The following is a 72,089-nucleotide window of genomic DNA, read 5'->3' as shown; positions in this document are numbered from 1 at the left end:
CCTTCCTTGGCATCACTGAAACCTGGTTCACCCACTCTGACACAGCCTCTCTTCCTGCACTTTCTTATGGTGATTTCCATCTCACAAGCCCCGCCCCAGTAACAAGCACGGTAGAGGAGTTGGTTTTCTCCTGTCTGAAAAATGCTCCTTTATCCCAATTCCACTACCACCCTCCATTACTCTTCCCTCTTTTGAAGTGCACTCTGTCTGCATCTACTGTTTCTCCAACTGCCAACTGACTGTCATTTACCGCCCCCCCAAGGCCAGCCACCACCTTTCTTGACCACTTCACCACCTGGTTACTTAATTTCCTTTCCACTGACATCCCCACTATCATCATGGGCAACTTTATCATCCCCATTGACACCTCCCACTCATCTGTCTCTAAACTTTTAACACTCACTTTCTCCTTTGGCCTAACTCAATGGTTCTCTGCAGCTACTCACAAAGATGGCCACACACTGGACCTCATCTTCACTTGCCTCTGTTCCTTATCTAATCTCTCAAACTCACCACTCACCCTGTTTGACCACAACCTACACACATTCTCTGCCCTTTATTCTCAATGTGCACAACCCCCCTCCACAAACTTTCATACCCATGCAGAAATTTCAAACACCTTGATTTACACTCACTTACTCAGTCACTTCTCCCTCTTGGAGACATTGCTTTTTTACACAATGCAGATGCTGCTGCCACTTTATATAACACCACAATCCTATGCAGCTCTCGAATCTGCCGCCCCCTCTCACGTATACCAAAATCCGCACAATCAACAGGCAACCTTGGTACACAAGCCAGATTAAAGAATTGAGATGGGCTTCCAAGATTGCTGAGCAGAGATGGAAGAGGTCTCACTCCACCTAGCACTTCATCACATACAAACAATCCTTTACCACTTTCAAGTCTGCACTCACTGCTGCAAAACAAAACCTACTTCTCATCCCTCATATCCTCCCTATCTCACAACCCTAAACAACTATTCAACAATTTCATCTCTCTCCTTGGTCCCCCCGCGCCACGTCCCTGTCCTTTCATCTCAGCTGAAGACTTTGCATCTTTCTTCAAGCAGAAGATTGACAACATCAAAGCCAGCTTTGATCCCACAATCCCCATAGCCCCTTCTCATAACTTCTCAGCAATCTTTATCCAAATCCAGTTTCACCACCATGACAGAAGATCATCTTTCCTTTCTACTCTCAAGATCACATCTCCCCACCTGTCTACTTTATCTGCTCCCGTCCCACCTCATCCCCAATCTCACTACGGTTTTCAAGCCAACCCTAACCCATCTCTACAATCTATCACTAACAACGGGTGTATTCCCTTCATGCTTTAAACATGCCTCCATCACACCCATCCTCAAAAAAACATCCCTTGACCCTTCCTCTGTGTTGAGCTATTGCCCCAAATCCTTTCTAACCTATGCCTCAAAACTACTGGAACAGCATGTCCATCTTGAACTGTCCTCCCACCTCTCTTCGTGCTCCCTCTTTGACCAGCTACAATCTGGCTTCCGGCCATGTAATTCCACTGAAACTGCCCTAACTAAAATCTCCAATGACCTACTAACCACCAAAGCCAAGTAACACTACTCTGTCCTCCTCCTGGAAGAGTCCTCTGCTTTTGACACAGTGGAATATTCCCTCCTACTACAGATTCTCTCTTCTCTGAGCATCACAGACTTGGTCCTATCATGGATCTCCTCATTCCTAACTGACCGACCTTTCAGCATCTCCCACTCTCACACCACTTCCTCATCTCACCCTCTATCTCTCGGTGTCCCTCAAGATTCAATTCTTGGACCACTGCTGTTCTCCATCTACACCTTCAGACTGGGACAGCTCACAGAGGTCCATGGCTTTCAGTATCATCTCTATGCTGATGATACGCAGATCTACCTCTCTGGACACAACATCACCTCCTTACTAACCAGAATCCCACAATGTCTGTCTGCTATTTCATCCTTTTTCTCTGCTCAATTTCTAAAACTGAACATGGAAAAAAACAGAATTCATTATCTTTCGTCATCCTCACTCAACCCCCCTACCTGACATATCCAGCAATGTTAATGGATGCTCACTTTCCCAAGTCCCATGTGCTCGCTGCCTGGGGGTAACTCTCGACTCTGCTCTCTCCTTCAAGTCACACATCCAAGCCCTCTTCACCTCCTGCCACCTCCAACTCAAAAATATTTCTTAGATTCGTACATTCCTTTGCCAAGAAGCTGCAAAAACACTAGTTCATACCCTTATTATCTCCCGCCTGGACTATTGCAACCCACTGTTCTGTGGCCTCCCTTCTAACACTCTCGCACCCCTACAATCTATTCTAAATTGTACTGCCTGACTAATTCACCTGCCCCCTGCTACTCCCTGACCTCTCCTCTCTGCCAATCCCCTCACTGGCTTCCCATTGCCCAACGACTCAAGTTCAAAACCCTAACCATGACATACAAAGCCATCCACAACCTGTCTCCTCTATACATCTGTGCCAAAGTCTACTGGTACTTACCTGCACGTAACCTCCAATCCTCACAAGATCTCCTTCTCTACTCCCCTTACAATGACATTCAAGATTTCTCCTGTGTATTCCCTATACTCTGGAATGTTCTGCCACAACATATCAGACTCTCACCTAACTTGGAAAGCTTCAAAAGGAACCTGAAGACCCACCTCTTCTGGCAAGGCTACAACCTGCAATAACTCTCTCTATCCTCTATAGCGCCGCACGACCATCTCCACCCTCACCTATGGTATCCTGACTTGTTCCTTGCAAACTGTGAGCTCTCGCAGGCAGGGTCCTCTCTCCTATACCTGTCTATGGCTTGTATTGTTTATGATTATTTTACTTGTCCGTACTATGTATACCCTTTTTCACATATAAAGCGCCATGAATATAAATGCCGCTATAATAATAAATAATAATCATAACGTATAGGTCATAGATCAATGTGGGGTTAGTGCATCCATGGTACAGTGACTGGAGAAACAGTTATGAAGATTTCTTTATCACTTGTTTCCCATAATGCAAAGGAACATCTTGGACATACATAGACCAAGTGTAGGAGTGACATCCCTCCTCTGCAGAAGGACCTAAGTATGTTTTACAGCCTAAAGCACGTTTATGCATGGCTGCACAAGAAATGGCTGTAACATTTTTCCTTCAATTCCGTCTTTGTTTCAGCAATCATTCTAGATAAGCAATGCAAATTCACTAGCTATGCGGCCATGTAGCCATACCTCCCAACCGTCCCGGATACAGCGGGACAGTCCCTCTTCTGAGCCTTTGATCCTGAGTCCCGCCCGTGAGGCTGTTTGTCCCGTGCTCCGCCCACCCACTGTAGCCCCGCCTCGCTGTTTCTCCCTTCTATTCATTACAGAGTCGAGCGCGCACCTTGAAACTCCTGTGACTGCTGCTGAGGTATGAATCACCCCCTGCAGCAGAGCCGAGCGACCCCCCCCTGCAGCAGAGCCGACCCCCCCTCCCCCAGAGCGGACATCCCCAGCCCGGAGTGGATCCCCTGCACCAGAGCGGACATCCCCAGCCCGGAGCGGATCCCCTGCACCAGTGCCGACCCCCCTTCCCCCAGAGCCGACCCCCCCTCCCCCAGAGCGGACATCCCCAGCTCCAGAGCCTGCGTTTCTCTGCAGCTGTTCTCTGACTCCCCGTGTGTGGCTTCTCACTGCTGCAGACACACGGGGAGTCAGGAAGCTGAGGAGACCGTGCAATCAGCACTTCTCTCTCCTGCAGATAGCACTGACAATAACCTATGCAGAGTGACATCTGCAGACTTCTATTAGCTTACCGATCAGTGGTCTCCTGCCTGTGGAGCTGCTGGGTCCTAGCTTCCCAACAGCTTCAGCTCTGCTTTATCCTGACTCCCCTACCAGTTAAAGGGAAACTGTCAGCAGAAATTTCACAATAAAAATAAAAGATTCCCCTCTGCAGCTCCTGGGCTGCTTCTAGAAAGGTTCCTGTTGTTATTGTGCCCCCTTTGAGACCTACAAAAATACTTTATGAAGTCTTACCTTTTTGTATGCAAATGTGTTTTTATGGTCACGGGGGCGGGCTGTCTGGCGTCCGTTATTCCCCCTCCTGCCGCTTTACGCAGTCCCCCATTGCTCATTTACATACACAAGGACGCCTTCCTCATGTAACTGTCCTCCCGAAGTTTTGCGCATGTGAACGCTTTTTCAGGTGATTGCGCAGGCGCGAGATTATGGGCGGCGCTGTGATTGTCATCAGCAGCGTTAACCAAGTACCCGCCCATAATCTCGTGCCCGCACTATTCCCTCTGACTCCACCGTTATGCGCAAGTGCTGGCCATATGAACCATGTTACCTATTACTGCTTGCACGAGATTATGGGCGGGTACTTGGATGACTTTGCTGATGACAATCACAGCGCCGCCCATAATCTCGCGCCCACGGTAATAGGTAACATGGTTCATATGGACAGTGCTTGCGCATAACGGTGGAGGCAGAGTGAGAAGCGTGGGCACGAGATTATGGGTGGGTACTTGGATGACTTTGCTGATGACAATCACAGCGCCGCCCATAATCTCGCGCCCACGGTAATAGGTAACATGGTTCATATGGACAGTGCTTGCACATAACAGTGGAGGCAGAGTGAGAAGCGTGGGCACGAGATTATGGGTGGGTACTTGGATGACGCTGCTGATGACAATCACAGCGCCGCCCATAATCTCGCGCCTGCGCAATCACCTCAAAAGCGTTCACACTTTGCACAGTGCTCACTCCCGCGAGAGTGGCACTGGGCATGCACAAAACTTCAGGAGGACAGTTACATGAGGAAGGCGTCCTCATGTATGGAAATGAGCAATGGGGGACGGCGTACAGCGGCAGGAGGGGGAATAACGGACGCCAGACAGCCCGACCCCGTGACCATAAAAACAGATTTGCATACAAAAAGGTAAGACTTCATAAACTATTTTTTTAGGTCTCAAAGGGGGCACAATAGCAACAGGAACCTTTCCAGAATGCAGCCCAGGAGCTGCAGAGGGGAATCTTTTATTTTTTTTGCTAAATTTCTGGTGACAGGTTCCCTTTAAAGGGAACCTATCAGGTGCAATCTGCACTCAGAGCCAGGAGCAGTTCTGGGTGTATATTGCTAATCCCTCCGTAACTGTCCCTGTATACGCTAGCATAGATAAAGGCATCTATAGAAAAAGTATTTTTAAAGAGCTTATATCTTATGCTAATTAGCGCAGGGACTAGTCCCAAGGGCGTTACTTCACTTGGCTAGTCGGCTCACATAGCGTGTTAGAACTCACACAGGGGCGTAATAACATGCTAACATGCTATGCGAGCCGACTAGCCAAGTGAAGTAACGCCCTTGTGACTAGTCCCCGCGCTCATTAGCATAAGATATAAGATCTTTAAAAATATTTGTTCTTGATCTCTTTATCTATGCTAGTGTATACAGGGATTAGCAATATGCACCCAGAACTGCTCCTGGCTCTGAGTGCATATTGCACCTGACAGGTTCACTTTAAAGGGAACCTGTCACCAGATTTGGGGCCTATAAGCTGCGGCCACCACCAGTGGGATCTTATATACACATTCTAACATGCTGCATACCTCCCAACCGTCCCGGATACAGCGGGACTTTCACGCTTTACGTTGTTTGTCCCGTTGCCACGGGCGGGACGGCCGGCTCCTGGGCTCCGCCCACCCACTCTCTCTCCGCCTCCCTGCATTTCCCTCCTACCATCCTAGTAGACGTGGCATAGAGAGGAGCGCTGCCTGTGCTGCTGCTGGTACAGTAAACGAATCTCCCCAGCGCTGATTTGCCTCCCTCACCCCCGGCCGGAGCCTGTCTGTGCGGTCGGCCGGCCGCCTGTCTGTGCGGTCGGCCGGCCACCTGTCTGTGCGGGCGCCCCCCTGCCGCCTGTCTGTGCGGGCGCCCCCCTGCCGCCTGTCTGTGCGGGCGCCCCCCTGCCGCCTGTGTGTGCGGGCGCCCCCGCCGCCGGTGTGTGCGGGCGCCCCCCGCCGCCTGTGTGTGCGGGCGCCCCCCGCCGCCTGTCTGTGCGGGCGCCCCCCGCCGTCTGTCTGTGCGGGCGCCCCCCTGCCGCCTGTCTGTGCGGGCGCCGCCCGCCGCCTGTCTGTGCGGGCGGCCGGCCGCCTGTCTGTGAAGGCGACCGGCTGCCTCTCTGTTCGGGCCGCCTCTTTGTGCGGTCGGCCCGCGCCTCTCTGTGCGGCGGCCCGCCACCTGTCTGTGCGGTCGCCCCCTGCTGCCTGTCTGTGCGGGCGGCCGGCCGCCTCTCTGTGCGGGCGGCTGGCCGCCTCTCTGTGCGGGCGGCCCGCCGCCTGTCTGTGAAGGCGGGCGGCCGGCCGCCTGTCTGTGAAGGCGGGCGGCCGGCCGCCTGTCTGTGAAGGCGACCGGCCGCCTCACTGTGCAGGCGACCGGCCGCCTCACTGTTGCTGCCTGCGTGTCCGTGCTGGAGGCCCGCCGGCTGCCTGCGTGTCCGTGCTGGAGGCCCGCCGGCTGCCTGCGTGCCGTGCTGGAGGCCCGCCGGCTGCCTGCGTGCCGTGCTGGAGGCCCGCCGGCTGCCTGCGTGTCCGTGCTGGAGGCCCGCCGGCTGCCTGCGTGTCCGTGCTGGAGGCCCGCCGGCTGCCTGCGTGTCCGTGCTGGAGGCCCGCCGGCTGCCTGCGTGTCCGTGCTGGAGGCCCGCCGGCTGCCTGCGTGTCCGTGCTGGAGGCCCGCCGGCTGCCTGCGTGTCCGTGCTGGAGGCCCGCCGGCTGCCTGCGTGTCCGTGCTGGAGGCCCGCCGGCTGCCTGCGTGTCCGTGCTGAATGGGTGTGGATGGGGAGTGGATATGGGCGTGACTGTGAAATGGGTGTGGTTAGGGGGCGTGGCCTAAAAATACGCACGCCGCAAACTTTGTCCCTCTTTTCCTTCTTTAAAAGTTGGGAGGTATGATGTAGCTTATAGTGAACAGTGGTTAGGTGACAAATATATAATCACTGGGGATCATACCGTTGTAACCCCCACCAAGCACTAGAGTCTTGATCTGGAACTCCCATTCCAGGATGAGTTGAATGGATTTGAAATCACGCATGCATGCTTCAGCTCTGTACATGGTTATAAGGGCTCGCTCACACATAACTAGTGTATAACTCTGACGAATGCTATCCTATGTTAAACGGATAGCATGTGCTCCAATATTATACGATGCAGCAGTGCCAAGGCAGCATGAGAAACAAAAAATGCTGCATGCTGCAATTGTCAGCATATATCCCATGGTACGCACCGATTCAAGTCAAAAAGTGCATGCAAATCTTTGGCATCCAAGTGTAGTCCAATATACTGCTAGCCATTCAATGGAAAGATGGAAAAATTAAAGGGGTGGTTCACCCATTTTTTTTATTTTCTCTATGAGTGTAACTTACTACTTTAGATGTCTTCTTAATTGGCCTCTAGCACTGAGCGGCGCTAGCCTGCACGCTCAGTGCCGGTCACCCCTGGTGCTGTGGCCGCTGGTATCCTCTGACGTCACGTCACGTTCCGGGCTCCCAGATTTGAGTTACATAGGGGGTTGTCAGCGCCACTCACACTGATTGACTGGGCTGTGGGCGGTGACTACCGCTCGTCACAGCCCAGCATCGAGGGGAGGATCTGGAGGATGGCACAGTGTGGGAAGTGAAGAGTTCTTAGTATCCGGCAGATTTGTGAGGTACGGAGGGGCCAGTGTGAAATACAGGGAGGGTTTCTTCAGCTGAAACCCCCCTCCCCTGTCACGCAAGTATTTGATCGCACTATCCTGCACAGCCGCCCACTCTGCTCAGCTGTCAGGAGAGCGTGCTGTGCCAGGCAGTGTGAATCTGTACTAACACGAGCACTACAGGTGACCGGACACAGCAAGAGACTGACAAGTTGGTGACATACAGCACAGCATGTGTCAGAGAAGAGCATGTCACCAACTTGCTCTGCTCTGTCACGTCATGCTGCATGTCACCAAGTTACTGCACACTGTGACTTGTTCTGCTGCATGGGGCCAACTTTCTCCACTCTGTCACCTGCACAAGAAGTCACAGAGTGTAGCAAGTTGGGGACATGCAAAAACAGCATGTGACAGAACACCTTTCTTCCCTCTCTCTTCTCTCTCTTTTCCTTCTCTCTCTCTTCCCTCTCTTCTCTCTCCCCTCTCTTTCTCCTTCCCCTCTCTCTCTCTTCTCTCTCTCTTCCCTCTCTCTCTTCCCTCTCTCTCTCTCATCTCTTTCTCTTCCCACTCCCCTCTCTTTCTCTTCCCTCTCCCCTATCTTTCCTCTCTCTCCCTTCCCTCTCTTTCTCTTTTCTCTCTCTCTTCCCTCTCTCTGTCCTCTCTCTTTCTTCCCTCTCTCTCCTCTCTCTTTCTTCCCTCTCTCTCTTCCCTCTCTCTCTCTCTCTTTCCCTCTCTCTTAAGACCAGGATCATGGAGAGGTGAGAGGGAGTAATAAAGATGGAGTACCTAAGTGTGTCTGTGCATTTATTTCCAATAAAGTATTTTTTCTCTGTGTGATGTCTTTTTGTAACCCATTATTGGAGATTCTTCATGGCCGGGTCAAACTTGGCCTGATATTAAGAATCTTGGGCTTTATACCAGCTGGTAAAACAAAGCTGGTATTAACCCCTTATTACCTAGCATGCCACTCGGCACCAGGGCCACTGAAAGAGTTGGATACAGCGCCAGAAGATGGCGCTTCGATGAAAGCGCTATTTTCTGGGGCGGTTGTGGACTGAAAATCGCAGCAAGGGGGTTGGGGGAGGGACAGAAAGCTTGGGCTACCCTGCGCTGCGGATTCCAATACCCAGCTGCCTATTTGTACCTGGCTGGACACAAAAAATGGGCGAACGCCACGTTGTTTTTTTTAATTAATTCATGAAATTCATGAAATAATTAAAAAAAGGGCTTCCCTTTCATAGTATCATAGTATCATATTATCATAGTTTTTAAGGTTGAAGGGAGACTCTAAAGCGGGCTTTACACACTGCGATATCGGTCCCGATATCTCTAGTGTGGGTACCCGCCCCCATCTGTTGCGCGACACGGGCAAATCGCTGCCCGTGCCGCACAACATCGTCCAGACCCGTCACACGTACTTACCTGCCCGGCGACGTCGCTGTGACCGGCGAACCGCCTCCTTTCTAAGGGGGCGGTCCATGCGGCGTCACAGCAACGTCACTGAGCGGCCGCCCAATAGCAGCGGAGGGGCGGAGCTGAGCGGGACGTAACATCCCGCCCACCTCCTTCCTTCCGCATAGCGGCCGGGAGGCAGGTAAGGTGAGGTTCCTCGTTCCTGCGGCGTCACACGGAGCGATGTGTGCTGCCGCAGGAACGAGGAACAACCTCGTTACTGCTGCAGTAACGATATTTGAGAATGGACCCCCATGTCACCCATGAGCGATTTTGCATGTTTTTGCAACAATGCAAAATTGCTCATCGGTGTCACACGCAACGGCATCGCTAATGCGGCCGGATGTGCATCACCAATTCCGTGACCCCAGCGAGTTCGCATTGTCGTAGCGTGTAAAGCCCCCTGAAGTCCATATAGTTCAACCCGTAGCCTAACATGTTGATCCAGAGAAAGGCAAAAAAAAAAAAATGTGGCAAACAAGTTCCAATGGGGAAAAAAAATCCTTCCTGACTCCACATACGGCAATCAGACTAGTTCCCTGGATCAACATCCTGTAATAAAATTTAATATATATAACTGGTAATATTAAATTTTTCAAGAAAGGCATCCAGGCTCTGCTTAAATGTTAGTAGTGAATCACTCATTACAACATCATGCGGCAGAGAGTTCCATAGTCTCACTGCTCGTACAGTAAAGAATCCTTGTCTGTGATTATGATTAAACCTTCTTTCCTCAAGACGTAGCAGATGCCTCCGTGTTCCAGTCGCAGGCCTAGGTGTAAAAAGATCTTTGGAAAGGTCTCTGTACTGTCCCCTCATATATTTATACATTGTGATTAGATCCCCCCTAAGCGTTCGTTTTTCCAAACTAAATAACCCCAAGTTTAATAACCTGTCTTGGTATTGCAGCCCACCCATTCCTCTAATAATCTTGGTCGCTCTTCTCTGCACCCTCTCCAGTTCAGCTATGTCCTTCTTATATATCGGTGACCAGAATTGTACACATGATAAATGTACACATTTTTCATGAACACTTATACCTCTTTTAATACATCCCATTATTTTATTAGCCCTGGCAGCAGTTGCCTGACATTGTCCACTAAAGTTAAGTTTACCATCCACCCATACACCCAAGTCTTTTTCTGTGTCTGTTTTACCCAGTGTTCTACAGTTAAGTACATAATAATAAATTTTATTTCCTCTACCCAAGTGCATGACCTTACATTTATCTACATTAAACTTCAATTGCCACTTCTCAGCCCAATCCTACAATTTACATAATTCTCCCTGTAATATAAAATTATCCTCCTCTGTATTGATTACCCTGCAGAGTTTAGTATCATCTACAAATATTGAAATTCTACTCCGCATGCCCCCAACAAGGTCATTAATAAATATGTTGAAAAGAAGCGGGCCCAATACTGACCCCTGTGGTACCCCACTATGAACTGAGACCCAGTCCGAGTACGTACCATTAATAACCACCCTTTGTTTCCTATCACTGAGCCAGTTTTTAACCCAGTTACACATATTTTCCCCTATCCCCATTATTCTCATTTTATGTACCAACCTTTTGTGTGGCACCGTATCAAAAGCTTTTGAAAAGTCCATATACACAACATCCACTGCATTTCCCTGGTCCAGGCTTGAACTTACCTCTTCATAGAAGCTGATCAAATTAGTTTGACAGGATCGATCCCTCATAAACCCATGTTGATACTCTGTCATAAGGTTATTTTTCTTGAGATACTCCAGTATAGCATCTCTCAAGAAACCCTCAAGGATTTTACCAACCGTAGAGGTTAAACTTACCGGCCTATAATTTCCTGGCTCAGTTTTTGTCCCCTTTTTGAATATTGGCACCACATTTGCTATGCGCCAGTCCTGCGGTACCGACCCTGTTATTAAGGAATCTGAGAAGATTAAAAATAATGGTCTATCTATCACAGAACTCAATTCCTGTAGTACTCTGGGGTGTATGCCATCCGGGCCCGGAGATTTGTCAACCTTAGTGATTTCGAGGCGGTGGCGTACTTCCTGCTGGGTTAAGCAGGTAATATTCAAGGGTGAATTTATGGTATAACTGGTCATGTCATCTGCCATAGCATTTTCTTGTATAAAAAACGTAGAAAAAAAGTCATTCAGCAGGTTGGCTTTACCCTCATCCCCCTCCACCATTTCACCAAGACTATTTTTAAGGGGGCCAGCACTATCGCTTTGCAGTTTTTTACTGTTTATGTAGTTAAAGAATATTTTAGGATTATTGTTACTTTCTCTCGCAATGAGTCTCTCTGTCTCAAACTTAACTAACTTAATTTGCTTTTTACATATTTTATTTAATTTTCTATAATTATATAATGCCTCATCACTACCTACCCTCTTTAATTCTTTTAAGGCTTTCTGTTTTTCTTTTATTGCTTCCCTTACAGCTCTATTTAGCCATAGGGGTTTCCTCCTATTTCTAGCATGTTTGTTCCCATAGGGTATATTTTCTGCACAAGCCCTATTCAGGATGCTCATAAATGTCTCCCATTTGCTTTGTGTACTTTTATTACTTAGTACATCATCCCAGTTTATTGCACTAAGATCATCTCTCAACCGTTTAAAATTTGCTTTCCTGAAGTTTAGTGTCCTTGTAGCCCCTCTACTATACATCTTACTGAAGAATACATGAAAACTTATTTTATTTTGGGTTTCCAGCTATGTACAAATAGGCAGCTGGGGGTTGGGGCAGCCCGTACCTGACTGCTGTACCTGGCTAGCATACATAAAATATGGCGAAGCCCACCCACGTCATTTTCATTATTTTTTTTTTTTTAATTTTTGGTCAAAAAAATAAAAGGGCTTCCCTGGATTTTCCATTGCCAGTGAAGGTAACACCAAGCAGTGGGGGTTAGCATCCAGTAGCTGCTTGGGTTACCCTTAGTAATAGAAAATGCAGCGGGAGACCATACTTTTTTTTTTTTTACCCCTAACCCTAGGGTTAGGGTTATGTGTTCGAGGTTTTTGTTTTTTTTAAATTTTTTAATGAATTTTAAAAAAAACAAAAAATCAACATGGGCTTTGCCCATCGAGCACCCGAGCATTTTACTGCTCACTTATCCCTACTCCTCACTACACAGCCATCAGAACAAGTAATCAGATCAGCTAACTCCGGTGCCGGCTGATTACTTGTTCTGTGTCTCCCTGCATTCATCGCAGCATGTGCGGACTGTGAGGTCAGCTGAGTTCAGCCGGCACTGGAGTCAGCTGATCTGAACTCATCTGAACTCCTGACCAAACAGCCCACACACGGTCACATGTGATCAACAGCAGGCAGTGACTGCTGTTAACCTGCATCCATCGCAGCGTGTGCGGGCTGTGAGATCAGGAGTTCAGCTGACTTCAGTGACGACCGATAAATTCTGTGTCTTGCTGAATCCATCGCAGCAGCCATAAAAAGTAGAAGTAGAAGGATCCAGTAAAATAACGGTTGCATGCGTTGCACATTCAATCCACAGGATCCGGTCATATGCGGTTTGTGTTTTTTTGCCTACACGCAAAAAAACGCTGATGTGAAAGTAGCCTGCAAAATGCATGCCACACGGATGATACAGACTACACAAAGAGACTAGGCAAGAGGGGAAAAAGAAATCTCATGACCCCATCATTTTTTTCCCCCCAATTATTTACTTTTTTCACATGTTGCACCGGCTAATCAATTTCTATACACACACACATTATGAACTATACCAGAGCAAGCAGAAGATAGTCGCTTTCTTCCCCTGGTTGTGCAGAGCTTGGAGCTGCTGCTGTCACTGTTGTGATTTCTCTCAGTGCTTCCATAACTTGCAGACACAGTGAAGAGAGCAGGGAGGAGTTTGGTGGAGAGATGAGTGGGTGTGTTAGATACAGCCCACGCAAAGGATTATGGGAATTGTAGGAACTAAACCCAGGAAGTCTGGAGAGAGATTAACCCCATCGGAGCTGGAGCCAGAAATGAGCATGTGCTGCTACAGCATGATAAAAGGTAATATTGCTGAAATAACATAAAAGATGTGTGCAGAGGCACATAATAGCAAGATTTATGAGAAAAAATAAATCAATTTTGGTAACTGGACAACTTCTTTAAGCTCTCCATTTTCCCTGCACCTGTTCTTTGATCCTCGCATGTGAGATAATCAGAGCACAGTGAATGGCACTCGGCTCACACTCACTGCAGAGTTTGACCTCAGTGTCATTTGTATATCACATCCAATTTACTTGCATGAAAGAATCATCAGATTCTATACACCAGTGAGTGTAACCTGAATATACATTCACACATCCATATGATACCTCCTACTGCTGCCCGTTTTCTCTTGAAGAATCAAGACAAAAAGGGGCAATACACTGGTCCATAGAGTTTCATTGATCCAAATAAACATCGGTTTTAAAAACAGATTGTCTTCGGTCAGTAAGACTCAGAGCATGTCCTATTTTCATTCCTTTTGCAGATCAGACTCGGCCATGGGTCACCTGAAGACATACAGTGTACTTCAGAGATCAATCTAAGTTTCATCCATTTTTTATCTGATACATTGGTAATTTAAAAAAGCAACAAAAAAAAGAAATAAATATCATTACTTACAGTAAAGATGGGGCTGCAGTTGTACAATGCCCAGGCCAAAAACTACTACTCTAGCAGGATACAGCTAAACCCCCACTAAGTGGAGGCATCACAGGTGCAGGAGGAGCAAATCACACACACACTTCCAAAAAATGGAGGGGCAATTGCTGGATGGTAAAACTGCACACTGATGGATTGCATAGAGCACTATTAACACATGCAGATGCACAGTCACAAGCCCGCAGCCTATTAGGTGATGCCCATACTATTAGATCCGGCGGGCTGCCAAGCTGTACCCCATCTGTGCACCATACAGGGACAGGAAGTCTAATATGCAAGGCCTAACAAAAAGGGGCCTGGCTGTATCCTGTACAAAAAAATATGAGCTTACATACAATGTACAGTGTGTCCACCGCCATTAACTTGAGAACGGCGGCAGCTATAGGCATAAAAGTGGTGTCTAGGTATAGTAAAGTATCCATGCATGGATGCATGCTACGCATGGATACTTGATATGATATGAAACCCATGACCCCCCAAAACATTGAATGCTGGTCACGCATATGGCACTCATTTAACTTTGATGGTTTAAGTGGCCACCGTCAGCTGCAATGCACCGTCAGCTGCAATGCACCGTCAGCTGCAATGCATACTGTATCTTGCTGCACGTTGTGCAATATGGTAGCTGACACGTTTGCACAAGCATCTGTGATATGTCGTCATAGGTCCTGCAATGTTGGTGGAGGTGTTGCATACAGTGGCTGTTTGATGTGACCTCACAGAAAGAAGTCCAATGGGGTCAGGTCAGGTGAGCGTGGAGGCCACACCACGCAGCCACCATACCTAATGACTTGTAGGAAGGTCTCCATGAGGTACCGCTTCACGTCTGCAGCCTTGTGAGTTTTACACGTTCTAATCATAGCATTTCTGTATGCAAGGTGTCGAATCGTATTGAATTGATGATGCCCTACAACTTTGTAATTCACTTTTTTTCTCTATCTCGTTCCGTTTGCAAGATAAAAATGCTAACTCCATTGTTTTCCCCCAGGTGGCGCTATAGGTGGTTTCATTGCGTAGCGCATGGATACTTTACTATACCTAGACACCACTTCTATGCCTATAGCTGCCGCCGTTCTCAAGTTAATGGCGGTGGACAGGATATGGGTGTACACACTGTATGTAGATACATTGGTAAGAGTAAATTGATAAGTAAGGGTATATGCCCACAATCAGGACCCACTGCATCCTGCACGTGGCGGGTCCCGAGCAGGCCACGAGGCTCTTCCGCAGTACACCACAGCTGCCTGTACCCACGATCCAGTCTCAAGCAAATGAGTTCTCTCTCTCCTGTTCTCCCTGTGGAGGATGTTTGCAACTCCGCAGCAAACAATTGATATGCTTGCAGCTTGGAAAGCCACACCACAGATCAGTTTACGCTGCGAACAGTGAATGCACAGTGGGCATGGGATTTCTAGAAATCCCATCCACTGTGCTTGTACTGTGCATCACAACATTTTGGACTCAGCTGAAGCATGCTGCACCCAGAACACTATGAACACTGATCGTGGGCACACACCCTAAAGGGTACTTTGCACACTATGACATCGCATGGCTGATGCTGCGATGCCAAGCGCGATAGTCCCCGCCCCCGTCGCAGCAGCGATATCTTGTGATTGCTGCCGTAGCGAACATGATCGCTACGGAAGCTTCACATGCACTTACCTGCCCTGCGACGTTGCTCTGGCCGGCGAACCTCCTCCTTCCTAAGGGGGCGGGTCGTGCGGTGTCACAGCGACGTCACACAGCAGGCGGCCAATAGGAGCGGAGGGGCGGAGATGAACGGGATGTAAACATCCCACCCATCTGCTTCCTTCCGCATTGCAGCCGGGACGCAGGTAAGGTGATGTTCCTCGCTCCTACAGCTTCACACACAGCGATGTGTGCTGCCGCAGGAACAAGGAACAACATTGTACCATCGCTGCTGCGAAATTATGGAAATGCCGGACCCTACACCGATCATACGATAACGACGCTTTTGCACTCGTTAATCGTATGTAAAAGGATTCACATACTGCGATATCGACAGCGATGCCGGATGTGCGTCACTTTCGATTTCATCCCACCGACATCGCACCTGCGATGTCGTAGTGTGCAAAGTACCCCTTAGAGTTTGGACAGTACCTTCTTGAGAAAAAAAAAACTGAAGAGAAAAAAAATGTAAGAAACTAGGATGATAGGATGAATCTGAAAACAAAAACAAGCCATTTCTCTTAAAAGGATCTATGAATATAGCTTAACAGAGATTGTCGACCACAGTACTCATCTATCATCATCAGTCACTGAATGGAATGGTAGTGCGCATGTGTGACCTTTGATTCATCCAAACTCAAAAATGAGCTAATGTGGGTTTTCCAGTAATGGGGTTCTCCAGCAGTCATACATATATACTGTTGGTCGGTGATGTTTTTCATGGGCTAACCCCCTATAATATATGACTAATACATAGGGTTTGTTCACGGTTTGTAATTATGGAGACAAATAAACCCTTTAATCTCATTGACATGTTTCTCTTATTGGCAGTTCGTAACATTGTGAAGAGCTTCAACTACTGAATTTTTGCTAGTTGCAATGAAGGAAGGTAATAATGACACCTACAAGCTCTTTATTTTCCCTCTGTTTGTACTTTTATTTACGGTTTTCCTCTCTGTATAAGCCATTCATATTGCTTCTCTAAACAAATAGGAGGAAACAGAGACTGAATAAGGTTTTAAATAATTTAGAAAAAGTTTATGATATGAGTAACACAAGTGAAAGCTGAATAGCAGGAGAATGTACTCTACACGCGTTAAGTGCAACCGCAGCTTTCCACAATCATATCGGGAATGTCTGACTTGACAATGGTGTTGTTGATATCAAAGTAAAGAAAAGAAAGAGGCCTTCGCTTGGTTGGAACGCAACACAAACTGAGATTAGAATATGCGTTGTTTGCTTTGATAAGGCTGAAAATAGCCGTATGACTTGATGCTGAAATTCCAGGTGCTCTCGCCAGGTGAACCGGACATCGTCCTTCACAGAGATTCATAAAATAACCAGTTGGGCTAATTATCCAGTCATTCCAGCCAATATCTTTAAAAGCAATGTAAAACTTCTTCAGACAACATATTTGCATGTCACCAATGCACTCTGTGACATGCCTCCGAATTCGGGGGTCCTCCTGTTTGTTGTGAACTTTTAAAGCCAAAAATGGACGATGGACTTGGCTAATATTATCCATTTTAATTGGATTCTGACAGTCCAGGCACATCAGTTCTAGATATATATTTTCTGTTCCCTCGTTTAGGGCTTTTCCAGAAAACATCTGTAAAGGAACCATATACCAGCCACCACTCACAGCTTTAGCCTGGACCGTGTCTTCTATTGAATAGGTTTTAGGCATAAATTTACCAGTCACTGATAGGGTTATCTTGTTGCGGAATGCCGTTTTTAGATACAACCATAAATGTGCCTGATGGATCTCCTCTCGCTTTTCTTTATCAGTAGATAGATGAAAGTGAAGAACACTTCTCACGCCATTTGAGTTTTCTGCATATAAAATAAGGGGCAAACACTGGTTAGCCAATCTTAATAAAGAATGTTGTGTACAATTCCCCTACACAATTTGTTCCCTTTCTTTATGCTGGGCTGAATGTAATTAAGCTAAGATTCTGGGACAAAATATTTTCTTACAAACAGTATTTTGCATATATATTAGCAAATATTATTAATAGATTATATGTACAAACATCTATATTTTAACATTAATAAATGCCAGAATGGTAGTTTGTTTAAAAGAACTGAGAGTCCTTAGTGGTTGATACCTTTTAATGGCTAACTGAAAAGATGGTAATAATAGCAAGCTTTCCAGACTACTCAGGTCTCTTCATCAGGCATGGTATAACACAAAATCGTTGGAACTTGCTGTGCTGTCTAGGGGACTCTCATAACTTCAGATTTTGTGTTATACTGAGCCTGATGAAGAGACCTGAGTAGTCTCGAAAGCTTGCTATTATTACCATCTTTTCAGTTAGCCATTAAAAGGTATCAACTACCGAGGACTCTCAGTTGTTTTAAACAAACTCTTTTTATCTCTACTGGCTAACACGGTACGAAGATATATTTTACCTGTATCAGAATTCAATAGAAAAGTTTACCAAACTTCGATGTATAAATGTATGTACCATTTATTCTGTACTTATCTGACTATAAGGGCTCGTGCACAAGACCGTATTTTCAATCCGAGTGAATTCTGTTAAGTAAACAGATTACACTCAGACCGATGTTATTCCATGGGGCAGTGAAGATTAATGTTTTTTTCATTGACGAATTTGGTTTGTGAAAAAAATTACAGTATTATCGATTGCCTCTGAGAATCAAATGGCACCTGCCCATTCAAGTCTATGGGTCCATGGAAAAAAATCGGGCTACACTTGGATGACAGACATGACTGTCATAGTGGAGAAACGTTTTTTTTTCTCTCCACATCCTAGAAAAACTGATCCCACTCTGATCAGTCAGATTACCATAATTCAACTGTATTTCTTGGACGGAGAGAGAGCCCTGAGACTGTTTACATGCGGCATTAAGTGAAAATTAGCTACATTGTGCCGAATTAGCCTTTTTCCCTCTGCGGTGTTGTGTGACTTTTTAAGTATTACAAGGTTTGAGGTGTGAATGGGGAGCAGGGGTGTTACATTTGTTGTTTATCGCTCACACAGTCACTCACACTGGTCACTGGAAGTTCAACATTGCACCTCATGGCAAAGAATTCTCTAAGGATCTGAAAAAAAGAACAGTTGCTTTACATAAAGATGGCCTTTGCTTTAAGTAGATTGCCAACACCCCAAAAGTGAGCTTCAACATGGTGGCAAGACCATACAGCGGTTTAACCCCTTTATTATTATTAATTATTTATGTCCTATGACGTATCGGTAAGTCAGAGGACATATGTGTCACTTTAATGCAGGCTCACGCAGCAAGTCTGCATTTTTTCCTGCATATGTCAGCTCATCTGATCAGCTGACATGAACAGCTAACAGACACGGCTAGATCTCCGATCTACTCGCACTTGTTAACTAGTTAAATCCCACTGTTGATCTCAGACAGTGAGATTTAACGCACTTTGGGGAGGAGCGTGTCATCCCCGCCCCCATCAGCAGCGACGTGACGTAATCACGGGGTGCCAATGGGTTGTCATGACAGCCGGGGGTTATCTGATCACCCCTATCACTATCATTACGCAGTTCCTGTGAACACCGGAATTCACAGACCAGCATTGCTCTACAACAGAAGTACAGCAGAAGTGATCAGACTATATCAGCTTCAAGTCCCCTAAGGGCACTAATCAAAACAAGAAAAAGTGTAAAATAAAAGTTTTAAAAAAAATCTGAAAAAATGAAAAAGAACACAAAAGTTCAAATCACCCCCCTTTCGCCCCATTGAAAATAACACTATTAAAAAAAGAAAATGGCACATATTTGGTATCTCAACATTCAGAAATGCCTGATCTATCAAAACAGAAAATAAATTAATCTGATTGGTAAAGGGCATAACGAGAAATAAAATTGAAATGCCTGAGTTACGTTAATGCAATAAGAGGCAATTAAAACAACCAAATATGGTATAATTAAAAACATCGGCTCAGGATGCAAAAAATAAGCCATAACACAGCCCCAGATTCCTAAAAAAGAGAACACTATGGGTCTCGGAAAATTGAAACAAAAGCACAATTTTTTTTATTTATATATTATTTTTTTTTTTTATTTTTTTTTTTACAAATTTCAGAATTTTTTTCACCACCTAAATAAAAAAAATTATATTCATGTTTGGTATTTACAAACTCTCACTGACCTGGGAAATCATAATGTAAGGTCAGTTGTACCATATAGTGAACATGGTAAATAAAAAGCAAAAAAAAAATTGTAAAATTGGAATTTGTTTTGCAATTTCACCGAATTGCAAAAAATGAGCCCACATATTGCGATATTGACAAAAAAATAAACATGTTATGCCCCTTGGAAGAAGTGGAGGAAAAAATAGAAAATTGCCGGAGGGTAAAGGAGTTAACAAGACAGGTTCCACTCAGAACAGGCCTCACCATGGTTGGTTAAAGTACACGTGCTCAGCATCATATCTAGAGGTTGTCTTTATTAAATAAATGTATGAGTGCTGCCAGCATTACTGTAGAGGTAAAGGGGTGGGGGTCAGCATGTCAGGTCTCAGACCACACACTGCACATACACTGCATCAAATTGGTCTGCATGGCTGTCGTCCCAGAAGGAAGCATCTTCTAAAGATGATGCACAAGAAAGCCCACAAACAATTTGTTGAAGACAAGCAGACTAAAGGGGGGTTTACATGCTACGATATCGCTAGCGATATCGTTAGCGAGCGTACCCGCCACCGTCGTTTGTACATCACGGGTAAATCGCTGCCCGTGACGCACAATATCGCTTATACCCGACACACATACTTACCTTCCTAGCGACGTTGCTGTGGTCGGCGAACAACCTCTATGTTAAGGGGGAGGTTCGTGCACCGTCACAGCGACGTCACACAGCGGCCGACCAATAGAAGCGGAGGGGCGGAGACCAGCCGCATTAACGACACACCCACCTCATTGCCAGAGGACGCAGTTAAGCTGTTGTTCGTCGTTCCCGGGGTGTCACACGTAGCGATGTGTGCTGCCTCAGGAACGACGAACAACCTATGTCCACAATGACCAACGAGATTTTGAAAATGAACGACGTGTCAACAGACAACGATTAGGTGAGTATTTTTGATCGTTAACACTCGCTCAGAGCTGTTATACGCAACGACGTCGCAAACAACGCCGGATGTGCGTCACGTATTCCGCGACCCCGACGACATATCGTTAGACATGTCGTTGCGTGTAAAGCCCCCCTTAGAACATGGATTACTGGAACCATATCCTGAGGTGTTATGGTACTAAGATAAACTGTTTTGGTTGAAATGGTTATTATGTGTTTGTGGAGGCTGTCAGTTGAGGAGTACAAAGACAAGTTTATCTTGCCTAAAGTCAAGCATGGTGGGAGGAATGTCATTGTTTGGGGCAGCAATAGTGCTGCCAGCTGTGGGGAGCTACAGTTCATTGAGTGAATCATGAATGCTAACATGTACTGTATCATACTGAAGCAGAGCATGATCCCCTCCCTCAGAAAAGTGGGCCGCAGGGCAGGATCCCAATATGATAACAACCCCAAACACACCTCCAACATGACCACTGCATTGCTAAAGAAACTGAGGGTAAATGTGCTGGATTGGCCAAGCATGTCTGCAGACCTAAATCCATATTAAGCATTTGTGGGGCATCCTCAAACAGAAGGTGGAGGAGCACAAGGTCTCTAACATCCCCCAGCTCCATGATGTCGTCATGGAAGATGAAAGAGGATTCCAGTGGCTCATGTGAAGCTCTAGTGCCCAAGAGCGTTAAGGCAGTGCTTGAAACTAATGGTAGCCACACAAAATATTGACACTTTGGGCACAATTTAGCCATTTTCACTTAGGAGTGTACTCTTTTTTCTTGCCAGCAGTTTAGACATTAATGGCTGTGTGTTCAGTTATTTTGAGGGCACACCAAGATTGCACTGTTATACAAGCTGTACACTGACTACTTTACAATCTTCACATGGTAACAAAGTGTCAAATCTTGAGTGTTGTCCCATGAAAAGATGTAATAAAATATTTACAAAAATGGGAAGGGTGTACTCACTTTATTTATTTACTGTACATGCAAACCAACCCACTAAAATTTGGATTTACCAACTCCATCATATGTGAGAGCTGTAGCTAATCATAGCTTAGTTGGGCTTAGTTGTTCTGCCAAAGTAGATGGCACAAGTCACAGAGCCCAGCGACTGGCGGCGAATGTTCGCAAGATTGGACAGATGAAAGATACTGTGAATGAGGGATCACACTACACAGTCTGTGGTCTGTAACTATGGAGACATATAGATATTCACAGGAACTGCACACATAAAACAGTATCATATATTATATAACATGTATTTGGTTAATAACAAAAAATAATTGTAAATATATCATACCTTATCAGCTTTCCAGGGCATCTAGTTAAAGTAAAGTTGTTATGGGATTTATCCTGTCCACAATACAGGCAGCATGAATTGAGGCTGGCTGCGAGATTGCAGCCAAATATGTAACAACGCTGCACCATTTCAGAGCAATAATGTTTGAGAAGCTGGCAGGGCACATAGGGAGTGACCACCTCATTTGGTACAGCACTCAGTCAGCTTTTCCAGCTTCCACTTGATTGACATATCTCTCCCTATGTAGCCACACCGGAGACAGCTGTCACTGGAACTAAAGCAGAGAGAAGGTGGCATGGGGTCGCACAGGACAAGTCTCTCCCAATACTCCATTGTCAGCCTTTCAAGCTATTTTGCCTCTAAAATGCTATAGAGAAAGCCATTCCTGGCTGCAATCACGCAGCCAGGCTCTGATTTATGCTGCTATAACGCTGACAGGTTCCATTTAATTCACTTCACTAAAGAAAGAATATTGGGATTTTACTGGAGTCTTTAAAGGCATGTTCATACTTACCCCGGGGGGAAAATAAGTATTTGATACATTGATGATTTTGCAAGTTTTCCTACCTACAAAGAATGGAGAGGTCTGTAATTTTTATTGTAGGTAACAAGACAGAAGCCCCCCAAAAAATCCAGAAAATAAGATTGTATGATTTTTAAATAATTTGCATTTTATTGCATGACATAAGTATTTGATACAATAGAAAAACAGAACGTAATAATTAATACAGAAACCTTTGTTTGCAATTACAGAGTTCAGACATTTCCTACCGTTCTTGACCTAGTTTGCCCACACTGCAGCAGGGATTTTTGCCCAGTCCTCCATACAGATCTCCTCCAGATCTTTCAAGTTTCGGGGCTGTCACTGGGCAACATTGAGTTTCAGTTCCCTACAAAGATTTTCTATTGGGTTCAGGTCTGGAGACTGGCTAGGCCACTCCAGGACCTTGAAATGCTTCTTACGAAGCCACTCCTTAGTTGCTCTGGCTGTGTGTTTTGGGTAATTGTCATGCTGGAAGACCAAGCCACGACCCATCTTCAATGCTCTTACTGAGGGAAGGAGGTTGTTGGTCAGAATCTCACGATACATGACCCCATCCATCTTCCCTTCAGTGCGGAGCAGTCGTCCTGTCCTCTTTGCAGAAAAACATCCCCAAAGTATGATGTTTCCACCCCATCCTTTACAATTGGGATGGTGTTCTTGGGGTTGTAATCATCCTTCTTCTTCCTCCAAACAACAGCAAGAGGAGTTGATACCAAAAAGTTCAATTTTGGTCTCATCGGACCACTTGACCTTCTGCCATGCCTCCTCTGGATCATTGAAATGGTCACTGCTGAATTTCTAACAGGCCTGGACATGTGCTGGTGTTTTCAGGGGGACCTTGTGTGACTTGCAGGACTTTAATCCATGATGGCGTAGTTTGTTACTAAAGGTAATCTTTGAGACTGTGATCTCAGCTCTCTGGACCAGGTCTTCCCTTGCAGTTCTGGGCCGATTTCTGACCTTTTTCAGAATCATCCTTATCCCACAAGACAAGATCTTGCATGCAGCCTCAGACTGAGTCAGATTGACATTCATCTTGTTTTTCTTCCATTTTCGAATAATTGTACCAACAGTTGTTGCCTTCTCACTAAGCTGCTTGCCTATTGTCCTGTAGCCCATCTCAGCCTTGTGCAGGTCTACAATTTTGTTAATGGTGTCCTTACACAATTCTTTTGCCTTGGTGGAGAGGTTGGATTGTGATTGATTGAGTGTGTGGTCAGGTGTTTTTCATACATGTAACAAGTTCAAATAGGTGCCTTTATTACAGGTAATGAGTGCAGAGTAAGAGGGCTTCTGGAGAGCCAGAATTGTTGCTGGTTGGTAAGAGATCAAATACTTATTTCATCCAATAAAATGCAAATTATTTGAAAATCATACAGTGTGATTTCCTGGATTATTGGGGACGGGAAGGATTCTGCGATGTGCAGTATCTATAGAATTTAAAACTAAAGTCATAGTCCTTTGTCTAAAGAACTTACTATTTTGTGGGGTCATTATAGCGATAAATTACTATCAATTGCTATATTGAGCTGTGTATATTTATTACAGCTAATGCCATACTATGTAATGCCGTACTTTGTAACTGTAATGGTGGCCAAATAATTATGATTGGTATCACTAAAGTAATTTTGAATCTATATTACAAGTGTTGCATCAAAGTTCAGTCTGAAACTTCAGGTAGTGGATGCTGTTTGTTTCTAGTGATACAATGTATCTAACGCACTCAGAAAAAGCTGCTAATGGTGAAACGTGCATCAGGGACCAGTGTCTAACTTTCCAATCCAGGGAAAAACACTAAAGGTCAATGGCGATGAGAAGTTCTGTGCTGTAAAATGCTCGCAGTAAGAACTAGGGGGCTGCAAAATGAAGCAAAATGAGGGTAAGAGCAGGCCATTCATGCATACAATTTTTTCCAAGGGTTTACCGGAAGATAACACAGCAGTTGGACTGATTTCTGGTCCTACTCATTAAACTTCATGAATATTCACTGTACCCCCTACCCACCCTTTGTGCCAGCATTTATGATTGGTTAAAGACGGCTATATATACCCCCCCCCCCCACTCCCTGTGTCAGCGTCTGTAATTGGTTGCGGACCAGTTTGCTATATGGTAGTGTAAAAAGAAAAAAAAATGGAGGGGGTTACGGCCCTATTTTTGATAACCAGCACAGGTAAAACAGACCTTATGGGCTGCATCCGCCAATGGTCTGTTTTACTGTGGCTAATTATCAAAAATAGAGGGCATCTCATGTCGGTTTTTTTTTTAATTATTTAGATAAGTCATTTTCAAAATGGCGTGAGGTCCCCCCTATGTTTTATAATAAGCCACGGTAAAGCAGACAGCTGGGGGTTGGTATTATCTGGATGGGAAAAGCAATTGGACTCTCCCAGTCATTAGTGGCTAGCAGCCACCCCAAAATTTTCAAATCCGTTAAGCGTTGCCAATTCTGGCGCTTTACGAGGCTCATCCCAATTGGTCTGGTGCGGTGGCAATTGGGGTAATATATAGGGTTGATGATAGCTGTGATTTGTCAAAAATCACAGCTGCCATCAAGCCCTAATTAAGTGTCTATGAGATCCCAATTACTAACCATGTAAGGGAAAAGAAATAAATACATACACAGAAAAATCTTTTATTTGAAATAGAAACCACACACACCTTTTTTCACCCTTTTTAACCCCAAAACATCCTTACAGGTCTGAATTAATTCACACAATGTTCCACAATGATCCTCAACTGCTACATCCTGATGCTGCTGTGACAAAAAATGTTACCTGTCACTACAGCCTCCAAGACAAACTGAGTGCAACAGGGGAGCACTCGGCTTTTAGAAGCGGTAACGTCAGTGAGCTCACTGAAGTTCACAGCTGGAGACCCCCACAATACCATTTGTCACCGCCGGTGTCCCGCTGCCAGATTGCTGTACTGCCTGATTGCAGGACGCAGTGGCATAGCAGTCTGTCAATCCAGCAGTGAGTTCAGCTGAGGTCACAGCTGAAGTTTCCCATGTTACCTTCTATGAACTTAGGTGAACTCATTGACGGACTGTTGGATTGCGGGACATGGTGGCAGAGCAGTCTGGCAATCTGTCAGTCAGGTCACTAGAGTTCACAGTTAGGACATCCATGAACTCAGTTGAACTGATTGCTGGACAGCTGTGCCGCTGTGTCCCTCAATCTGACAGTCCGGCAATCTGGCAATGAGTTTACAGTGGTAAGCTGAGGAGTAGAGATGAGCGAACCAGCCGCAGTTCGGCTCGAGCTCGGTTCGCCGAACCGAGGTCCCGTTCGAGTTCGGTTCGGCGAACGTTCGACGAACCGAACTCGAACCAATAGGAAAGAATGGGAGGCAATCACAAACACATAAAAACGCATTATAAATGTACACATACAGTTAATAAACATTGCCATAACACTTACCGGTGCCCGCGATGCGTCCTGCACTCTGTCTCCTGTCACTATTCCTTCCGATGATCGCTGCGTCCTCCCGATAACCAGCACTGACAGGACCTTCCGTGACGTCGTCAAAATAGCCATGTGACCAGTCACGTGGCTATTATCTCATTGGATACAGACTGGTCACATGGCTTTGACGTCATGTCCTGTCCTAGGTCCTGTCATTGCACTCTCCGGTACACGGTGCACATTTGTGTATCGCCGTGTACTAGCGACATGCTCTAGCACACGGTCGACTCCCCGTTCCGTTAGGGACCGATTGACACAGCCGGTCATTAACGGAGATCACCATTGCCATAGCAACGCAGTTAGCGGTGACGTCACCGCTAACCGCGGCTCCGGGAATCACATGATCGGAGCACCGTTGCTATGGTAACGCGTCTGTCAGCGTTACCGCTGTTACCGCTAACAGCCAGCAGCACTGATCTCTCACGGAGTGAAGGCTGCACGCTGCTTCCCGCCTTCAAGCCTTCAAGCAGCGCCTTCCCCCATGCAGCAGTGATGGAGCAGAGCTGCATTTGTTGAACGAGAAAGACAGAAGACCATGGATCGTGGAGGGCTGACAGTGAGTAATAAACATGGAGTCCCTAATGTGTCTGTGTATTTATTTCTATTAAAGTATTTTTTCTCTGTGTGGTGTCTTTTTTTTAACCCTTTATTGGAGATTCTTAATGGCCGGGTCAAACGTGCCTGACATTAAGAATCTCTGGCTTAATACTAGCTAGTAAAACAAAGCTAGTATTAACTCATTATTACCCAGCAAGCCACCCGGCTTCAGGGCTGTTGGAAGAGTTGGATACAGCGCCAGATGATGGCGCTTCTATGAAAGCGCCATTTTCTGGGGCGGCTGCGGACTGCAATTCGCAGCAGAGGCGCCCAGAAAGCTCGGGCTAACCTGTGCTGCGGATTCCAATCCCCAGCTGCCTAGTTGTACCTGGCTGGACACAAAAATGGGGCGAAGCCCACGTCATTTCTTTTTTAATTATTTAATGAAATAAGTGAAATAATTAACAAAAGCGGGCTTCCCTATATTTTTGGTTCCCAGCCGGGTACAAATAGGCAACTGAGGGTTGGAGGCAGCCCGTGGCTGCCTGCTGTACCTGGCTAGCATATAAAAATATGGCGAAGCCCACGTCATTTTTTTGGTGGGCAAAAAACGTCTGCATACAGTCCTGGATGGAAAATGGTTGAAGGGTTTCACCAGCACAAAACTCCAGGCATTTTATTCTTTAAAATAAAAATTCCTTTATTTTCTTATCATTAAAAAGTCCATGCTATAGTGGTCAAGCCCATGTCAGAGAGGACGCGTTTCGAACATCCAGTTCTTATTCAGTCTCTAAACCATCTAGTCACAGAACTGTTTAAAAAGGGCTGAACCCAAACATGTGATCAAATGCAAGGAGAGAGCAAGACAATTACAAAAACATTAACCCCTTAAGTTATATCACTCCATATAATGCTTATAACACTTATATGCATACATAGTATTTAAGCCAGATTAATATGCAAACATTAATTCATTTCTTTTATTTAGACCTTTAGGAAATCTTGTGCCCATTAAAAACATCCATTTTATTTCTCTCTGAAAGAGGATGTCTTTCAAATTTCCACCTCTTCTAGGTAGTTTAATTTTTTCAATGGCATTGACTTTCATGCCTTTCAAATCACCTGCATGTGCGTCGCGAAAATGTTGAGACACTCCTGATAATTTTCTTGTGGTGGCATTATTCACATCATAAATGTGTTCAGATATCCTCTTTCTGAGAGAACGACAAGTACTGCCTATATATTGTAACTGACAAATAGTACAAGATATTAAATAAACCACATGGTCTGAACCGCAGTTTATGAGTGACATTATTTTATACGTTTTTTTATCAGTAAATGAAGAAAAATCCTTCACATTTAACATATAACCGCATAGTCCACACGATCTGTGGCCACATTTGAAAGAGCCTGTGCTAGGTAACCAATTGCCGGTATTTTTTTCTTTTTTAGTGGAACCGCACCTATTCATGTGATCACTAGGTGATAACATGGATCCCAATGTAATGTTCCTTTTTGAAACAAATTTAACTCCATTTTTTAAGATTTGATATAATGTGTCATCTGTAGATAAAATGGGTAAATAAAAATTGAGGATTTTATATTTTATATCAATAATAATGCCCATAATCTTTTTTTCACTTTTTTTCATGATGTATCAAAAATCAATTTTTTGGATATACAATTCCATGGGAAGGGTGATAATGGAGAAATTAATTGCAGTCTTTACAGAAAACCTATATCAGGCAACTCGCTATTACATGCGGGAAGTTGCCATCCAAAGCATGTTATAGATAACATCCCTAGAGGTGAATATGTCCGTGCCAGGAGATGTTGCAACACCCAAAATGGTTTTGAGGTAGAATGCAGCACTATTGAAAAAAGGTTTTTGGCAAGAGGGTATAAAATGACAAATCTCCAGAAAGCCAAAACCAAGGCAACTAAAGTGAGTAGGTCACAATATTTGGACATGAATAAAACCAGAGACAGTCCCCAGAAAGAATTGTCAGTTGTTTTTTCAACAACATACAGTAAGAATTATTATGATGTAATTAAAATTATTAAAAAATATTTACCCATTTTATCTACAGATGACACATTATATCAAATCTTAAAAAATTGAGTTAAATTTGTTTCAAAAAGGAACATTACATTGGGATCCATGTTATCACCTAGTGATCACATGAATAGGTGCGGTTCCACTAAAAAAGAAAAAAATACCGGCAATTGGTTACCTAGCACAGGCTCTTTCAAATGTGGCCACAGATCGTGTGGACTATGCGGTTATATGTTAAATGTGAAGGATTTTTCTTCATTTACTGATAAAAAAACGTATAAAATAATGTCACTCATAAACTGCGGTTCAGACCATGTGGTTTATTTAATATCGTGTACTATTTGTCAGTTACAATATATAGGCAGCACTTGTCGTTCTCTCAGAAAGAGGATATCTGAACACATTTATGATGTGAATAATGCCACCACAAGAAAATTATCAGGAGTGTCTCAACATTTTCGCGACGCACATGCAGGTGATTTGAAAGGCATGAAAGTCAATGCCATTGAAAAAATCAAACTACCTAGAAGAGGTGGAAATTTGAAAGACATCCTCTTTCAGAGAGAAATAAAATGGATGTTTTTAATGGGCACAAGATTTCCTAAAGGTCTAAATAAAAGAAATGAATTAATGTTTGCATATTAATCTGGCTTAAATACTATGTATGCATATAAGTGTTATAAGCATTATATGGAGTGATATAACTTAAGGGGTTAATGTTTTTGTAATTGTCTTGCTCTCTCCTTGCATTTGATCACATGTTTGGGTTCAGCCCTTTTTAAACAGTTCTGTGACTAGATGGTTTAGAGACTGAATAAGAACTGGATGTTCGAAACGCGTCCTCTCTGACATGGGCTTGACCACCATAGCATGGACTTTTTAATGATAAGAAAATAAAGGAATTTTTATTTTAAAGAATAAAATGCCTGGAGTTTTGTGCTGGTGAAACCCTTCAACCATTTTCAATGCACATGGACTGGCTCTCCAAACCTCTTCTCCGTGCACAGCCCAGGATTACTGGCTTCCATTGCACAGGTGAGCTGGGCAAAAAACCTTTTTCCATTATTAGTCCTGGATGGAGTATGCTGAGCCTTATAGTTCTGCAGCTGCTGTCTGCTCTTCTCCATACAGACAGACAGCAGCTGCAGAACTACAAGGCTCAGCATACTCCATCCAGGATGTATGCAGGAGTTTTTTGCCCCCTGAAAAAATTATGTGGGCTTCGCCATATTTTTGTATGCTAGCCAGGTACAGCAGGCATGTACGGCTGCCCCCAACCCCCAGTTGCCTATTTGTACCCGGCTGGGAACCAAAAATAAAGGGAAGCCCTTTTTTTATTATTTCATGAATTTCATGAAATAATTAGAAAACAAATGACGTAGGCTTCGCCCCATTTTTGTGTCCAGCCAGGTACAACTAGGCAGCTGGGGATTGGAATCCGCAGCACAGGTTGGCCTGAGCTTTCTGGGCCCCACTGCTGCGAATTGCAGTCTGCAGCCGCCTCAGAAAATGGCACTTTCATAGAAGCGCCATCTTCTGGCGCTGTATCCAACTCTTCCAGCACCTGCCTGCTATACCTGGCTAGCTTACAAAAATATGGCGAAGCTCAAGTTTTTTGGCAAAAAAAATAAAAAATGCTTCCCTGGATTTTCCATTGCCAGTGAAGGTAACACCAAGCAGTGGGGGTTAGCAGCCAGTAGCTGCTTGGATTACCCTTAGCTAGCAATACAAAAAATGCAGCGGGAGTCCATATATATTTTTTGTTAATTATTTATTTAAATAACTAAAAACAAAATGGGCTTCCCTGTATTTTGATTGCTGGACATCACAGTGCTGTAAAAATAAATCTTTAAAAAAAATGACGTAGCGCTCCGCGGTATTTTTGATTCTCAGCGCAGATAAAGCAGACAGCTATGGGTTGCCACCCCCATCTGCCTGCCGTTACCTTGGTTGGCAATCAAAATACAGGGAAGCCCATTAATTTTTTCTATTTAAAAAATAGTTAAAAAAAAAATGACGTTGGTTCCCCCCATTTTTGATAGCCAGCTAGGGTAAAGCAGACGGCTGTAGCCTGAAAACCACAGCTGGCAGCTTTACCGTGGTTGGGGATCCAATGTGGAGGTCCCCCCAGGCTCTTTTTTTATAATTATTTTATAAATATTAATAATTACACAAAAAAAGTAGGGTCCCCCCCAAATTGGATCACCAGCCAAGGTAAAGCGGACAGCTGTGGTCTGGTATTCTCAGGGTGGGAAGGTCCATAGTTATTGGGCCTTCACAGCCTAAAAATAGCAGGCCGCAGGCACCCCAGACGTGGCGCATCCACTAGATGCGCCAATCCTGGCGCTTCACCCCAGCTCATCCCGTGCCCTGGTGCAGTGGCATACGGGGTAATAAATCGGGTTGCTACTAGCTGTAAAGTCACCTGAGATCAATCCCAGCAGTTTGTGATGTCATGGCGTCTATTAGATACCCAACATCATAAACTGTCAGTACTAACAAAAAAAATCGACAAAAGAAATTTATTTGAAAAATCAGTCCCCAAAACATTCCCTCTTTCACCAATTTATTGTAAGAAAAAAAATAAAGGGGTCCCACGACGACTCTGGACCGTCTAGAATATGGGGGGAGACACTCAGGGAACGTATCCCCCATTTTCTAGGAGTGCAGACCCTTTATGTGAGGAGTGTGGGTGCAATGAATCTGCACTCACTCTCCCCTCGTCCACAGCAGCAGAGTCCATGTCATAATGGTTGCTACCAAAGCTGCAATGCCCTGCTCATGAGGTAAGGGCATGCCTAATCAGGAGAACTATTGTATCATAGTATCATAGTATCATAGTTTTTAAGGTTGAAGGGAGACTCTAAGTCCATCTAGTTCAACCCGTAGCCTAACATGTTGATCCAGAGGAAGGCAAAAAAAACCCCAATGTGGCAAACAAGTTCCAATGGGGAAAAAATTTCCTTCCTGACTCCACATCCGGCAATCAGATTAGTTCCCTGGATCAATACCCTGTCATAAAATCTAATATACATAACTGGTAATATTAAATTTTTCAAGAAAGGCATCCAGGCTCTGCTTAAATGTTAGTAGTGAATCACTCATTACAACATCATGCGGCAGAGAGTTCCATAGTCTCACTGCTCGTACAGTAAAGAATCCTCGTCTGTGATTATGATTAAACCTTCTTTCCTCAAGACGTAGCGGATGCCCCCGTGTTCCAGTCACAGGCCTAGGTGTAAAAAGATCTTTGGAAAGGTCTCTGTACTGTCCCCTCATATATTTATACATTGTGATTAGATCCCCCCTAAGCCTTCGTTTTTCCAAACTAAATAACCCCAAGTTTAATAACCTGTCTTGGTATTGCAGCCCACCCATTTCTCTAATAATCTTGGTCGCTCTTCTCTGCACCCTCTCCAGTTCAGCTATGTCCTTCTTATATATCGGTGACCAGAATTGTACACAGTATTCTAAGTGCGGTCGCACTAGTGACTTGTACAGAGGTAGAACTATATTTTTTTCATGAACACTTATACCTCTTTTAATACATCCCATTATTTTATTAGCCCTGGCAGCAGCTGCCTGACACTGTCCACTAAAGTGAAGTTTACCATCCACCCATACACCCAAGTCTTTTTCTGTGTCTGTTTTACCCAGTGTTCTACAATTAAGTACATAATCATAAATGTTATTTCCTCTACCCAAGTGCATGACCTTACATTTATCTACATTAAACTTCAATTACCACTTCTCAGCCCAATCCTCCAATTTACATAAATCTCCCTGTAATATAAAATTATCCTCCTCTGTATTGATTACCCTGCAGAGTTTAGTATCATCTGCAAATATTGAAATTCTACTCTGCATGCCCCCAACAAGGTCATTTATAAATATGTTGAAAAGAAGCGGGCCCAATACTGACCCCTGTGGTACCCCACTATGAACTGAGACCAAGTCCGAGTACGTACCATTAATAACCACCCTTTGTTTCCTATCACTGAGCCAGTTTTTAACCCAGTTACACATATTTTCCCCTATCCCCATTATTCTCATTTTATGTACCAACCTTTTGTGTGGCACCGGATCAAAAGCTTTTGAAAAGTCCATATACACAACATCCACTGCATTTCCCTGGTCCAGGCTTGAACTTACCTCTTCATAGAAGCTGATCAAATTAGTTTGACAGGATTGATCCCTCATAAACCCATGTTGATAGTCTGTCATAAGGTTATTTTTCTTGAGATACTCCAGTATAGCATCTCTCAATAAACCCTCAAGGATTTTACCAACCGTAGAGGTTAAACTTACCGGCCTATAATTTCCCGGCTCAGTTTTTGTCCCCTTTTTGAATATTGGCACCACATTTGCTATGCGCCAGTCCTGCGGTACCGACCCTGTTATTAAGGAATCTGAGAAGATTAAAAATAATGGTCTATCTATCACAGAACTCAATTCCTGTAGTACTCTGGGGTGTATGCCATCCGGGCCCGGAGATTTGTCAACCTTAGTGATTTCGAGGCGGCGGCATACTTCCTGCTGGGTTAAGCAGGTAATATTCAAGGGTGAATTTATGGTATCACTGGTCATGTCATCTGCCATGGCATTTTCTGGCATTGTACATTTCCAAATATTGGTATTTGCTGATATTATTGCTATTCCACCTACTATATATTGGGGATAGGATCTTGGAGATGGAATACCACTTTAAGTCCAGTTATCCAGCTGAATGAATACTTAACAACAGAGCTCACTATTTAGATGTGTTTTCTTGTGGCGTATAACGGACTCTCATGTTTGGTAGTCGTTCAGCAGGGAAACTATAAAAGCAAATCCCTCCATTTGGAAATGTAGTATATAGCTCTCCTGATCAATTATGTTCCTTACCTCATGAGCAGGGCATTGCAGTAATAATAATAACTTATTCATTTATATAGCATTATTAATTCCATAGCGCTGTATGTCTTTGGAGTGTGGGAGGAAACCGGAGTACCCAGAGGAAACCCACGCAAACACGGGGAGAACATACAAACTCTTTGCAGATGGTGTCCTTTGTGGGAATTGAACCCAGGACCTCAGTGCTGCAAGACTGCAGTGCTAACCACTGAGCCACAATGCCACCCATTTAGCTTACAGATTCATAACCACCACTCACTGTGTCTGAACACAGGAAGCTGAGCTGACAGCCGCTCTGTGCATGCGGCAGCGTCTATTGTGAAGGAGAGGGCCGCGGGAGATTAACGCTGCACAGGTACCGTGGGACACCGGGGAACACCGGTGGGGTTATAGGGGGTGACCTGGCAGGGCCTGGGGAGTTTTCTGTCGCATGTGTCATGGCAAATGCGACAGAAATCAGAGGAGTAGGGTGAATGCGGCCGGCGCGCTGCTGTGCGCGCGGCCATCTTGGATTTATGGGAGGGCATCAGGGGGGGCACTTTGGCGACACCGGGGGACCGGAGGGGACCGGGGAGGAGATTTATCATGTTTGTTCATGCCAGATGGGAGATAAATAATTTTTTACCGACACTGTCATTTACTGTAACGTGATCATCGGTATACGGTGTATACCTGTGATCACGTGAGCGGGGACCGGAAAAACCGTCCTGAATCATGATCTCCAGGGTCTCAGCTAGCCCTGAAACCCCGGAGATTTTCTGACGCTGGGGGGCGCTGTTCACTTATTTCTGCCTGCTGTTTATAAATGGCAGATCAGAATAAGGCTACATTAACACGACCGATCCATTTTTGTGGTCTGCAAAAAACAGTCCGTTTTTTTTCACGGGTGCATCCGTGTGGCATCCATTTCCGTTCTGTAGACGGTATGTCATCTGTTTGTCATCCGTGTGCCTTCCGTTTTTTTTGTGTACTGCAAAAAAACTGAAGGAGGGAAAATACATAAATTTACCCAGGATCCATAGCTTCAACCTACATGAGACGGTCACATGTTCACTCCAGTGCCATTTTCTACTGCTTTTCACAGCATAGAGCTCTCTGGTGATTTTCCTGTGCTTATACACGTCATATCAGTCTTTTCTGTCATTATAATGGCAGAAAGACACATAATGTCCCACTCTCCTGCATTTTGTAATTTTGCACCCTTTGGTGCCTTTCATGTGGCTCTAAGGGGTGCTTAGCTTTGTATTTAGCCAAAAAAATGACGTAGGGTTCCCCCTATTTTTGTAGTCAGCTAGGGTAAAGCAGACGGCTGCAGCCTGCAGACCACAGCTGGCAGCTTCACCTTGGTTGGTAATCCAAAACTGAGGGCACTCCACTCTGTTATTTTAAATAAATAATTAAAAAAAAAAACACGTAGGGGTCCCCCCAAAATTGGATCACCAGCCAAGGTAAAGCAGATAGCTGGGGTCTGATATTCTCAGACTAGGGAGGTCCATGGTTATTGGACTCCCCCCAGCCTAAAAATAGCAGGCCGCAGCCGCCCCAGAAGTGGTGCATCCATTAGATGCGCCAATCCTGGTGCTTCGCCCCAGCTCATCCCGTGCCCTGGTGCGGTGGCAAACGGGGTAATATATGGGGTTAATACCAGATGTGTAATGTCACCTGACATCAACCCCTGGGGTTGGTGAGGTCAGGCGTCTATCAGATACCCGACATCACCAACCCAGTCAGTAATAAAAAAAAATAGACGACAAACACATTTTTATTTGAAAAAACACTCCCCAATACATTCCCTCTTTAACCAATTTATTAGAAAGAAAAACAAATCCAGGTCTGGTGTAATCCAAGGGGTTGCCATGACGATCCACACTGTCCCAGTCAATCAAGAGCAGGATGTTCCCCATTGGCTGGGAGAGCAATGCAGTGACTTGAGCTAACATCAATAGGTCAGCCCAGGTCACTGCAGGGTATGACAAGTGCTGCTGTCAGCGAGGTACATTACCTGTGCTGATCTCCTGCACTGCTGACAGCACCTGTCACTGAGTTCAATGACATTCACAGCCAAGTATCGCGAGAGGCCCGTGACGTCACCGCTAGTCAGTCTCGGGTCGGAAGCGAGAGAAGGTGATGTGACAAGCGGCAGCCATGGAGGACAGTGACAGCGCTGAGGTCGGGACTTCATCACCGCAGGTAAGCCGAGCGGGACCATGTGTGCAGAGTGCCATGTGGGTGGAGCCTAGCGGGGTAATGTGTGCAGAGTTCCAGGTGTGCAGAGTGCCAGGTGGGCGGAGTCTAGCGGGGTAATGTGTGCAGAGTGCCAGGTGGGCGGAGCGTAGTGGGGTAATGTGTGCAGAGTGCCAGGTGTGCAGAGTGCCAAGTGGGCGGAGCCTAGCCAGACCATGTGTGCAGAGTGCCAGGTGGGCAGAGCCTAGCGGGACCATGTGTGCAGAGTGCCAGGTGGGCGGAGCCTAGCAGGGTAATGTGTGCAGAGTGCCAGGTGGGCGGAGCCTAGCGGGACCATGTGTGCAGAGTGCCAGGTGGACGGAGCCTAGCGGGGTAATGTGTGCAGAGTGCCAGGTGGGCGGAGCCTAGCGGGACCATGTGTGCAGAGTGTCAGGTGGGCGGAGCCTAGCGGGACCATGTGTGCAGAGTGCCAGGTGGGCGGAGCCATGTGTGCTGGCGGCGGAGTGCGAAGTGGGTGGAGCCTAGCGGGGTCATGTGGCGCTGAGGACATCAGTGTCGTGGACTGCATGGCTGGGGACAGGTGAGTGTGAGTGTGTGTGTGTGTGTATGTATGTGTACATGCCGCGTGCAGGAGGGGGCAGAGCGAGCTGAGCGGGGAAGTGTCGGCTTCCTGCACACGTAACTAGGATAAATATCGGGTTACTAACCAAAGCGCTTTGCTTGGATACCCGATGTTTATCTTGGTTACCAGCTTCTGGCAGGCTGCCAGCGATGGCTCCTGCACACTGTAGCTGTAAGAAGCCCTGCTTTTTGCTGCTAGAACCGTTCTCGAACGTAACTGGAACTATCGAACTTTAGCAAAAAGCTCGAGTTCTAGTTCGATCTAGAACAGCCCCCAAAATCACTCGAACCCCGCACTGGAGAACCGCGAACTGCGCTCAACTGTACTGAGGAGCCCCCAGTAGTGAACTCCAGTGATCTATAAAAAGAATTGGTTTGCCCTCAGTGATTGGTTGTAGGAGATGCTTGTGATACAGGGTGGTTTCAATTTATCATAATCTAGATATAAATTGACTGCACTCTTACTTATGCTATAAAATGTTTATTATTGTAAGCAAATTATGGCAATATGTCCGAAATTTTGACTACCCCTCCCCCCCGGGTGTCAATCATGTGGTTGCTGTAGACAGGAATCGGGGCATATAGGAGGGCAAGTGCTAGGAGGGCAGGGTTAAGCACAAGCACTACATCCTGCACACCACAAGAGCAATGAAGCGCTTACCCTGCTACATACCTGCATGATTCTTACCTACAGCGAACACATAATTAAGACCCTGGATCGGATGTTTTGCCATAGTTTGTTTACAATAATAAACACTTTGCAGCATAACTAAGAGTGCGGTGATTTTATATCTAAACTCTGGTGATCTGACTGATGTCACTGCTTCTCACATTCGGGGCCTCCCACACTGACCTCTGTGAACTCAGTTGAACTTGCTGCCTGATTGCCAGACTGCTGTTCCACCATGTCCCACAGTCCAACAAATTCTGCTGACCTGACTGCCAGATTACCGAACTGCTGTGCCGCCATGTCCTGCAATCTGACAGTGCAGAAATCCAGCAGCAAACTCCAGTGACCTGACTTTCAAATTGTCGTACTTCTCTGCCGTCATGCCCCACAATCTGACAGTATGGCGAGTTCAACTGAGTTCACAGTGGGTAGCGTGTGAATATCAAGCTGTGAATATCAGCTGAACTCATTGCTGGATTGTCAGACTGCTGTGCCACCATGTCCCACAATTAGATAGTCTGGCAATAAGTTCAACAGAGTTCACAGAGGGCAGCAGGGGAGCCGATGGCTGTGAATTCCGATGACCTGACTGACGTTACCACTTCTCACAGCCAGAGTCCCCGCTACCCTCTGTGGTCTCAGTTAAACTCATTGCTGGACTGTTAGATTGTGGGACACAGTGGCACAGCAGGCCAAAGGTCTGGGAGACTACGCAATGTGCAGAGCTTAACTGCTCAGGGAAGCAGCAAGACTTCTGTTATCCTTGCACATTGTGAAACCGAGGATCCCGCTTCTATGTCCCAGAGGCGGGAAGATGAGCATGTGCACTACGTGGCATGTTCGGATTCGCCCACTGATGTCACACGGCTTGATGACGAGGCTGGTGATGTGGTTAACCCTGACGGGCTGGGACATCGTGGACCCTGATTGGGCCAAGGCTGTCATCTCCGCCTCGCGCTCGCCCTTGGGTGGAGCTGCGCCTCTTTAAAAGCTCCTCCTGCCAATATGGCGGCGCGCGACCGTCCTCTATTGTTGGATGACTGGCAGCGTGCTGCTACGCCGTTGTACGGGCATTTTTGTCTACTTATGGGCTCTGCCCTTGCTGCTCTGGCAGTACCTTGTTTGCAGGCCGTGTTCCTGCCCTTGCTGCCCCGGCAGTACCTTGTTTGCATGCCGTGTTCCTGCCCTAGGTGAGCTCCTCGGTACTCCTTCAGACTCACCTGGTTCTTGAAGCATATGTGCTTTGGCACCGCTGTGCTACCCTCGTGCCACATTCCGTGACTTTCCTCTGGGCACACATGCGCAGGCACCGCTGTGCTTCCTCGTGCAACAAGTACACCGAGCAGTGAGCCCCGTGCCATACAACCCTCACGGATTAGGGCGGGCCAGTGTACGCAGATCGTCTGTGACATAGCAGACGATCGTCAGCAGCAACCCGCTCACTCTTCAATAACCATAGCAGCGGTCTCCTACACCGCACAGTGGACCTTGACCGGCGGAAGCTGTCTCTATACCATCTTGGCACGCTTCCCCGGGTCTCCCTCGTAACACATAATCATCCATCATATGTTCAGTTAATTTACTGAATATATGGTGTTCTTTTCTAAATTCATAACTATACAATTATTAGAATCTATATATATAATTGCCTTATTCTGTCTGTCTGTCTGTCTGTCTGTCTGTCATGCTCCAAAATTGTGTCCTTACGGTGACACAAAGCTGATTGGCCGCTGGGCTCGCCATGGCCCCGCCCCCCCCACGGATTGGCCTCTCGCCCCGGCTCTCTGCAGGCCCCGCACCCCTCACGCAATGCACGCTCGCTCTGGCCCAACTGACACGGAGCTCCAACTCCTAGGTGAGTACACACACACACATCACATCACACTCACTCTCACACACACCTCACACATCACATCCACACACTCACAACATCCTGGGATATCGCTTGCTTCTACACCGGCTCCGTCAGGATCCCAGCAGCGCCAGACATAACCTTGCGATGCTGGGATCTTGACGGAGCCCGTGAACGCTGGTAACCATTATACACATCGGGTAACTAAGGTCCCTTGGTTACCCGATGTGTATCATAGTTACCAGTGTACACCGGCTCCGTCAGGATCCCAGCAGCGCCAGACATAACCTTGCGATGCTGGGATCTTGACGGAGGCCGTGAACGCTGGTAACCATTATACACATCGGGTAACTAAGGTCCCTTGGTTACCCGATGTGTATCATAGTTACCAGTGTACACCGGCTCCCGGTACACATGTGCAGGGAGCCGGCATTATACTCCTCTCCCCCCAGGACTACTCCTCCTATTACAGTCCTCCTATTATACTCCTCTCTGAGTATAATAGGAGAACTATTATAGCATGGGGGATGGAGCACGATGGGGGGTGCGCAGCATGGGGGATGTAGCACGATGGGGTGCGCAGCATGGGGGATGTAGCACGATGGGGAGTGCGCAGCATGGGGGATGTAGCACGATGGGGAGTGCGCAGCATGGGGGATGTAGCACGATGGGGGGTGCACAGCATGGGGGATGGAGCATGATGGGGGGTGCGCAGCATGGGGGATGTAGCACGATGGGGAGTGCGCAGCATGGGGGATGTAGCACGATGGGGAGTGCGCAGCATGGGGGATGTAGCACGATGAGGAGTGCGCAGCATGGGGGATGTAGCACGATGGGGAGTGTGCAGCATGGGGGATGTAGCACGATGGGGAGTGCGCAGCATGGGGGATGGAGCACGATGGGGAGTGTGCAGCATGGGGGATGGAGCACGATGGGGAGGTGCGCAGCATGGGGGATGTAGCACGATGGGGGGTGCGCAGCATGGGGGATGTAGCACGATGGGGAGTGCGCAGAATGGGGGATGTAGCACGATGGGGAGTGCGCAGCATGGGGGATGTAGCACGATGGGGAGTGCGCAGCATGGGGGATGTAGCACAATGGGGAGTGCGCAGCATGGGGGATGTAGCACGATGGGGAGTGTGCAGCATGGGGGATGTAGCACGATGGGGAGTGCGCAGCATGGGGGATGTAGCACGATGGGGAGTGCGCAGCATGAGGGATGTAGCACGATGGGGAGGTGCGCAGCATGGGGGATGTAGCACGATGGGGAGTGCGCAGAATGGGGGATGTAACATGATGGGGAGTGCGCAGCATGGCGGATGGAGCACGATGGCGGGTGCGCAGCATGGGGGATGTAGCACGATGGGGAGTGCGCAGCATGGGGGATGTAGCACGATGGGGGATGTAGCACGATGGGGGATGTAGCACGATGGGGGGTGCGCAGCATGGGGGATGTAGCACGATGGGGAGTGCGCAGCATGGGGGATGTAGCACGATGGGGAGTGCACAGCATGGGGGATGTAGCACGATGGGGAGTGCGCAGCATGGCAGATGTAGCACGATGGGGAGTGCGCAGCATGGCGGATGGAGCACGATGGCGGGTGCGCAGCATGGGGGATGTAGCATGATGGGGAGTGCGCAGCATGGGGGATGTAGCACGATGGGGGATGTAGCACGATGAGGGATGTAGCACGATGGGGGGTGCACATCATGGGGGATGTAGCACGATGGGGAGTGCGCAGCATGGCGGATGTAGCACGATGGGGAGTGCGCAGCATGGCGGATGGAGCACGATGGCGGGTGCGCAGCATGGGGGATGTAGCACGATGGGGAGTGCGCAGCATGGGGGATGTAGCACGATGGGGGATGTAGCACGATGAGGGATGTAGCACGATGGGGGGTGCACAGCATGGGGGATGTAGCACGATGGGGAGTGCGCAGCATGGGGGATGTAGCACGATGGAGAGTGCGCAGCATGGGGGATGTAGCACGATGGGGGGTGTGCAGCATGGGGGATGTAGCACGATGGGGGTTGCGCAGCATGTGGGATGGAGCATGATGGGGAGTACGCAGCATGGAGGATGGAGCACGATGGGGAGTGCGCAGCATGGAGGATGGAGCACGATGGGGGGTGTGCAGCATGGGGGATGGAGCACGATGGGGAATGCGCAGAATAGGGGATGGATCATGAGGGGGGGTGTGCAGCATGGGGGATGGAGCATGATGGGAGGTGCACACCTCCTCCCAACACACACACACACACACAGGGAACCACAAACACCGCCATACACAGACACCCACACACACAGACAACGCTGCACACACACAACACCCAACACACAAACACCGCGGCATACATAAATATACGCACATACCGCACAACACACACATTGCACAAAACATACCTCCCCCCAAAACACACCACACCCACACAAACCGCGCAACACACACACAACGCGACAGACACACAGCGCTCCACAAACAACGCAACACACATACAACACCGCTCTCACCCCCCGCCACACCCAGACAACACCCAGAACATGTACAGCGCCCTACACAAACACTTGGTAACTAGACACAACAACGTCTATATATATATATATATATATATCTATATCTATAACAAAAATCATACATGAACTACACAATACGTAAATTCTAGAATACCCGATGCGTAGAATCGGGCCACCTTCTAGTTCATTAATAAAAGTCCTTTTTAATTTTTAGAACAGTGCAATTTTTTAATTATTCATTCTTTTTCACACACTTTTCCTCCTTTTCCTTTCCCTTCTAAACATGTTACATTAGTAGCGTACTGTGAATGATTTTGCTGATTTCTCTAAAACGATCTTTTCTATCCCCCGCGTTGGAATGGATGAACTCTCCGCAATGCAGATTAGTTCTGTACTGTTATAAAAATAGGATAACAAAATATGTCTTTCAGCTGTGATACCCTTTAACCCCTTCACACCATGACCATTTTCTATTTTTGAACTTTCGTTTTTTCCTCTTCTTCTTCAAAGAGCCATAACTTTTTTATTTTTTAGTCAATATATTCGTATGAGGGCTTGTTTTTTTGTGTGTAAGTTATAATTTTGAAAGACCCCATACATTTTACCATATAGTGTAATGGAAAACTGGTAAAGAAAATTCCAAGTATGGTGAAATTGCAAACAAAAATGCAATTACACATATTTTTTTTTTGTATTTTTATTTACCATGTTCACTATATGGTAAAACTAAGTACATATATACCAAACTTATATTTATTTTAAAATTAGGAAATGTGTAAGAAAAAATATGTCACCATTTGTCACCATTTTCCAAAACTCGTAATGTTCTAATTTTTGAGGTTCTAAGTGGTGGCTTATTTTTTGTGCCCTGAGATGATGTTTTTACAAAAATCATTTTGGGGTAGTTACAACGTTTTTATTGCCTCTTAATGCATTTTATTGCAAAGTTGCAGAGGCAAAAAAAACATAATTCAGATGTTTTTAATTTTTTTATTACTCTGTTTACCGATAGAATACATGTATCTTATACAGTATTTTGATAGATTGGACACTTCTGACCGTCCATCCATGGTCGTCTTTTCAAAACAGATGTATAAGTGTTGCCAGTATTGCTGCAGAGGTTACAAGGGTGGGGGTCAGCCTGTCAGTGCTCAGACCATACACTGCACACTGCATCAAATTGGTCTGCATGGCTGTCATCTCAGAAGGAAGCCTCGTCTAAAGATAATTTGCAAAAAATCCCTCAGTTTACTGAAGACAAGCAGACTAAGAACATGTATTACTGGAACCATAAAGATAAACATATTTGGCTCAGTGCCAATAGAGTGTAGCAGCAATGAGGTGAAGAGCACAAAGAGAAGTGTCTCCTATCTACAGTCAAGCATGGTGGTGGGAGTGCCATGGTTTATGGCTGCAGCAATGCTGCCTGCTGTGGGGAGCTACAGTTCATTGAGGGAACCATAAGTGCTAACATGTACTGTGACAAAGTGCAGCAGAGTGTGATCCCCATACTTTGGAAACTGGACCACAGGGCGGTATTCCAACATGACAACCACCTCAAATACACCTCCACGATGACCTCTGCCCTAATAAGTGTGATATACTATGTATATATATATATATATATATATATATACTGTACATATATAATGTATGTGTATTAAGATGAAACCAGAAGTTTGCATACACTATCTAAAAAGACACATATGAATGTTGTTTCTCACTATCTGACATTAAATCAGAATAAACCTTTCCTGGTTTAGGTTAATTAGGATTACCATAATTATTTATATTTGCCAAATGCAAGACTAGTGAGAATGAAAGAGAATGTTTTAAGGCATTTTTATTACTTTCTGCAAAGTCAAAAGTCTTTTGGAGGCTTCTGATAGGTTTATTAATAACATCTGAGTTAATTAGAGACACAACTGTGGATGTATTTTAATACACATCTGAAACACACTGCTTCTTTGTATAGCATCTTGGGAAAGTTAAAAGAAATTTGAGAAGATCTCAGGAAGAGAATTGTGGACTTGCACAAGTCTGATTCATCCTTGGTTGCAATTTCCAGATACCTGAAGATGCCTCTTTCATCTGTACAAACAATTATATGCAAGTACAAACAAGATAGGAATGTCCAGCCATCATACCGCTCAGGAAGGAGACAGGTTCTGTGTACCAGAGATGAACGTGCTTTGGTCAGACGTGCATATCAACCCAAGAACAAAAGCAAAAACTTTGTGAAGATGCTGGCGGGAGCTGGTAGGATTGTGTCATTATCCACAGTGAAACAAGTACTGTATCAACATTTGCTGAAAGGTCACTCTGCCAAGAAGAAGCCATTACTCCAAAAGAAACCTAAAAATGACAGACTAATGTTTGGAAATGCACACAGGAACAAAGACCTTAATTTTTGGAGACATGTCCTGTGGTCTGACGAAACTAAAATTGAACTGTTTGGCCTAAATGACCATCATTATGTTTGGAGGAAAAAGGGAGAATGAGGGACTGATGCACTTCACAAAAAAGATGGCATCATGAGGAAAGAAGATTATGCGGCAATACTGAATCAACATCTTAAGACATCAGCCAGGAACTTAAAGCTTAGGCGGAAATAGGTCTTCCAAATGGACAGTGAACCAAAGCTTACTGCCAAACTGGTTACAAAATGGCTTAAGGATAACAAAGTCAATGTTTTGGAGTGGTCATCACAATACCCTGATCTCAATCCTATTGAAAATTTATAAGCAAAGCTGAAAAGGCAGATGCAAGCAAGGCAACCTATAAACATGGCTCAGTTAAACCAGTTCTGTCAGAAGGAATGGGCATTTTTATTACCTTCTGCAAATCAAAAGGTTACATACATTTCATTAGTATTTGGCACCATTGCCCTTAAACTGTATGACTTGGGTCGAACGTTTTCCATATCCTTCTACAAGCTTCTCACAGTAGTTGGTAAGAATTTTGATCAATTCCTCCTGACAGAACTGGTGTAATTTATCCATTTTGTAGGTTGCTTTGTTCGCACCGCATTTTCAGCTTTGCCCATAAATTTTCAATAGGATGAGATCAGGGCTTTGTGATGGCCACTCCAATACATTGACTTATCCTTAAGTCACTTTTTAACCAGTTTGGCAGTATTCTTAGGGTCAATTCGCAAGACCCATTTCTACCCAAGCTTTAAATTCCTGGCTAATGTCTTGAGATGTTTCTTCAGTATTGCCACATAATAGTCTTTTCTCAGGATGCCATCTATTTTGTGAAGTGCACAAGTCCCTCCTGCAGCAAAACAACCCCACAACATGATGCTGTCATCCCCATGTTTCAAAGTTGGGATGGTGTTCTTAGGCTTCAAAGCTTCTCTCTCTTTCCTCCAAATGTAACAATGGTCATTATGGTCAAATAGTTCAATTTTAGTTTTGTCAGACCACAGGATATGTTTCCAAAAAATCGTTTTTCCTGTGTGCATTTCCAAACATTAATCTGGCTTTCTTATGTTTTCTTTTGCAGTAATGGATTCTTCCTGGCAGAGTGGCCTTTCAGCCCATTTTGATACTGTGGATAATAACACTATCTTACCAGCTGTCTTTTGTTTTTGTTCTTGGGTTGATAAGCACATGTCTGACAAGAGCACACTAATTTCTGGTACACAGAACCCATCTACTTCCTGAGCGATATGATGGCTGAACATTCCCATCTTGTTTGTACTTGCATATAATTGATTGTACAGATGAATAAGGCACTTTCAGGTATCTGGAAATTACACCGAAGAATGAATCAGACTTGTGCAAGTCCACAATTCTAGTCCTGAGAATGTAGCATTATTGGAAAGTCAAATTTCTTTTGACTTTCCAATGATGCTACACAAAGAAGCAGTGTGTTTCAGGTGTGCATTAAAATACATTCACTGGTGTGTTTCTATTTAACTCAGATGTTGCCAATAAACCTAACAGATGTTTTCAAAGACATGACATCATCATCATATGGGCTGTCCCATATTGTTTAAAGACATAGCATTCTTAGTTTATATAAACTTTTGACTGCAGAAAGTAATAAAAATGCCTTAAAACATTATCTCTCTCATTATTCTGACATTTGCCAAATATAAATAATTTTGCTTCCTAATTGACCTAAAACGCGAAAGGTTTATTCTAATTTCATTTCAGATAGTGAGAAAAGCATATATGCATATATGTGTCTTTTAGATAGTGGATGTAAACTTCTGGTTTCAACTATCTATCTATATATATATATAATATTTTTTAAGCCTCATTAACCTGAACTGCACTTTGTCATTGAATTTCAGTGAGGAATGTGCAAATAAGCATGAATGTTACTCTGCAAATATATGAGACATCTGTTGAACTCAAAGTCTTTAAAACTGCAAACTGGGTTCTGTATAGTCACAAACTTGAGAATCTACTCTGTTGGTGAAAAACTCATTAAACGTGTGTTCCCATCTATAAGATCCTTTCCTAATATGTAATAGGTGTAATAATAATATTGGCAAATATCTCCAATTAGAAATGTAGTATGGTTCTCCTGATATAGCCATGTCTTTTACCTCATGTGCAGGGCATTGCAGCTTAGGTATCTATGGATATGACCACAAGCAACTAACTGTTACTATATGACTCGATGAAACCAGGGATACTTAAGCTGCAATGCCCTCCACAAGAGGTAAGAAACATGTCTATATCAGGAAAACTATACTGCATTTCTAATTGGAGGTATTTGTTATTATTAAACCCTTCATGACCAATGACGGATATATCCGTCATGGATCGTGTGAGGTTAATCCCCGCTCCCTGTTTTCAACAGCTGACATGTGTGCCTGCATGTTACCAGTGGAATCGCATTCCACCCGCAACATTTAACACCTTACATCTCGCTGCCAAAGTCTGGCAGCGAGATGTATATGCGCACGGCCATTATTTTCACTTACCACCGCCCCCACCAGAAGTCACATGCGTGATCACGTGACTTTCGGTGGTTGCCATGGTAGCACAGGGTCATGTGATAATGCCTGTAGCTATCATGAGTCACTTTCAGTTTCACTCGGCCTGGAGTTGAGTGAATCAGAAAGTGATCATATCTGCTGTTTACAGGGCAGAGCGATCGCATTGTTGATCCATATAGCCCCCTAGGGGGACTAGTAGAATAAAAAAAAATTAAAAAAGGTTTTAAAAAATAAAAAAACAAACTAAAACTTCAAATCACCCCCCTTTTACCCCATTGAACATTAAAGGGTTAAAAAAATAAAAAATATACACATATTTGGTATCGCTGCGTTCAGAAATGCCCGTTCTATCAAAATAGAAAATCAATGAATCTGATTGGTAAATGGCGTAGCGGCAAAAAACTTTTTGGTCGCCACAAGTTTTACGCAAAATGCAATAACAGGCGATCAAAATGTAGCATCTGCGCAAAAATGGTACCATTAAAAATGTCAGCTCGAGACACAAAAAATAAGCCATCACTGAGCCAGAGATCCCAAAAAATGAGAACGCTTTGGACAAGCTTGTGATTTTTTTTTAACCCCTTAGATACAAGTAAACCTATACATGTTTGGTGTCTACACACTCACACCGACCTCAGGCATCACAATGACACATCAGTTTTACCATATAGTGAACACGGTGAATAAAACATCCCAAAAACTATTGTGCGATCACACTTTTTTTAGAGTTTTTCCGCACTTGGAATTTTTTTCTGCTGTTTTCCAGTACACTATATGGTAAACCTTATAGTTTCATTTAAAAGTACAACTCGTCCCGCAAAAAACAAGCCCTCATATGGAAAGATTGACAGAAAAATAAAAAGTTACGGCTCTCGGAAGAAGGGGAGCAAAAAACAAAAACGTAAAAACGGAAAATGCTCTGGCGCTGAAGGGGTTAATATTATTACACTTACTAAACTTTTTAATAGGATCTTGGAGATTGTAATAAGCCTTTAAGTTTCTTTTATCTTCTTGTATTCCACTGACACCTAAGATTAAATCTAAGATGTATGGCTCTTTATAAAACACCATTTTAGTTGTCATTGACCAGAGACTTAAAATTTTTACATGGCTCCTTAATATGACAAAAGATAAAAACTAGAAAGCCAAAAAATAAATGTACAGGTGATAACTACATGGTCAGTCTTGCTCTGTTGATTATATATATATATATATATATATATATATATAAATTAAATTAAATGTTACATTTAGTGGCTGAAAGGGCAGTATAACGTCCAGTAGGGTCACTGAGTTTACATCTGAAGGAGTGCACTCTCATGAAAAAATTCAATAATTATTGTTAAATTAATCTTTCACCCAAAAATTGTGAGGAGGAGCAGTAATATCAAAAAGTCTCCCATGGTTCCTCATTGTCACAAAGCCTTGGCCACAAGGAGCTTAATGCAGAGTTTGAGACCTTCTGGCCTAGACCAAAGGAGAAAAAGTACAAGCGAGGGACATAAGTCTTCCATTCTGGTAATTAATGGTGGTCCTAGAAGTGGATTTCAAAAATTAGCACGTATCCTATGATTAAAGGCCCCATCACACACTACGATATATCTAACGATATGTCGTTGGGGTCACGGAATTTGCGATGCACATCCGGCATCATTACAGATGTCGTAGCGTGTGACACCACCGAACGACTGTTAACGAGCAAAAATACTCAACTTATCGTTGCTTGTTGACATGTCGTTCATTTTCATAATGTTGTTCCTCCTTCTGCGCGCCGGTTGTTCGTCGTTCCTGAGGCAGCACACATCGATACGTGTGACACCCCGGGAATGACGAACACAGCTTACCTGCATGCCGGATGGAAGGAGGTGGGTGGGATGTTACGACCCACTCATCTCCGCCCCTCCTCTTCTATTGGGCGGCCACTGTGTGACGTCGCTGTGACGCCGAATGTCCAACCCCCTTCAGGAAGAGGATGTTTGCCATCCACAGCGACGTCGTTAGGGAGGTAAGTACGTGTGACGGGGGTTAACGACATTGTGCGCCACGGGCAACGAATTGCCTGTGATGCACAAACGACGGGGGCGGGTGCGATCGCTCATGTGATCGCATGATATATTGTCGCGTGTGACGGGGCCTTTAGTGATAATTGTTTGAGACCACTCTAAATGATAGGACTATACAGAAACATATGACGTTCTATAGATAAATGCTAATACTTTATGCACATAATATACATTGTATACTGCACCTATTTCAGCAAAGCTGATGACTTCATAGGTTTGACCAAGATCCATTTTCTTGTCTCCTTTATCATTCTTTCTTGGCGAGTCTGGTGATTTTCCATCATCCAACTCAATGTTCAGTCGTAACAAAGCCTGTGCCAGATTTTCCCTGGACACAGCCTGTGAAATGTTTGGGCGCTGGTGCAAATGAAGTTTGTTTAGTATGTTCTGTTTGGCCACTTCCAGAAGTATTGCTTTCTCAGCTTCAGCTTCTATAGGTTGGTTGAAAATGCTGCAAGATGAGCAGGAGAAATTTGCCAGTGATGCCTGCATAATGACCAGCAATAGAGGTAAAACAACATGGACTGTCATCATGTTATCTGCAGAGGACACAGGGAACACAAAACATAAACTAAATATGCAGTTATTGCAGATAAAAAAATCTAGGAAACATGCCAAACTTAAGTTAAGAGTCTGCCTACATTTATCATTTACGGTATATATTCATACTGTACATGGCTATACACAGACAGGAATATATATATATATATATATATATATATACTCTCTCTCTCTCCATATATATATATATATATATATATATATATATGAGAGAGAGAGAGTATATATATATATATATATATATATATCTGATATAGCATGTACATTGTATATACACTATATATATACATGTATATGTCATATATATATATATATATATATATATATATATATATATATATCTTGAATCATAATTTGACTCTTAGTATAAACAGGAAACAGTAATCTAACTAAAAAACACAGACATGCAGTAAAAGAGATTTGCGAAGAAACCTGGTTACAAATATTGTTTGCTGGGAGCTCTGGAGCTGGTGATTGCTTCGTTCTTCCTTCTGTACTGACTCCGGTGTCCTTTGAAATTGGGAGGAAACTAAGCCCAAAAGAGCAAAGTTTTCTATTATTTTAGCTTTGTGTTTTTTACCAAACAAAAAATAAACAAAAGCTGTATGAGTACAGCAAATATACACAATGGGTGACCTCTGAAGAGCCAGTAGAGCACAGTTAACCCCTTCTGAAATTTTAGTCAATATATATATTCTAGTGGAATTTTATAAGAGAAACAAAATTCAACAAAATAAGACAATATACTATATAAATATACACTTAAAATCTGTAGCATGATTATATGTATGGAAGCAATATGGATTTAGATGGCTGTATATAATCGAGTATAATAAATGATATTAAATAATTTTATCTTTTGTATTCTTTAGTACCTATTTTGCAATCTATTGAGTACCTAATAGGACTTTAATAGTTCAAAATAACTCATTGAACTCATTGTTCATCCAACTCATGGAATTTACTGCAATTTGAAGATGCCTGTAAAAAATGCGTCCATGGGTAGGTTAGAACTTGCAATTCTAGGAATACTAATTTTCGAAAATGGTAAATATTGATAGATTTAGGCCATGTTCCTAGTATTTGATGAGTTTTTTACCTCAGTATTTTTAAGCCAAAATCAGAATTGGAAAAATCATAAAAAACTATCATAGTAACACTCCTGGTTTTGGCTACAAATACGGAGGGATAAAAGTCACCAAATACTAATCGTGTGAACGTGGCTTAATAGGGCTGATTAACTCCATAAGGAATGAATAACTTTTTTTTACGCTTTCATTGTTCCCTCTCCTTCTTCCAAGGGCCATAAAGCTATTACTTTTCCTCTGACAAAACCATGTGAGGGCTTGATTTTGTTGGAGCAGTTTTACAATGAAATGACATCATCTATTTTATGATATGGTTTACAGGAAAATGGCAAAAAAATCGAGAGAAGTAAAATCGCAAAAAAAATAATTCCACAATTGTTTTTTGGGTCTTGTTTTTTTGACGTTCATTCTGTAGCAAAAATGACCTAGAAATATGATTGTTCAGGTCAGTACAATTACAACAATACTAAACTTGTATATTTTTAGTATTTATTTAAATGGTGAAAACAAATTCCAAAATTTGTCGTCATTTTCTAGATCCTGTAATATTTTTATTTTCTGGTCGATGGAGATGTTGTGTGATGGCCGGAATTTTCAAGATGTTTTTATTGATATTACTTTGGAGTACATACAACGCTTTGATCACTTCTTATTGCATTTTTTTCTGGAGTTGTGCCAATCAAAAACTGACATTTTGATTTCTTTTTTCTCGTTAGGCTATGTTCACACTTTGCGTTTTTTCCCACGTTTCTGCAGCGTTTTCTGCAGCAGCGTTTTTGCGCTAAAACGCATGCGTTTTTGTTTACCAGCAAAGTCAATGGGAAAAGCAGAAATCCTGTCTTCACTTTGCTTTTTATTCTGCAGCGTTTAATTTGCATATTTGTGGTCAAAAACCATGCTGAAAAAGAAGCAGCATGTCAGTTGTTTTTGCCATTTCTGCAGCGTTTCCTTAACATTGGAGTCAATGAGAAATAGCAAAACGCATGTTGAAGTGAATATTATGCGTTTAATGTGCGTTTTACATGCTTTTTACCAGCGTTTTCATGATCAAAAACGCAGGTGCAGTAGGGAAAGCACCCAGGCACAAACGTCATTACCTACATCACTTCCTTTTTACTATAAATACAGAGCTGAGTATGTTTCAGTGGCTGCTACTATTGTGAATTATCATAATATAAATACTTTGAGCTACTGAAATATAAAATGGCTTGGTTCCAGCGAATGAAGATAGATGTTGCTAAATTAACTGCTATGTTAAGTACATGATTTATTTTCATTTTTAGACATATTTATCTTTAATTATAGTTTTGAACTTATTGCTAAATGCCTTTAAAAAGAAACTTAATATTCCTTGACAACTACACAAATTGTTTCAATCCTACAACTAAAGTAATTTGTATGTTTAACATGTTAGAAATACATACCTTATTTAATTGTTGTATATGTGCTATGATGTTTGTTTCTTGATTTTGCTACACAAATGTTATAATGATAATGTAAACCTTTATAATCTTATAAATTTAGTAATCACTTAATTACAATTTTTTAAAATTATCTAACAGGTTTAATCCATGCCATGCCTATGGGATCCTACAAGAGGATGGACTGTTGGGGAACAATTTGTGCAGAACTGTTCCCACAATGGCATGAGGCTGATGCAGCCTTACAACATAAAATTGGTATATTTGTTGTTTAAATTAATTAATTTATAATTTTACTCAAATTTGTAGAATTAATTTTTCCTTTGTGTTTTTTATTTACTTGCAAAATTAAAATAGAGCTTGACGTGCGGAAAAGGTGGCGTTCTGTTAAGGACAGATTTCACAAGCTAAGGAATGAGGGCATGAAAAGTGGCAGTTCACCGAAAAAACCCAATTTCATCTATTATGATGAACTGTCATTTTTATGCACAAGTCGGAAAACTAGAGAGTAAGTATTCATGTAACAGTATGTTAACATTGTTTTATAAAAATAATGTTATCATCACAATAAATTACATTGCATTTAATTGATTTTTATGTTTTCTTTTCCTTCAACAGAACTTCTGGAAATGTAGCAGCAGAAACGCCTGTTGATGATGAAGAAGGGCAAGAGAGCCTTCATCTACAACACCAGGAAGGGCCATCAGGCAATATAGAACAAATTTCCTCTGAAAATGAAGGGGAGATAGAAATTGGTAGTGTCCCAGAGAAATCACCACCTAGACCTACACCAATTACCTCAGGTCCCACAAAATATATCAAGCCAAAAAACAAAAGAAAAAACACCAAAAACATACAATTAGAGGAAGAAGTTATTTGTAACGAAACATTAAAATTATTAAATACTAGTGCCCAAGAAGATGACATTGATCATTTTGGCATTAGTATTGCAGGTAGAATTAGAAAAATTAAAGATGCTAAGAAAAAAAATACATGCATGACAGCCATATGTGGGATGCTGACTTGCTATGAGGAAGAGGGTAGTTTCCCTTCATCAGGCACAATAATTTCTAAAATCGAACAGATTTTTGACGAAGTCAAAAACCCACCAACCCAAAAGAATACTGCAACTATTGCCCCAAACCCAATCTACATACCAAAACCTTATTCTCTAAATCAAAATACCTTTAATCAAAATGTGCACCAACAATATTTGCAACAAGCCATACAAACTCAAAAACCCCAATCTAGCCAAATTAATATACAACCCCCGTTAAATGTAAATTTGCAGTCACAACAACAACCTCATGGATATTTCAGTAGGCAATTATTTTCGGATCATTCATTTCATAATGTTCTAATCTTATTTTTCTGTGTGATGTTTATAAAAAATTATGTATTCTTCATACATATAAATTATATGTTGCACATATGTTGTAATGTGCTTAAAAAAGGCTTTATGACATTAATAAAGCTTTGTAAAGAAATAAATTAATTTTTTGCTCCAAAATCTGTGTTTGTATACTTTAATTTTGCAACATATGAAGTGTTTTCATGTTCAAACTTGATGATTTTAGAGTTATCATTGCTTCAGGAAATGACATCATAACAAATTAACATAAACTAGACAGGAAAGGCAGACATTTTTGTATTTGAATCATTTAACTTTATTTTTGAGTCCAATAACATGACAAACGCATATGCGTTTTTTTGAAGAAAAACGCATGTAAAAAGCGCTAAAAACGCACTAAAAACGCGGTAAAAACGCATGCGTTTTTAGCGCTAAAAAATGGTCAAAAGCCATTTGGTCAAAAACCAAGGGAAGGAAAACGTGCAGAATAAACTGCAGGTACTCCGACGCAACGTGCGCACATAGCCTTACAGTCTTTACAGATCTGATGAATTAATTTTAAATTTTACATAGATTGGACTTTTCTAAACATGTTCATTCCAAATGGGTATTTTTTTTCTCCCTTTCATGTCAACTTTGGAAAAGGAGGGTGATTTTAATTTTGATATCATTATATTTTTACACTAAAAATACAAATAAAAAAATAAAATTCTTTTTACTTTATTTGTTATTTCCCTTAGGGAACTTGAATCTGTAATTATCTGATTACTTGTACTATAGACAGCAATATTGTGGTATTAAATCCTGCTATCATCAATTGACAGGTCAGCATATCAATTGCTGCTATTAGACACAGATACCAGATACATATACAGTGCCTTGCGAAAGTATTCGGCCCCCTTGAATTTTTCAACCTTTTCCCACATTTCAGGTTTCAAACATAAAGATAAAAATTTTAATGTTATGGTGAAGAATCAACAACAAGTGGGACACAATTGTGAAGTTGAACGAAATTTATTGCTTATTTTAAACTTTTTAAAAAATAAATAGCTGAAAATTGGGGAGTGCAATATTATTCATCCCCTTTACTTTCAGTGCAGCAAACTCACTCCAGAAGTTCATTGAGGATCTCTGAATGATCCAATGTTGTCCTAAATGACTGATGAGGATAAATATAAGCCCCCTGTGTGTAATCAAGTCTCTGTATAAATGCACCTGCTCTGTGATAGTCTCAGTGTTCTGTTTAAAGCATAGAGAGCATCATGAAGACCAAGGAACACAACAGGCAGGTCCATGATACTGTTGTGGAGAGGTTTAAAGCCGGATTTGGTTACAAAAAGATTTCCACAACTTTAAACATCCCAAGGAGCACTGCAAGCGATCATATTGAAATAGAAGGAGTACCATACCACTGCAAATCTACCAAGACCCGGCCGTCCCTCAAAAATGTCATCTCAAACAAGGAGAAGACTGATCAGAGATGCAGCTAAGAGGCCCATGATCACTCTGGATGAACTACAGCTAAGGTGGGAGAGTCTGTCCATAGGACAACAATCAGTCGTACACTGCACAAATCTGGCCTATATGAAAGAGTGGCAAGAAGAAAGCCATTTCTCAAGAAAAATCCATGAAAAGTGTCGTTTAATGTTTCCTACAAGCCACCTGGGAAACGCACCAAACATGTGGAAGAAGGTGCTCTGGTCAGATGAAACCAAAATCAAACTTTTTGGGCACAATGCCAAACAATATGTTTGGCGTAAAAGCAACACAACTCATCACTTTGAACACACCATCCCCACTGTCAAACATGGTGGTGGCAGCATCATGGTTTGGGCCTGCTTTTCTTCAACATGGACATAGAAGATGGTTAAAATTGATGGGAAGATGTATGGAGTCAAATACAGGACCATTCTTGAAGAAAACCTGTTGGAGTCTGCAAAAGACCTGAGTGAGCAAGGATGGTTGACCTCCTACTCCACACTGATGAGGGGCAAATACCCCGAAACGGCTGTCTGTGGATGGATACCATGTTTGGCATAGGTGGTCTCCTTGACTGGAGACTGCCCTTCCCGTGGTTGTTCCTTCCCGGTGAAAGACCTGGCTAGTTTCCTGCCAGCGTTGAGAAGCATGTGATGGTGTCTCCGCAGGCCTTCTTGCTTTGCAAAAGACCTGAGACTGGGACGGAGATTTTTCTTTCAACAAGACAATGATCCAAAACATAAAGCAAAAGCTACAACGGAATGGTTCACAAATAAACATATCCAGGTGTTAGAATGGCCAAGTCAAAGTCCAGACCTAAATCCAATTGAGAATCTGTGGAAAGAGCTGAAAACTGCTGTTCACAAACGCTCTCCATTCAACCTCACTTATCTTGAGCTTTTTGAAAAGGAAGAATGGGCAAGAATTTCAGTCTCTCTGGGCAAAACTGATAGACACATACCCCAAGCGACTTGCAGCTGTAATCGCAGCAAAAGGTGGCGCTACAAAGTATTAACTTAAGGGGGTCGAATAATATTGCACACTCCACTTTTCAGTTTATTATTTTTTATAAAAGTTTAAAATAAGCAATACATTTTGTTCAACTTCACAATTGTGTCCCACTTGTTGTTGATTCTTCACTATAACATTAATTTTTTTTATCTGTATGTTTGAAGCCTGAAATGTGGAAAAAGGTTGAAAAATTCAAAGGGGCAGAATACTTTTGCAAGGCACTGTAGCTGGCATCTACCCTCTGTGGAGCGGGTTCTGCTTTTGAACCCGCTACAAAGTGCCTGATGCTTCATAAAGGATATGTCCAGCATGGGGCTGTAAAGGGGTAAGCATTTGAAGGTAATAGAGAAGCTTTCTTAATCAAGACCTGTATGTGGAGAGCAAAAAGCCTATACAAAGGGCATCAGTCACTCTTGAGGTTTTGCATTGACATTACATGGATGCCTATTGTCAATCACAAGTGCTTCATTTTAAAGAGAACCTGTTAGGTTCAAAAGCTATATTTCCATAATCTGTAGGTAAGCAATATTTATTAAGATTTTAAAAATGTTTTTCAATCTAATTGGAACAGCGGCAACAGGGAGAAAATGAGGTATTTTTTACCTGTAGCCACTTGCTTTCAGGCATCGATGCAGTGCTACAGAGCAGGCTGTCTGTCAAGTGCAGAGGGAGTGTGCATACTGTGTAGTGATTGTTGACTGTTAGATGCCCATGTGCCGGTTGAATGACTGGAAAAAGAGCAGCGGCAGGGAGAATAAAACTTTATTTTTTCACTGTAGCCTGTAGTCACTTTTTTTCAGGATGACAGTCATACAGCAGTGGTAAATTGGTTGTTCCTATTTTTTAAAATGCTATTTACCTGCAGATTACCTATATGAGTAAAGGTAAATAGCATTTCTGTAGCGGACAGGTTCCGTTTAACTTCAACATCACTGCAACAGGACAACTGACAACTTCCCATCGAGTTATTAGCTGTTGTAGGATCAGACAAAAAAAAAATCATTGTGGATGAACATTGAAGAAAAAAACAAACAAACTTGGAACCAATTACAATGAAATGCATGATCAATCAAAATTGATATCATGTGAATTATAAACTCCCATACCAGTGACAACACAGGGGTTAGCACTGTTGTTTTGCAGCAACTGCAGCTGGGCCATGGGTTCAAATCCCACTGAGGACAATATCCTCAAAGTGTTTGAATGTTCTCATATTTGAGTGGGTTTTCTTCAGGTTTCCCGATTTCCTCCCACACTCTAAATACAGATATGGAATATAGATTGTAAGCCCCAATGGTGACAGTGATGATAATGAACTGAGGAATATGATGATGCATGCCCAATTTTTTCTTTCATATTCCTGAAAAAAATTGCACTCTCCATATGTAATCCGAGGCATGCAGAAGTACAGTGGTTGCCACATACACCTGAATCAGAATCCTAAAATTTTGATGTAATATAGCCATGTACATGAGGAATAATATTCTCAGATATTATTATTATTATTATTATTATTATTATTATTATTATTTTTATAAACTTTTCTACAGCCTGTTTCACAAGGTAAAAAAAGAGGGAGAGAAATATCCTATCACACAGTAAACTCAAAGGAAAAACTAAAATAAATGTAAAAAGTATAAATATTTTACCGATACATAAGAAATAACTTAAATGAGTTTAAAAATTGATGCCATATCCCTAAAATGGTTCAATTACACAGGTGCGCAACTAAAAATCTGTTTGATTATTTTCATCTAATTTCCATGTATTTTGGTGTGCTGAAAACTAAAAAAAATATTGAAAAAAATCTTGGACTTCAGGATTTGCAAAATTATCTTCAAATTTAGTAAAGTTTTCTCAATTTTGGGTATTTTATTTATCCTGCGGTTTTAACCAAATTTAAAGTTAAAATTACTATTAATTAATTCACATCAGTGCATTCAAGATATACAATGCCAAAAAAAATAACTTTCAAAGTAAAAAACTTTCAAAGTGAGATAATGAAACTAGCATCAACATGTTGCAAGCTGAACATGTGGGCTTGGACATGCCCAGGCTTGATTTTTCTTGACTCTCACCTCTTCACACTTGTTCATCTCAGTTCAGTTAATTCATCATTATTCAACCGTGTTTCCCAAAATTAGCATTATGGCTCAGCGGAAGTGCATTAAGTCACCTGACAGTTTCTGTTACATAATGTGGTGAAAATACAGTGTGGAAGCAACAGCTGAATATTACAGACTTTGTGAAAAAGTATACTTCACATACTTTGGACTACAGCTTGGAGATCAATATAAAGCTTGAGCGCCTCATAAAGTGTGCAAACGGTGTGTTGAGGACCTCCGAAATTGGTTTAAAAGTAAGAAAGAAGCTTTCTGTCATGGGATTCCTATTGGATAGCAAGAGCAAAAGAACCATAGTGACGATTGTTATTTTTGTTTATGCGATGTGAAAGGGTATAATTCAAAATGGAAGCATTGCATTTCCTACCCCAATCTTTACTCAGCAATTGTCCCCTCCCCATGGCACAGATATACCAGTACCCAAAAGCACCTGCTACCTTGGAAGAGATAACTAGCTCCGATGAAGGTGGTGTTATACCTGAACCACATGATGAATCAAGTTCTGACTTTGAAGATGATACAAGACTAAAATTGCTTTCCCAGGGGATGAATGATGTGGTAAAAGACTTGAATTTTCCCAAAGATGAATCTGAGTTGCTCGGATCAAGGCTGAAAAGCAGGAATTTTCATGGTTTCATTTTATGATCAGTCATGTACTGTATAATAGATTAAGATTGTGCAAACGTTATTAGTTAAAAATAAAATTTTATATATATATATATATATACATATATATATATATATATATATATATATATATATATATATATATATATATAAAATGTGTCTAGGGCTTATATAATTGTGATTATCGCAGATATTAGCTGTAGAGGTCATAGTTGCGCCCAAGCGTCAAAAGGGTTTTCCCCAGTGTAAAGTTAATTTTTATCAATTGATCTTGAAATAATAATAAGTTCCACAATTGTATGTGCTAAAAAAATGTTCCTGTGCTGAGATAATCTTATATATGTGCCCCTGCTATGTACTGTGTAATGGACGTGTCTGACCGTGCAGGGAGGGACATGGCCTGATCATACCACATCTCCTGGGCAGGGGAGGACATAATAAAGTGTGGTGCCCCTGAGGCTTTCGTCGCCACAGAGGTACTGCACCTCAGCCAGAGGTGTGGTATCCCATCCTGAGTAGGAAGGGGGTCATCTACCGGTTCACAGACAAAACCTGCACACACCAATTGGTAGGTCACACATTGGGTCAGGGTTTAAGGCAGGCATTCCATTAATTATGAGAGTAGCGACCAGTATACCTGGTTATGGGGCCTTAAGTCCCTTTCACTGGCCTAAGAGGGGGTGGAGCCTAGCAAGGGGGAGTGTGGGAGGAGTCAGGCGAGTGGTGAGAGGAACCAATTAGTTCAAGTTGAAAGGCAGTCAGTGAGAGACGAGAGAGAGAGAAGGAGTCGAGGAAAGTGTGAGGTGGGCTGTCAGGACAGTGACAGCGGACAGAAAGACCAAGTCAGAAGGAGGTTCCTGGTGAAGATCCTGGGGTCTTGCTAGGCCCAGGTGACACCGATAGAAGGGATTCCAGGGTGCCATGGAAGTACAAACATCCCGTGGACCTGTTCCATTAGAAATACCGGGTGGAAGGATCCGGCTGCAACACAGGGACGGTCCCTAGGCAGAAAGAAGGAAGACATTACTTTCAGCGAAACCGAAGGCCCGGGAGATCGCTTCAGGTGCGCGAGACCACAACCTACCACAGATCACCTGCAAGGGGGAGCAATAAGAGACCTAGGTCGGCCACCCTTTGGACAGGCTCGGTGTTGGAGGCGTAGGACAGCCTAGTGCAGTTCATCGCTAACGAGACAGCCAGAAAGGACACATTGAAGGGTGCACCGGTACTGACCCTTGAACTATTCAGGATCGGCGGAGGCCCATGAGGGCGGATCATGGCATACCGCGGGTAACCGGTTAGCTGCAGTGTTGAGACTAAGGGGTACCTTGCACACTACGACATCGCAGGTGCGATGTCGGTGGGGTCAAATTGAAAGTGACGCACATCCGGCATCGCAGGCAACATCGTAGTGTGTAAATCCTAGATGATACGATTAACGAGCGCAAAAGCGTCGTAATCGTATCATCGGTGCAGCGTCGGCGTAATCCATAATTACGCTGACGCGATGGTCCGATGTGGTTCCTCGCTCCAGCAGCAGCGCACATTGCTGTGTGTGAAGCCGCAGGAGCGAGGAACATCTCCTACCGGCGTCACCGCGGCTCCCATAGGATATGCGGAAGGGAGAAGGTGGGCGGGATGTTTACATCCCACTCATCTCCGCCCCTCCGCTCCAATTGGCCGCCTGCCGTGTGAGGTCGCAGTGACGCCGTACAACCCGCCCCCTTAATAAGGAGGCGGGTTGCCGGCCAGAGCGACATCCCAGGACAGGTGAGTCCATGTGAAGCTGCCGTAGCGATAATGTTCGCTACGGCAGCTATCACAAGGATATCACAGCTGCGACGGGGGTGGGGACTATCGCGCTCGGCATGGCAGCATCGGCTTGCGATGTTGCAGCGTGCAAAATACCCCTTACAGTGGTAAACATCTTTACTGCAAGTCCTGTGTCGTCTACTTTGTCTCACATCTCATCAGTAAACACCATAGACTTTTCCAAAGGTTTCCCCAGGATACCGGCTCCACCTGTGGGGAGCAAGAAACACCTCATCTGCCACAACATCAGCCCCGGAGGTTCCTTTCAGCAGCTGCGGCTCCATAGCCGCACAATTCCACAGGTGGCGTCACGAATTTCAATAAACTACAACTCCCATCATCACCTCTCCCATCAGCCACATTAATTGACTCCGCCAGGGTCACGGAGCTGGGCCCCGCCACCGCTGACTACCCCGGACTAGTTTGGCCCGACACCGAGTGACCTAAGGCCCTGGGGCGGGCGAGTCAAAAGTATACAGACATTACAGCATGGGATTGCAAATGATTCTTTCTTAGATGTAAGATATATAGAATCAGCTGTGATCATCCCATCCTGTAGTGTCTATATATTTTTTTACTTCGTTCCCAGGCTCCAATATATGGTATGATCAGACCATGTCCCTGTATGGCCAGACATGGCCATTACACAGTACATAGCAGGGACAGATTATCTCAGCACATGAACAATTTTTTTTAACACACCTAAAGCGGGCTTTACACGCTACAATATATCTAATGATGTGTCGGCGGGGTCACGTCGTAAGTGACGCACATCCGGCATCGTTAGTGATATTGTAGTGTGTGAAACCTATGTATGATTGCGATTGAACGAAAAACCGTTGATCGCATACACATCGTTCAATTACTAAAAATTGAACGTCTGGTTGTTCAATGTTCCCGAGGCAGCACACATCGCTGTGTGTGACACCTCGGGAACGATGAACACATCTTACCTGCGTCCCGCCTGCAATGCGGAAGGAAGGAGGTGGGCAGGATGTTTACGTCCCGCTCATCTCCGCCCCTCCGCTTCTATTGGCCGGCTGCCGTGTGACGTCGCTGTGACGCCGAACGTCCCTTCCACTACAGGAAGTGGTTGTTCGCCTCCCACATCGAGGTCGTATGGAAGGTAAGTATGTGTGCCGGGATTTAATCGTTTGTGCGACACGGGCGACAAATTGAACGTGCCGCACATACGATGGGGGCGTGTGCGATTGCATACGAGATCGCATGTGTAATTGTAACGTGTAAAGCAGGCTTTATTGTAGAAATTATTATTATTATTCCAAGATCTATTGATTAAAATTTACTTTAAAATTAACTCTTTTTGGGGAAAAAAAACCTTTAAAACCAGAGGCCCTGCAATACAACATGGTGGCGCTAACACTGAGCATCAGGAATTTAGCATATGGGTATGTGCACACGGTGTCCTAAAGTCGTCAGTGAAAAAAGATGCTTCAGTAAAATTCTAACAATATTTTTCCTGAAATATATTATGAATGTACCACCCTCCTGTATCCGCATTCACATTTAGTGAATACGACTAGGTACATTGGATATAGGGGAAAGGGGAGTTATAGGAGTTTAACTGTGAATGATGATAAATAAATAAAATGTAACCTTTATTAAAATCATTAAAATGTTAATAATAAAATAGTCCAATGCCTGTTCTAAGTAATACTTAGGATTGTGAGAGAATAAAAAAGGGTCCCCAAAAACTTCTGTTTTACTTTTGGGATAAAATGTACCCTTTGTAAATAGAGACAATGTTGAAGATCTACAATTGTACTATGATATCTGGAGCTGATTAAAGTAGTTCCTTAATTTTGAAGAATTTATAGCAAATTATTCTGCTCATAAATATTAACCAAGATATTACCACTTCAGACCATATCTGATTATGTTGTGTGATTATTAGTTAATTTTATATCTGTCTGAGATAGAGGGTGTAAGTAGATACATTGTTTTGTTTCTATAATTATATTGCAAATATTTGCATATGCATTCATGCAATTAGTTATCCTATTACAGTAAGAATAATGGTATAGGTGTGTGGATCAAAATCCAACACCTACTACTATTACCTGAAATGATAAGTGTGAAGCATCTAGTGTGAATAATTAGTCTGTAGTGTACAAAGGCAGCCACGAAGTACACCTTTGGCCTGAGTCACACTTGCGTATGACTCGGCCAGTCTCGCATCGGCATCACCCGACACTGCCGCACACTCTCGGACAGGAGCGGGTCAGCTACATAGAAATACATGCAGCCAACTCGCTCCTGTCCGATAGTGTGCGGCCATGTCTGGTGATGCCGATGCGAGTCATATGCAAATGTGACTCTGGCCTTAGTAAAATCCCAGTTCTATGAATTTAGGGTGTTTAGTACTATTAAATTAACATGTGTCTAGTCCACATATTTAGATAGCCGCAATTAATTTGTGCCTTGCAGCTGGATCGTAAGGGTATATGCACTCATTGAGTATTTGGATGCAGAAATTTCTGCATCTCTTGGCAGGAAAAATGTCGCAGCAAAAATGCACTTTTTGCCACATTTTCTATGTGTTTTTTGTATGCAATTTTGCATGCATTTTTCTAGCATTTTTAAACACAATTGAATGTCATACAGACAGATAATACATAGAGATAGATATAGACAGACAGAAATATAGACATACAATGGCACAACCCCCAACATACAATAAAACTGCACCCTGTGGACAGCTTATTCTGATTAAATAAATTAAAAAAAAAAACATGGAGTCTCCCCTAATTTTCAGAATCTGCAATGGTAAAGCAGACAGCTTAGATCTGATATTATCAGGCTGGGAAGGTCCATGGTTATTGGGCCCTTCCCAACCTAAAAATTCCACTCTGCCTCAGAAGTGGCGCATCACATTAGATGCAGCAATTCTGGAGCTTTTCACTACTCTTCATGATTGTCCTGGTGCATTGGCAATGGGGTAATGGTTTTGGCGTTGATGTCAGCTGTGTAGTGTCAGCTCGCATTAAGCCCTGGTGTTAGTAATGTAGAGGTGTTTATCAGACACACCTGTTACTAACCGTGTAAGTAAAAAGAAAAAAACACACAAAAATAGTTTATGTAAATAAACACTTCCCTGCACTTACTCTTGTTCACACCATTTTATAAAAAAAAAAAAAAAAGCATGCGGGTGCAACGTTGTCTAGGGATTGAGACGTAACTCAAGGAATCCGTCGCAGTCCAAAACTGAAAACTTAGAAGACATAAAAAGAGAGAAATGAAAACAAAACACTGTCACTTATACACCAATTTATTACAAAGCAAAGTTCCCAGTTCCGACGTAGTCCAGTGGTTCCCAAGACATTCCTTGATAACATAGATGAAAGGCCATGGAGCCTCAGAACGAGGTTCCATATACATTGAGCAGCAGCCACTCCAGGCTCACACTGCACTCTGTGAGACCCGGTGCCTGAGATAAGCAGTGACATATAGTATTGGCAACCTTGAAATATTTCTCCCAGAAAATTATTGCAATTAAAAGTTTTGTTACACATGTTTATTCCTTTGTGATTTTTGGAATAACACACAAATAAAAACAGGAAAAGAAAGGCAATCTGGACATAATTTCACACTAAACTCCAAAAATAGGCCAAACAAAATAATTGGCACCCTCAACTTAATATTTGGTTGCACACCTTTGGAATAGAACACTGCAATCAATCGCTTCCTATAACTATCAAAAAGCCCCTTATATCTCTCAACTGGAATTTTGGACCACTCTCTTCTCCAAGTCTCTCATATTTGAAGGGTGCTTTCTCCCAACAGCAATTTTAAGATCTCTTCAGAGGTGTTCAATGGGCTTTAGATACAGACTCATTGCTAGCCCCTTCTGAACTCTCCAGCACTTGGTTGTCATCTGTTTCTAGGTGCTTCCTTAAGTAAGTTTGGGGTCACTGTCCTGCTGGAAGACCTATGACTAGTGATGAGCGAACCCGAACTGTAAAGTTTGAGGTTCATGCTGGACACTTAGTGTCTAGTGCTTGAACTCAAACAAGGACTTCTCATGGAAGTCTGCAGTCGAGTTAAGAGTTGGATGCAGTTCACATGCTAATAAAGTTTGTTGAAAGGCCGCAGTGCATCAAATCCACAAGTTTTGGCTATGGGCACCTCTGCAGCCATCACGGCCATGCCGATTACTAGCATGACTGTGATTGGCAGACGTCATTGCGTCATCAAGGCTATATAGGACCCGGTGACACGATGCTCGGCACACACTATCCTCTGGAAGTTGACAAAAGCGAAGTTCTCCCTACATATTGTACACTTGCACCCTTTAGTGGTTTAGTGCTGCAGAATTTCCAGTAGTGGAGTCTTTATTCAAATAAACTATTTTTTCCTGTGTGTTTTTTAACTGTACACTTACCAGGTTAGTAATGGGAGTGTCTGATAGACACCTATCCATTACTAACCCTTGGGCTTGCTGCTAGCTGTCAATTCACAGCTGGCATCAACCACAAAAATATTACCTTGATTGCCACTCCACCAGGTTAACCAGGAAGAGTGGGGCAAAGCCCCATAATTGACATATCTAATGGATGTGCCCCTCCTTGGGAGGCAGCGGACTGATATTTTTAGGCTGGGAAGGGCCAAATAACCATAGGCCTTCCCAGCCTGATAATACCAGACCCCAGCAGTCAGATTTACCTTGGTTAGTTATCAAAATTAGGGTAGATGCCACACCATTTAAAAAAAAAAATAAATTTATTTATAAATAAATTTAAAAAGAATGGTACGGGATCCCCTCTATTTTTGACAACCAGTCAATGTAAAACAGAGAGATGATGGTTCCAGCACAAAGCTGTCTGCTTTACCTTAGCTGGTTATCAAAAAAAGGGTTGACCCCACATCTATTTTTTAAAAATGTATTCCCTATCCACATTTTTTTTTAACGGCAACTGTTCTGTTCTTACCCCCATTATGCTTCCTTTTGCAGCCCTCTAGCCCTTACTATGACCATTTTACAGCCCTTTTTACACCAAAGTTTGGGTTACCATTGACTTAAATGGGGTTTGAAGTCCAGGGTCAAGTCAAGGTTCCAAACCAAACTATTAACTAAAGTCATGACTAAAGGCCCCTTTACACACTGAGACTTTCAGCGATCCCACCAGCGATCCCAACCTGGCCGGGATCGCTACAAAGTCTCTGGTGAGTCTCTGGTGAGCTGTCAAACAGACAAACCTGGCCAACGACGCAACAGCGATCCGGACCTGCAGAACAACCTAGCTAGTCAAACACTGGAAACGAGTGATGTGTCACAATATCTGTCAATCACTATTCTCTGTCAGTCGGTCTCTCCCTCTCGGTCTCTATTCTCTCTCTGTCGGTCCGTCACTATCTCTGTCCCTCTCTCACAGTCTGTCGGTCATTTTCCCCTCCTCTCTTATACTCACCGATCCCCGATCCCCGGCGCGGCGCTGCACGGCATTCACACTGCTGCGGCGGCTTTTACTATTTTGAAAAAGCTGGCCGCTCATTAAACAATTTCGTATTCCCTACTTTCCCTGCCCACAGGCGCCTATGATTGGTTGCAGAGAGACACGCCCCCACGCTGAGTGACAGGTGTCTCACTGCACCCAATCACAGCAGCCGGTGGGCGTGTCTATGCTGTGCAGTGAAATAAATAATTAAATAATTAAAAAAAAGGCGTGCGGTCCCCCCCAATTTTAATACCAGCCAGATAAAGCCATACGGCTGAAGGCTGGTATTCTCAGGATGGGGAGCTCCACGTTATGGGGAACCCCCAGCCTAACAATATCAGTCAGCAGCCGCCCAGAATTGCCGCATACATTATATGCGACAGTTCTGGGACTGTACCCGGCTCTTCCCGATTTGCCCTGGTGCGTTGGCAAATCGGGGTAATAAGGAGTTATTGGCAGCCCATAGCTTACCTCTAAGCCTGCAAAACAGCTTGAATTTCTTTGGAACTTGATTGGGGCTGCTTTTCCACCATCCGGACTATCCTGAGTTGCAACTTCAATTTATCACTACCAACTCTACCATCCACATCCAGCGAGATTAGCTACAGTGCCATGAGTTTTAAACTTCTTGATTATGTTATGAACCGTGGACAGAGGAAAATAAAAATGTCTAGAGATAGACTTGTAACCTTGAGATTGTTGATATTTTTCAACTATTGTGGTTCTCAAGGCCTCAGACAGTTCCCCTCTACTCTTTATGTTCTCCATGCTTAAGGCCCCGTCACACTAAGCAACATCGCTAGCAACATCGCTGGTAACGAACAACTTTTGTGACGTTGCTAGCGATGTTGCTGTGTGTGACATCCAGCAACAACCTGGCCCCTGCTGTGAGGTCGTTGGTTGTTGCTGAATGTCCTGGGCCATTTTTTAGTTGTTGCTGTCCCGCTGTGAAGCACAGATCGCTGTGTGTGACAGCGAGACAGCAACAACTAATGTGCAGTGAGCAGGGAGCCAGCTTCTGCTGAGGCTGGTAACCAATGTAAACATCGGGTAACCAAGAAGCCCTGTCCTTGGTTACCCGATATTTACCTTTGATACCAGCCTCCTCCGCTCTCACTGTCAGTGCCGGCTCCTGCTCTGTGCACATGTAGCTGCAGCACACATCAGGTAATTAACCCGATGTGTGCTGTAACTAGGAGAGCAAGGAGCCAGCACTAAGCATTGTGCGCTGCTCCCTGCTCTGTGCACATTTAGCTGCAGCACACATCAGGTAATTAACCCGATGTGTGCTGTAACTAGGAGAGCAAGGAGCCAGCGCTAAGCATTGTGCGCTGCTCCCTGCTCTGTGCACATTTAGCTGCAGCACACATCAGGTAATTAACCCGATGTGTGCTGTAACTAGGAGAGCAAGGAGCCAGCACTAAGCAGTGTGCGCTGCTCCCTGCTCTGTGCACATTTAGCTGCAGCACACATCAGGTAATTAACCCGATGTGTGCTGTAGCTAGGAGAGCAAGGAGCCAGCGCTAAGCATTGTGCGCTGCTCCCTGCTCTGTGCACATTTAGCTGCAGCACACATCAGGTAATTAACCCGATGTGTGCTGTAACTACCGTGTTTCCCCGAAAGTAGGACCCCCCCGAAAGTAAGGCAGGGTGGGGGTTTCGGGGGGGTCCGCCAATGTAGGGCACCCCCCGATTGTAAGGCAGGGTAGCGGGGGGGCCGGGGAATGTAAGGCCGCCTATGGGTGGGGGTCCCTGGGGAAAGTACAGGAACTTACCGCTGCCGCTGTTCCCTCGCTCCATCCAGGCCTTCTCCAGTCTCGTGCCACCCGTGGTCCGCCTCCGGTGAATGGCCCCCGCAAGGCTCCCTGCTGGCCATCAGCTCGAGCTGCGATTGGCCAGTCAGCCGGCTCGCAGCTGATTGGCCCTCAGCTCGAGCTGCGATTGGCCAGTCAGCCGGCTCGCAGCTGATTGGCCCTCAGCTCGAGCTGCGATTGGCCAGTCAGCCGGCTCGCAGCTGATTGGCCCTCAGCTCGAGCTGCGATTGGCCAGTCAGCCGGCTCGCAGCTGATTGGCCGAAATCAGCTGCGACGTCACCGCCTGCAGCTGATTGGCCGAAATCAGCCGCGACGTCACCGCCTGCAGGCTCGCTCCGATTTCGGTAAGTTCCGAAACTCTGTGTGTGTGTGTGTGTGTGTGTGTGTGTTATGTGTATGGGTGCCGTATGGGGCTGTATGTGTCAGTGTGTGTGTGTGTACGGTACCGGTACGATATGTGTGTGGTTGCCGTGTGGGGCTGTACCGGTACCGTATGTGTCAGTGTGTGTGGTGGCAGAGTGGGGGGCAGAACCACTGTATGGGGAGGCTGCAGGGGGGAGGATGGGGTGGATGCCGGATCTCAAACAATGGGGAGGCTGCAGGGGGGAGGAAGGGGTGGATGCCGGATCTCAAACAATGGGGAGGCTGCAGGGGGGAGGAAGGGGTGGATGCCGGATCTCAAACAATGGGGAGGCTGCAGGGGGGAGGATTGTCATTTTTTTTTCCAATGTAAGGCCTCCCCCGAAAGTAAGGCAGGGTGGGACTTTTGAGGGTAAAATTAATGTAAGACAGGGCCTTACTTTCGGGGAAACACGGTAGGAGAGCAAGGAGCCAGCGCTAAGCATTGTGCGCTGCTCCCTGCTCTGTGCACATTTAGCTGCAGCACACATCAGGTAATTAACCCGATGTGTGCTGTAACTAGGAGAGCAAGGAGCCAGCACTAAGCAGTGTGCGCTGCTCCCTGCTCTGTGCACATTTAGCTGCAGCACACATCAGGTAATTAACCCGATGTGTGCTGTAGCTAGGAGAGCAAGGAGCCAGCGCTAAGCATTGTGCGCTGCTCCCTGCTCTGTGCACATTTAGCTGCAGCACACATCGGGTTAATTAACCTGATGTGTGCTGTAACTAGGAGACTAAGGGCTGGTCACTGGTTGCTGGTGAGCTCACCAGCAACTCGTGTAGCCACGCTCCAGCGATCCCTGCCAGGTCAGGTTGCTGGTGGGATCGCTGGAGCGTCGCAGTGTGACAGCTCACCAGCAACCTCCTAGCAACTTACCAGCGATCCCTATCGTTGTTGGGATCGCTGGTAAGTTGCTTAGTGTGACTGGACCTTTAGTGTGGCACACACAGACACAGAATACAATAATTGAGTCAACTTTTCCCCTTTTTATCTGGTTTCAGGTGTGATTTTCATATTGCCCACACTTGTCACTTGCCACCGGTGAGTTTGAGCAAGTATCACATCTTGAAACAAAGATGCTTACCCACAATTTTGAAAGGTGCCAACAATCTTGTCAGGCCAATTTTGGGCGTTTATGAAATTATAAAACATATAACTCCCTATAAAAACAGTCTTTATTAAGTCATATTAAAATGACACCACACAAAATCTGTGATAAAGTGCATGTGCTTGTGCAAAAAGTAGAGACACAGGATACAAATCCACTAATATGACAGCCAAACTACCTCAGGGACCTGAAAGACCAGCCCGAAAACTAGTCCTGCCTAGCCATAGAGGTTGGCACCTTACAAAAATGATATGGAGCCCCTGCTCTATAATTGTCCCTAAAAAAAATATCCCTATTGTGTTCAGGGAGATAAAAGGGAGGTAAATGTTAGAAAAATTGATGATCTATTAATGCACAAATCACCATGACAAAGCAGGACAAAACATGTTTGACAATAATCCAACAAACATTTTATATAAATTCCTTTTGTATCCTCCTACATTAATGCTTAGGTGATGAGTAGAAGTACAGTACATGTCAAACAATAAAGGGGCATCACTAAGTCATACCTTTAGTTGATTTCAGATGAATGTAACTTCATTCTTAAATTATACTCAGGCAAGAATAGATGAAGTACTTGGCTTATAAATCAATGCCCAAAGATAAACAGGATTTCCAATTCCTGCCTTGACACGGTCCTCTGCATGGCGGTTCATCAGGAGACTATGATGATGTGTAGGTATATAGAGGGATACAGACCCATGATGGTGTACCCAGCCATCACATTTATGAGCTATATAATACAGTCATATGAAAAAGTTTGGGCACCTGTATTAATGTTAACCTTTTTTCTTTATAACAATTTGGGTTTTTGCAACAGCTATTTCAGTTTCATATAACTAATAAATGATGGACTGAGTAATATTTCTGGATTGAAATGAGGTTTATTGTGCTAACAGAAAATGTGCAATCCACATTTAAACAAAATTTAACCGGTGCAAAAGTATGGGCACCTCAACATAAAAGTGACATTAATATTTTGTAGATCCTCCTTTTGCAAAAATAACAGCCTCTAGTCGCTTCCTGTAGCTTTTAATGAGTTCCTGGATACTGGATGAAAGTATATTTGACCATTCCTGTTTACAAAACAATTCCAGTTCAGTTAAGGTTGATGGTCGCCGAGCATGGACAGCACGCTTCAAATCATCCCACAGATTGTCAATGATATTCAGGTCTGGGGACTGAGATGGCCATTCCAGAACATTGTAATTGTTCCTCTGCATGAATACCTGAGTAGATTTGGAGCGGTGTTTTGGATCATTGTCTTGCTGAAATATCCATCGCCTGCGTAACTTCAACTTCGTCACTGATTCTTGCACATTATTGTCAAGAATCTGCTGATACTGAGTTGAACGCATGCGACCCTCAACTTTAACAAGATTCCCGGTGCCGGCATTGGCCACACAGCCCCAAAGCATGATGGAACCTCCACCAAATTTTACTGTCCATGCATAACGCCTTTTTGTATGACCAAACAACTCAATCTTTGTTTCATCAGTCCACAGGACCTTCTTCCAAAATGTAACTGGCTTGTCCACATGTGTTTTTGCATACCTCAGGCGACTCTGTTTGAGGCGTGCTTGCAGAAACGGCTTATTTCGCATCACTCTCCCATACAGCTTCTCCTTGTGCAAAGTGCGCTGTATTGTTGACCGATACACAGTGACAAAATCTGCAGCAAGATGATGCTGCAGGTCTCTGGAGGTGGTCTGTGGATTGTCCTTGACTGTTCTCACCATTATTCTTCTCTGCCTTTCTGATATTTTTCTTTGCCTGCCACTTCTTGGCTTAACAAGAAATGTACCTGTGTTCTTCCACTTCGTTACTATGTTCCTCACAGTGGTATCTGACAGTTTAAATCTCTGAGACAACTTTTTGTATCCTTCCCCCGAACAACTATGTTGAATAATCTTTGTTTTCAGATCATTTGAGAGTTGTTTTGAGGAGCCCATGATGCCACTCTTCATAGGAGATTCAAATAGGAGAACAACTTGCAAGTGGCCACCTTAAATACCTTTTCTCATGATTGGATACACCTGCCTATGAAGTTCAAAGCTCAATGAGGTTACAAAACCAATTTAGTGCTTCAGTAAGTCAGTAAAAAGTAGTTAGGAGTATTCAAATCAAGAAATTGATAAGGGTGCCCATACTTTTGCACCGGACAAATTTTGTTTAAATGTGGATTGCACATTTTCTGTTAGTACAATAGACGTCATTTCAATCCAGAAATATTACTCAGTCCATTAGTTATTAGATATATGAAACTGAAATAACTGTTGCAAAAACCCAAATTGTTATAAAGAAAAAAAGTTTAACATTAATTGGGGTGCCCAAACTTTTTCATATGACTGTACCTCCTCATATGAAATAGTGTACAGTTAGGTCCAGAAATATTTGGACAGTGACACAATTTTCGCGAGTTGGGCTCTGCATGCTACCACATTGGATTTGAAATGAAACCTCTACAACAGAATTCAAGTGCAGATTGTAATGTTTAATTTGAAGGTTTGAACAAAAATATCTGATAGAAATTGTAGGAATTGTACACATTTCTTTACAAACACTCCACATTTTAGGAGGTCAAAAGTAATTGGACAAATAAACCAAACCCAAACAAAATATTTTTATTTTCAATATTTTGTTGCGAATCCTTTGGAGGCAATCACTGCCTTAAGTCTGGAACCCATGGACATCACCAAATGCTGGGTTTCCTCCTTCTTAATGCTTTGCCAGGCCTTTACAGCCGCAGCCTTCAGGTCTTGCTTGTTTGTGGGTCATTCCGTCTTAAGTCTGGATTTGAGCAAGTGAAATGCATGCTCAATTGGGTTAAGATCTGGTGATTGACTTGGCCATTGCAGAATGTTCCACTTTTTTGCACTCATGAACTCCTGGGTAGCTTTGGCTGTATGCTTGGGGTCATTGTCCATCTGTACTATGAAGCGCCGTCCGATCAACTTTGCGGCATTTGTCTGAATCTGGGCTGAAAGTATATCCCTGTACACTTCAGAATTCATCCGGCTACTCTTGTCTGCTGTTATGTCATCAATAAACACAAGTGACCCAGTGCCATTGAAAGCCATGCATGCCCATGCCATCACGTTGCCTCCACCATGTTTTACAGAGGATGTGGTGTGCCTTGGATCATGTGCCGTTCCCTTTCTTCTCCAAACTTTTTTCTTCCCATCATTCTGGTACAGGTTGATCTTTGTCTCATCTGTCCATAGAATACTTTTCCAGAGCTGAGCTGGCTTCATGAGGTGTTTTTCAGCAAATTTAACTCTGGCCTGTCTATTTTTGGAATTGATGAATGGTTTGCATCTAGATGTGAACCCTTTGTATTTACTTTCATGGAGTCTTCTCTTTACTGTTGACTTAGAGACAGATACACCTACTTCACTGAGAGTGTTCTGGACTTCAGTTGATGTTGTGAACGGGTTCTTCTTCACCAAAGAAAGTATGCGGCGATCATCCACCACTGTTATCATCCGTGGACGCCCAGGCCTTTTTGAGTTCCCAAGCTCACCAGTCAATTCCTTTTTTCTCAGAATGTACCCGACTGTTGATTTTGCTACTCCAAGCATGTCTGCTATCTCTCTGATGGATTTTTTCTTTTTTTTCAGCCTCAGGATGTTCTGCTTCACCTCAATTGAGAG

At 43.9% G+C, this 72,089-nt stretch overlaps 1 protein-coding gene across 1 annotated transcript; it reads right to left on the bottom strand.

The window, feature by feature from the left end:
* Positions 1-16,571: 16,571 nt before the first annotated feature.
* LOC142290504 (inhibin beta C chain-like) lies at positions 16,572-48,716 on the bottom strand. The gene is made up of 2 exons (XM_075334467.1): positions 48,371-48,716; positions 16,572-17,308 (listed from the first exon to the last, which is right to left on the bottom strand). The coding sequence occupies exons 1-2, from the start codon at positions 48,714-48,716 to the stop codon at positions 16,572-16,574; spliced, it is 1,083 nt and encodes a 360-aa protein (XP_075190582.1).
* Between the last annotated feature and the right edge of the window lie 23,373 nt (positions 48,717-72,089).

Source organism: Anomaloglossus baeobatrachus, chromosome 2 (genome assembly GCF_048569485.1).
Source record: "Anomaloglossus baeobatrachus isolate aAnoBae1 chromosome 2, aAnoBae1.hap1, whole genome shotgun sequence".
Taxonomy (NCBI): Eukaryota; Metazoa; Chordata; class Amphibia; order Anura; family Aromobatidae; genus Anomaloglossus; species Anomaloglossus baeobatrachus.
Note: the sequence above shows the minus strand (reverse complement) of the source record. Positions and strands in the feature narration are given on the sequence as shown.

Excerpts from the sequence above, each read along its gene's own strand:
- LOC142290504 (XM_075334467.1), bottom strand. The coding sequence starts at position 48,716 with ATGACAGTCCATGTTGTTTTACCTCTATTGCTGGTCATTATGCAGGCA. Across the intron at positions 17,309-48,370 it reads CATCAGCTTTGCTGAAATAG|AAAACTCAAATGGCGTGAGA; the intron begins GTGCAGTATACA and ends TTTTATATGCAG.